We start from the raw sequence: 72,089 nt of genomic DNA, 5'->3' as shown, positions 1-72,089 counted from the left end.
CCAAACGGGAGCTTTATCTGCCTTCCCGAAATAATACACCATACGCCCTAATCTGGCAGACACGAAGATAATTATATGATCCTGGCAGCACCAATATGCCTGCTAATAAGCGGGAAAATGAGAACAATGCAAATCAAAGTGAAATTCAATGGTTACTCAGAGCGGCGGTAGGGATGTCACCAGCTACAGCAACACATGGCGGCGAGCGGAAAGTAGGCTTCTTGCAGGGACAGAGGCTGAAGGCTGGTGAAGGGAGAAGGGCGAGAAGACGAGAAGGTGCCATCGTCAAGGCCATTGCAGCACACAGAAGGAAGTGGTGTGGGATTCCCCTCTTGATAGTCTCCACTCTGAGGGATTAAAGGGAGCCTTTTAAAACCCAACCTCAGAACGCAATGTGTGAGTGTGAAGAGTGTGAGTGTGAGTGAGTGTGAGCTACTGCCAAACCTTCCAGTCAATTTTAAGCAATAAAACTCTGAGGGGGGGAGAGGAGGGGGAAGGGGGGTAAGAGGAAAGGGAGAGGGAGAAGGAGAGGGAGGAAGGGAGGGAGAGGGAGGGAGGGAGGGAGGGAGGGAGAAAGAGAGAGAGAGAGAGAGAGAGAGAGAGAGAGAGAGAGAGAGAGAGAGAGCGCACAGGTGTCTGGAAGTCACATGTTCACAAAAATTCAAACCCACCTCTAATTTCTGCAACACGCTGTCCTTTCCCGACAGCCTGTTCTTTCTCTGTCAGGTGATCCCCCCCACACGCCCGAATCATTTTCTTGCAGAACAACCAGTATTCTCATTTCTTGGTGTTGACATGCATGAAAAAGTGCTAAGTAAGTGGAATCATCAAATCTGACTCTACCTGAGCCTGAGACCAAACAAAGCAGAGACCAAACAAAGCAGATGCTTCTTTGACCTTGGGAAATAACCAATTTTGACGGGTTTCTTTTTCTCTCTATTTCCCATACCAGTAAACCCTCTGCCCCAGTTTTCTGGTCTTCAGTTTATTTGAGTTTGTTTCTAACTTTTGTTGTTGTTGTTGTTGTTGTTGTTTGGGGGTTTGCTTTTGTTGTTTATTTGATTCACAGATTCGCTCTTGAGAGAGAGCCAAGCAGGCCTTCCTGTGTGCCAGGGAGCACATGTGGAGGTCAGAGAACGACTTACAGATGCTAGTTCTCTCCTTCCATCCCCTTGTGGCCCATGAGGCCAAACTCAGGTCATCAGACTTGGCGCCGAGTGCCTTTTCCTCCTGAGTCATCTTTGCCTGTCTCGGTTTTTGTTTGCCTGTTTATTTTTAATTTTGTAAAGTTCTCTTTTATCTATACGCCTGGGCATAGCTGTGTGGAAATGTGTACATGCACACCCAGGTGCTTGCAGAGGCCACATGAGAGTCTGAATGCACTGGGGATAGAACAGCACAAAGTTGTGAAATGCATGCTTCCCTCTCTAAGACCAGTCTGTTCTCTTAACCACTGAGCAACCTCTCTGGTCCAATGGTTGGTTCTGTTTGTTTTTGAGACAAGGTATAGCCAAGGCTGGCCTCACACTTGTCATATAGCTAAAAACCTTTAAGTCCTGATACTCCTGTCTCCACAACACAAATGCTGCAAATCTACGGGCAACTACCATCATGCCTGGATCATGTGGTACAGAGATCAAACCCAGGGCTTCATTGATGCCAGGAATGCCTCTACCAACTGAGTTACATCCCCAGCTCCTTCCTGTGCCTAGAAAAGGGGCTTGGGGACGAAGAACAGTAATAGAGAAAGAGAGACAGCATGGAGTACCTACATCAGAAGTCCCTGGCCTCTAACGTGTTCCCTGTAAAACCAGCCGGAAGCCCTGTGTGGTGAGCTTCGGTCAGACACTGGGGATGTGAACCCTGAGGGAAAGAGTCCAACCCACAATGCTAACCAATAAGGCCCTCGGAGTGACTCTTGACAATCAAATTCCAGGATGTGCACAGATGTGGGGGTGCCAGTGGAATCGAGCTCTGTGAGCACAGGCGTCTTGGCAAAGGAAGCCCCCAGTGTACAGGCAAGGTGGCAACAACGAGCTATCTACGTATTTATAAATATCTAGAGAGTAAGGCAATCTCCACACCCACCTACCCCATGCATTCGAAAGAGGAGACCCAGGCAAGAGACAGCAGGGACGCAGCCCTCCAGATGGCCACAGAGGCTGAAGACAAGGCTCAGCTGCTGTGCAGAGGGCAGGAGTGAGGATTCCAGCACCATGGTGGCTTACAAGCACCCGTGACTCTGTCTCCAAGGGATCCAGCGCTCCCTTCTCATCTCCCCGGGCAGCTGCACACACATGTGCACAAATACACTCATACAGACACATACATGCACATAAAAGGACAGAGAGCTGGTCACAGATTCGGAAGACTGAGCAGAGTTCAGTCAGATACTTAATCCTGGACCACCACATACAGGATGACCTAGACGGCCATCCAAAGGAGGGCTTAGAGCGCGCCCACCTGTGTTCCTGAAGCACCAGCTTCTCAACAGGTCCCATTACTCCCCAGAAATAATCCTAGGAAAGGGAAAAGAAAACAACTAACCAATGTTCAACTTCAACCAAACTTGAGAAGTATATTATTCTTAGAGTCTCAAGATGAAACTTAGGTGAGGTTCTCACACATCCTACTGTTAGAGAAAGCTAACTGTTGCTCAACCCAACATTTCCCCATCCTTTTACTTGGGACTGGAGAGATGGCTCAGCACTGCTTGTCTTGCAGAGGACCTGGGTTTGGTCCTCGGCACCAACACTAGCTACCCTCTCTAACTCCAGTTCTGGGGGAGATCTGACGCCCCCTTCTGACCTCAGGGAGTACTGCATGCGCATGGTGTACACACATGATAGGCAGGCAAAACACCCATCCAGATAAAATAGAAATAAATAAGTTTCGGAAAAAATATAATTCTTTCCCTCACTGATGCCCCATCTGTGTAGTAAGCATCTTTCATTGCACTGTTTAACAAATTTAATGAGCAAAAAAAATCTACATTGTTTATTGTAGTGTTGAATTACACAAGAGAACATCCCTTTTCCTGTGTGGACAGAAGGCAGTTTCCTGGAAGAATTTTTAGGGGGGGGGGTTTACTCAAGTGCCTAAGAGGCTCTGTTTGATTTAAATATTTCCGTTTTTCTTTTGCCAGAAGACCAAGGTCAGGACTGCTTTTCTGTAGAGACAAGTACTTGTGTACTTTAGGTCATCCCGAGACTCTAAAGCAATGATGGTGACACAGGGCCTTTCACAATGAGCAGGGAGTCGTGAGTTTTCTGGGAAATCATCTCCTTTTGATGGTTTTCTTGAGGTTCAATTTGCCTTCCTGCTGTGACTTAGGGTGACACACCTAGCTAATTCATAACACAGGGCTTATCCAATTCATTTCCATCCAAAACAAACCTGAGGCCAGGGATGTAGCTCAGTAGGTAGACTGCTTGCCCTGCGTGCATGAAGGTCTGGGAGCATTGTGTGAACTAGGAATGGTAGTGCTTGCCTATAACCCCAGCCTAGGGAGGTAGAGCAAGCTTGGCCACCTAGTTAGCTCAAGGTCAGCCTGAGCTAAGTGAAATTCCTGTCTCAAAACAAGCAAACAAGAGCATAGGGCTGGACAGGCAGCTGTTGGTAAAATGCTTTCACTGTAAGCATGAGGACCTGTATTGGATCGCTAGAACCCACATTTTTAAAACCTGAGTGTGGCAGGGAGATAGAAGTAGGTAAGTTTCTGAAGCTTTCAGGCCAGTCAAATCAGCCGGGTGAGTGAGCTTCAGGCCTGAGACACTGCTTCAAATCAAAAAACAAACAAACAAACGAAAAACAACAACAACAAAAAACAAACAAACAAAAAAAACCACTCTTGAAGGGTGATCCAAGCTTCACTTCTGGCCTCCATGCATACATACTAACACATGCATGTGTACCCCCACCACACACATACACACGAATGCACGCACACGTGCACCCACCCCCTGCCAGCTCTAGAATCAGCCCTAAGACCAGGATGAAATGCAAAAGCCTCTCCTTGCTAGGACAGGAGTGGCCTTTGAAGACTGCCTTAACTAGTTCCTAGACTATTCAGCTATTGTCCCAACAATGCTGTGTAACAATGTATCCCAAACTCCGCCCCAGGAGACGATGTATCCCAAACTCAGCACCAGGAGCCCACGTTGTCTCCTCTTCACTCCTGCTCTCCCTGTGTTTTGAGTGTGAACCATCCTTTACCCACTCGTCTGTTGAACACTTGGTTCCCAACAGGTGACACTGTTTGGGAAGCTTGTGATTTTCAGGAGGTGGAGCCTCCGTGAAGGAAGGAATCCATAGAGGCAGGCCTTGAGACACTTTGTAGCCGGCCTCTGCTTCCTGTCCACTCTTTGCTTCCTGAGTGTGGCTGCAGCAGGACCAGACAACTTCTTACTCTTTCCACCACCCCTTCTCTCTATTACTATGTCTACTCTGTCATGATGGTCTGTCCCTCTGGAACCATAAACAAAGTAAGTCCTTCTCCTTAAGAGCTTTTGTCAGGGTATTTTATCACAGCAACAGGGCTTGGATTCTCTTCTCCAACAAGGACCCTCCCAAGTCTTTATTCGTCTCCAGATCAGATGAAGGTTGTGGTGTTTAAGTCTCCTGTCCTACCCCAGCCCCACTGTGTGTCCAAGATGTCCATGCTAGAACCTTCTGAATAGCCAGAAATCCATAAGTTCTGCTTCACCTTGAAGGGGCCCCAGACCACACATATTTTGATTTTATTGCTCTTGGTGAAGCTGGATACCAGATGTTTTAAATAAAGCCCCTCAGATATTCTAGGTATGGTAAGCACATGCCTGCTTGTCACACCAGCACATAGGGGACTGTGATGGATTGAGTAAGAATGGCCCCCATAGACTCGTTTAATTGAATGCTTAATCATCAGGGAATAGCACTGCCTGAGAAGAATTAGGAGGTGTGGCCTTGTTAGTGGAAGTATTACTACGGGTGGGCTTTGAGGTTTCAGAAGCCCAAGCCACTCCCAGTGTCTCTCTTCCTGCTGCCTGTGGGTCCAGATGTAGTACTCTACAGTATTTCCCCGGCACCATGTCTGTCTGCATCCATGCTGATAATGGAACAAGCCTCTGAAACTGTAAGCAAGCCCCAGTTAAATGCATTCTCTTGTAAGAGTTGTCTTGGTCACGGTGTCCCTTCACAGTGACTAAGACAGAAGTTGGGGACAGGAAGCAGGGTATTGCTGTGACAGTCCTGACCAAGCTGGTTGTTGGCCCAATTTGGACATTGGGACTTTGCATTTGGAAAGCAGTTGGATGTTGTAAGCAAGGCTCGAAGGGTCCTATGTGAAGACGGGGATGCTGAGAGCAATGCATATGATGACCGCCCCACCCAAGAGGGTTTCAGACGAGAAGAATGTTAGTAAGTGACTTAGAGAATATTGCGATATTTTGGAGAAAAAAAAATTTGGCTGTTCTCTGCCCTTGTCCAAAAAAAAAAAAAAAAAAAAAAATCTGCCCAAGGCTAAATTGAAGGTTTTGGATTAATGGCATTGTCAGAGGAGCTTTCAAGACAGCCTAGTACTGACCATGTCACGTGGTTGCCGGTGGTCACTCTTACGCAGATCTGTATTGAAACAGAGCAAGCTGAGCAAGGAAAGGGACAAATGTCCAGTTTGCAGAGAAAAGGAGCACCAGGAGGTATATTGGAGCTGAGCCCAGCGGCAGATAAAACGTTTAAAAGGAAGTCCGATGCTAAACGGAATGAGGGGAGTGGAGACCTCAGGGTAAGACCCCACCCAGCTTGGCTTCCAGCTGAAGCAGGGAGACCACTGAAAACAGAAATCAGAAGAGACTTTGGAAGGCAGCTATGCTCACCACTATACCACCAACGCAACCTCAGAAGAGACTTTGAACTTTGAGCTTTTAAATAATGTTGAGACTGTTGTAGACTATGAGGACTTTTGAAGTTGGTCTACACGCATTCTGCGTTATGATATAACTAAAGCCTACCTGGGCCAGGGAGTGGGATGTGGTAGTTTGAATAAAAATGTCTTCCATAGGCTCATATTTGAATGCTTAGTCATCAGGGAGTGGCACTGCTTGAGAAGGATTAGGAGGTGTGGCCCTGTTGGAGTGGGTGTGGCCTTGTTGGAGGAAGTGTGTCACTGGGAGGGGCTTTGAGGAAGCCCAAGCTAGTCCCAGTGTGTCTCTTATCCTACTGCCTGTGGATCCAGGTGTAGGACTCCCAGTTACTTCTCCAGCACCACATCTGCCTGCACACTGCCATGCTTCCCGCCATGTTGATAATAGGACCCCGCTAGGTAAAGAGAGGAGAGGGCCAGGAACACTGTGAAGGCATAGGACATTTCTTTTTTTTTTTTTCCCCAAAAGCTTATTTTATTGTATGTGTGTGATTGTTTGCCTGTGTGTATGTCCGTGAACCACACATGTGTCTGGTGCCCCTACAGAATGGAAGAGGGTGCTGGTTCTCTTAAAAGTTCCAGATGGTTGTGGGACATAATATGGCGGATGGAGCCTGGACTCAGCTCATTTGTTACGGCAGACAGGACTCAACCTCTGACCCACCTTCCAGCCCGTGGGACATTTCTTTTAAAAAAAAAAAATTCTTTACCATTTTCTTATTTTATTTTTACAAAATACTTATTTTAATTTTAAATTATGCATATGTGTCTTTTAAAAGACGCAAAGGCAATGACTAGGAAAAAAAAGATCACATACCTGGTAGATATGTATTCAAACATATAAGGATCACTTTAAATATGAGCGCCTAAATATACCAGGAAAGGGACAGACTGGCAGACAGGCAAAGGACAGACTGACAGAATGGGTGAAAACCACCAGACAAAGCGGTTTATTGCCTTATAAGAACCCACTTCCGATGTAAAGCAACAGATAGATGAATAGGATGGGAAAGATAAGTCATGCTAACACTAGTCAAGACAGTCTGTAGAACTTACTTTGGGCAAAGCAGCGTCCAGGGCAAGCATGAGTCAGGCTGACGACAGGCACCATTCGATGACACAGGAAATGGCTCTCCATTAGAAGAAAGTCACCCTAAATGTGCCTCGCCTAACAACAGAGGGTAAAAATAGTTGAGGCACAAGACCAATCTGCAAACAGAAATAGACAAATCTATTACTGTTATAGGAGACTCCCCCAAAAAATAATAAATCAGCACCCAGCAGAGCTGAAAGGAAAGGCAGAGGAGCCCACTGATTATTGCCAAAGCAAACTGGAAATCCACCAAGATACAAAGTCCTAAGCGTTGGGAAGCTTGGTCTATATTTCTAAGTAATCTGTGGCTCAAAGAGGAAAGCTTAAGGTTAGTTGAAGAATATTTTGAAATGAATTAAGATGGGAAGACAAAATATGTCAGATCCAAGCTAAAAGGGTGTCCAGTGAATATCTGTGGCCGTGACCATGTATATAAAGAGAGAATAAAGGTGCGCTGGAGAGACGGCTCAGTGGTTAGGGGCACATACTGCTCTTCCAGAGGTCCTGAGTTCAAATCCCAGCAACCACATGGTGGCTCACAACCATCTGTAATGGGATCTGATGCCCTCTCCTGGTGTGTCTGAAGGCAATGACAGTGGACTCATGTATAATAAAGAAATAAATGCCTCTTTAAGGAACCAGGAAAAGGGTAGGCAAAGCAGAAGGGACAGATAAACAAAACTCACTCAAGATGAAACAGATACTCTGAATAGACCTTGGACCCATTAAATAAACCAAATATTTACATTTTTATACTTAATCAAACAAGCCAGTGGCCCAGACAGCATTGTTGATGGATTCTGTTAGTTATTTAGTGAACACGGCAACAATTTAGAACATGGACCAGGAAGGAAGCCTTCCAACTCATATATGTTGAGTAGTAATGCTCTTATTCAAAGTCTGGAGTATAAGAAGAAAGACCCACGGCATAAATTATGAAAGTCTCCAAAAGGCTGATGAGTGGCTCAGTAGATAAAGGCACTTGTCAGGCCTCGGGGTCTGAGTTCAAGTCCCAGGACTGACAATGGGGAACTACCCTGACTCCAGGGCAGGCGAGGCTGCTGGGTCAGGCAGAAGGCCTATGTTGCTGGTGTCTAGTAACTCCATGGCCCCTTGCCTTATGACTCTGCAGTTTCTCATGCTTAGGAGAGGGCATCTGTCTCTGTCATTTAAATCCATTCTGCATGTGATTTTGCTTAATCTGTAGGTCCCTAGCCCTGCTATGAGCCCTAGAATATTTCAGCTTTCTCCTCTACTCCCTTCTGACTATCCCAGAACATGGCTAAGCTACAGACCAGAGAATGAGACGTGGGGATACAGGGGCCTTTGGGGAACAGTTGGCATGACCCAGGGCATGGAGGGAAAGTGGAGCTAAAAACAGCAGAGCCCAAGAGCAAGCCCACAGCTGTGTTGCAGATACACAAGCGAGCAAAGCTAAAATCAAAGCTTTCCTGGGCTGACCCCCGGACTCATGGGTAGAATAAGTGCTAGTTACTTTAACCTACAGAGTTCCCCTTGAACTGCCAGTCTGGAGGTTTACTGGTTCAGACAGGGAGGTCAAGTGCTTGATATCTTGAGCCAAGGGACAGGTCCAAGAACCAGAAATGATCAAGAGGGAGATTTTTCTAAATTTCTTCACTCGTTCTGGTTTTCTTACTTATGCCTGTGATCTCAGCACTGGGGAGACAGAGGCAAGGGGATTGCCATGAGTTACCTACCTAGAGAATTCTAGGCCAGCCTTACAGAGTGAGAGGAGTCAGGGGAAGTACTCTAGGGTTCACAGCCAGCCTTGAAGATGAAGATAGAAGCAGAGAACCTGAAGGGGAATACTAATCCTTTCTAAGATGTGTTCGAAGGATGTGTTTAAAACACAGCGAACAACCAGACGAGGAACACATAGCTGGGCATCTTCACAGGCACGTACATGTGTGACCGCCACCCAGCACACCCAGTAGGACAAGCTGCAGCGTCCACCACAGTCATTACCAGCAAGAACTCTGTATTTATTTTTCTACATGGCTTATTAAGTGCCACATCAGTGATGAGTACGATTTGGGGACTGAATTTGGCAGGAGCTTTAACAAAGCATCCAGTGCATGACCGGTCACACAGTGGGCACTGCTGCCTCCTGATTGGCTGAATATCTTGGGTCTGTCATTTGTCCGTAAAGGATGAGTGATGGAAAGCACTCTTGCAGGAGGTCAGCCGTTGGTTTTTGTTTCTTCTCTGTTGCTGCTGGTATCCTATCGTGTATATAACAAGCTTCGTGTGACTCTCCAAGGTTTTTTTTTAAGATATTCCATTCCAGTTTTTCTTAAACATTTGCTTTTTGGTTCCAGAAGTTTCTATCAACCTAACTTCAACCACTGAGTCTTTTCTCAGACTTATTCCATTTGCCTGTGAACCCTTAGAAGAATTTCCTTCTACTCCCACAGATTTTCTCTACTTTCTAGAATTTTATTTCCATCTCTCTGAGGGTCTTCAGTTCTCTGCTTGTATTATCTCTCTGTCCTTATGTGTTATCAGCAATTCCCATCTATACCCTTAGCATTAACGGGCATCATATTAGATTCCCAGCGCGATTTATATGTCTGAATCTCCTGTCTGAATCTGGACCTGAGGTTTGCCTTTTCTCCTTAGACTGTGCTGTGTTGCTGAGATCAAACTCCTGACTTCAAAGACATTGTCTTCATTGGGTCAATTTTTCAGCTTCCCTGAGGCCTGCACAGCCAACCTCTATATCAGAGCTCCGGAATATCTTTCCAGATTTCTGTTTTCCTACCATACTCTGTCTGGAAAAAATAGATGAAAGGGGGCATTCCTATGAAGTCTCTGGGGGTGTCACACACACACAGCTGTAAGATTTCTTATGATTGCTGTTGGAGTTGCAGTCTTCAGAAGCACGTGACTTAAGGGGCAACAGAGGAACGGAATTGATCACCGCACAGTGAATGAAAAGAGGAAATGGTTAATGAATTACTTGGCCCCTTTTCCTGCCTTTAACTGCACTGTTCAGCCTTAACCAAAAATGCACAGCTCTTAGAATTAGGCATGGACCCTGTATTGTGTAGACCCCGTGTCATGTAGCCTGACAAGGAAATGAGCCACCGCCATTGCTGCCAGGAGAGAGGTGTGCAGCGTGCTATTGCTACACCAGGCCAGGAACTGTAAAACTGTAACTCTGTAGTCTGGAAAGTATATATAAGACTGAAAGGGAGGCTGAGGGGATAGGTCACATGACTGGTAAAGTATGTGTCATACTAACAGGAAGAACTGAGTTTAATCTCTAGAATCTACATTTTTAAAAGCCAGGAATAATGGAACACACATATGTCCCGGCACTGGGGAGGTAGAGACAGGCAGATTCCTGATGCATTCTGGTTATTCAGACTAGGCTACTTGGTGAGTCTTAGGACAATGAATGAGTCAGAGAGAGAGGGAGAGAGGGAGAGAGGGAGAGAGAGAGAGAAACAAAACTAAACACACATAGAAAAACAATTACACCTACAATCAGACCCACATGAACATATATGCCCACTGCTCACACATACACATGCAACACAAAATTTAAAAAGAAAATCCACAATTGATATCAGCGAAGAGGTGAACAGCGTGTATGTCCTAGTTAGTTTCAATTGTTGTTGGCGACTTACAGTCCACCAGCCTCAGCTGGGGACTCTATGCACTGGACTACCGAACTGTCTGTGGGGAGTCTCTGACCACGAGCTGATATTGGAGGACCTGGATCACCGTGGGCAGGCCCCACTCCTAGACAGGTGGCTCTGGGTTACAACAAGCCACTGAACAGCAGACCTCCATGGTTTCTTCCTCAAGCTGAGACCTTGAATCCCAGCCCTGACTACCTTTGATGATGGCTTGAGCCCTGGAAGCATGAGCCGAATTAACCCCTTCCTCCCTGAGTTGCTTTTCATCAGACATGCAAGGGCTCTGTTCTATATGATTGTAAAAGGGGGTAGGGTGTTCCTGAAAGACCAAAGCAATCCAGGAAGGCAGGAAAATGTTCAGCGCCATCAGGGGTCTGAGGAGAGGACAAACGAATGAGAGAATACAGAGGTTTAAGGCTAGGAAACTTTTTAGGACATGAAAATATGGGACTCCGATACTACACATTTGCCATAGACTGCACCACCTGAGACCTGGCTGTGAACTGAGAACCTAGGGCTACAGTGTCTGTCTTAGACTGATTTACAGTAGTAGGGTTTGAACCCCGACCCGCAAATATGCTAAGCCACTTACCTACCACAACGCTGTATCCCCCAGCCCCTTCTGTGGGTTTTATTTTGAGACAGGGTCTCATTAAGTTGCCCAGGCTGGTCTTGAACCCATTATGTTACCAGGTTATCCTTCAACTTGTGATCCTCCTGCCTCAGACTCAGGAGTCAGATTATAGGTCTGGGCCTATATGATATTTCAATGTTGGCTCGTTGACTGTAACAAGTGTGCTTCTTCGGTTTGAGAATTTTGACAGCAGGGCTCGAGGGAGTGGCGTCGGTGTATCGCCTCGCTCTACTGCCTGCTTTATGTTCTAAGAACCTAAAATTACTATTTTAGAAAAAAATCAAATATAGGACAACCCGTTGGTTCTCTCGTCCTGCCGTGTCTCACGTGTGTGCGCGCACGCGCACAAACACACACACACACACACACACAGAGCATTAAAGGAACACAGACCAACAGGCACAGGCCATCTTGCAGCTTTTTACGAACACAACCCTTTCTTTGGGCTGAATGGAGACTGCATGGTCATTCGAAAGTGAAATTAAATGAGGGACTGATACCGTGCCCCAGCTGTTTCTTATGTGTGCCAGTCTAGAAAAGTACATTAGGCCCCAAAGGAGAGCCTCCTAGTGCAGCTGAATGACAGCGTGTTTATTGTTTATTGCAAGAGGGGGAAAAAAATGAACTGGGCTCACTCCATAAAACTACATTCTGACAAACGTGGCTTAAAACAATGGAAATAATCATACGCTTCTTAATGATCTGAATCCCCTCCCACTGGGTTTAGCCCGAGTTTCTCCTCTGAGCAGGAGAAGCCAGCTCCCATTGAAGGAGCAAAGGGAGGTATTCAAATGGTTGGGAAGCCGCTCACAGAGTCCTCTGGAGAGCCAAAGACCCAGGCCCAAGCTGTGAAATGGAATTAGTTTTGCTGTAAAATTCATACCTGCAAGAAATTGATGCTCTCCCGTGAGGCATCCAAACACCATAACAGCGGAAGAGCCCGGCCGGCCAGGAGGCTTATGTGACCTCGGGCCTCCTGAAAGCTGTCCCTGCCACTCCCTCCTCACAAAACGGGAGGATACTTGCACTGCGTGTCTCTGCCATTGCAAGAGGAAGTTCTCTCTCTCTCTCTCTCTCTCTCTCTCTCTCTCTCTCTCTCTCACACACACACACACACACACACACACACACACCTGCTTGTCACAGCAAGGTGATTGCACCTGGAAGCCTAGAGAATCGCTGGGGAGATTGAGTAACTGCCTGGCTTAACTGATTGGTGAACAGTAACACCTGACGTCAGCTCTGTGCCATCTCTTCATATCAGGATGAAGCTGGGGACACACTCCATAGTGCTGAAGCCCTCTCCCTTCACCTGTGAATGCAGCTTCCTCCCTGGCTTTATATTAGGAGAGAACAGCTTGTTTCTCTTTCTGGGAGCACTCACAAGTGCACAAGTCTAAGAGTGTGTGTGTGTCTGTGTCTGTGTGTGCATGTGTGTCTCTGTACATGCATGTGTGTGCATGTGTACATAAGTGTCATGGAAACCACAAGAGAGCATTGGATCTCTGCAGCTGGAGTTACAGGCAACTGTGAATTGCCCCACATTTGCCCTAGAAACAAAATTCTCCATCCTCTGGAAGAGTAGCAAGCTCTCCTAACAGCTGAGCCATCAAGCCCAGTCCCCAAGGTTAGAACCTTACCTCTGAACAGGCTTGGTCTCCGTCCGTTGCCCCCACCCCCAGAGATAAAGATTAGGTGTTAATAACTGCAGTGGGTTCCCATCCGAGCTAGCCCTTGCCTGTCACTTCCCAGCCTTACTGGGAGATGTAGAACCTACAGATGTCAAAAGAAAGCTGTGTGGTCCCCAAAGACCTAGGGCAGGATGGGGGGGGGGTGACAAAAGCAGGGCCTCCAGCAGAAGAGGGATCCTCCTCCCCGTCAAGAGGGGGACACTTAACCTCAATAAGGACATGCCCAGGCAGGAGGCCAAGGGTTTTTATCAGTCAACTGTGTCTGCTTTTCCTATGAGTTTGTATGTAGGCCCGAGACATAAAGCGCAACTCACCGAATTCTTGCACTCCAGACCACTAACCATTAATTCCATGAGCAAACATGATTAAAAGTAAGCTCAGTATCAGTGCAGACAGGTCCAAATGTGGGAGCTCAAAGGTGTCGGATCAGATGGAAGCCGCTGAATTCTAATTACCACTTGCTACTGGCTTCTAACCTGGCAGGTATTGAATGTCCTACTTACAGAACTCACCTCCCCCCCAACCCCCCACCCCCCACCCCCCACCCCCACCCCCACCCAGGCGTGAAGGGCAAGCCTCCTTCCTATTCCCCTCCAGATGGTGAGCATCCCAGAGAGATCGGAATAGTGCCAAGCTCCCAAGGCGTCTTGGGGGAAATCACAGCATCACGAACTATGACATGTATTTTCTTTTTTATTAGCTTGTGTTTGTAAACAAAGAAACCAGGGGGGACCTGGATGGGAAATCTGCAAGCAGCCAGGTGCAGTGGGAATATTGGCACCTTCTTAGACGCAAATGCTGCCGGTCAGTGAGGAAGCAGGAAGATGGGTGTGCTGGCACAGTTCTGTGGTCCCACTAGGGCAAGCTTGTGAGTATAGGGGCTACATAGCAAGACTCTGTTAAAAGAAAAGGAAGGAGGGGTTGGGGATTTAGCTCAGTGGTAGAGCGCTTGCCTAGCAAGCACAAGGCCCTGGGTTTGGTCCTCAGCTCCCAGAAAAAAAAAAGAAAAGGAAAGGAAAAGAAAAGGAAGGGAGGGGAGAAGGAAGGAAACAGAAGAGAAGGGGGGGTGAGAAGAGGAGAGGGGAAGAAGAAGAGGAGGGAGAGGAGATGGGATGGGGAGAGAGGAAAGGGGAGGGGACGGGGAGGAGGGAAGAAAGGAACAAGGGAGACTAAAAGAGAAGGAAGGTATGGAGGAAGAATATACAGTTGAGTACATACGATTAAGCCATCAGGTGTGGGTTAAGTGCCAGAGAGACAAGACTGAGAATCGCTGCTCCTCACAGAGTCTACTGTCTCTGGGAATTGGAAACAGACATTGCGAAAGGGATGGCAAGGGAGGCTGTGAATTATAGAACACAGACATTTCATTTACTAAACCAGAAGAGGCCCCCTGCAGGAGCGACCAGGAATCAGAACATCTTATAATGCGACAGTCTCTAAGGCACCAGCTCCCCTGTAAGGACATTGAGACCTTTTATTAATTATGAAAGCTTGGCCTTAGCTCAGGCTTATTCCCAACTACCTTGTAACTCAATTATCCATTTATACAAGTCTAAGTTCTGCCACGTGGCTGTTTGCCTCACCTCAGTTTCATACAACTAACTTCCGCTGGTCCTGGATAGTGAATCCCCTACACCTTTCTCACTCCCAGAGTTCCTGCCTCTCTCCGGAAGTCCCGCCTTACTATTCTGCCTTCTGCTATAGGCCATGGGCTTATTATTTTAACCAATCAGAAGGTGTCTTAGACAGGCCGCGAAGGACAGGTACACATCCTCACACAAAGTACAAAAACATCATTCCTGCAATATCTGGCAGTTCGTGGCTGATGAAACTGGGGAAATGCTCAAAAGTGCAGAACCCCTCTCCCTTCAGTTGTAAACTCCAGCCCCCTGCCTGGTTGGAAGAGCCCATGGAGATTCTCACCACAGGCTGCTCTCACAGGACAACCTTTACACCCTCACAAGCTCCCAATAGGCAGGGCACACTAACCCACCACCAGCAAACCATCTGCCTCACTCTGACAGGAAGATAGTAAGATAAATAAGTGGGCTACTTTCAGTTCAAAGAAGGTTAAATAGAACATTTCTGTTTACTAGGGCAGGGGGTGGGGGGCGGGGTGGGGGCGGGGCGGCAGGGGTGCAGAAATGAACAGATTTGGATTCTCGTAAGATGGGTGCATCACAAACCCCCTCCCAAATCACAGTAACTTCAAACTTCTCACAGTCAAGAACGCTCTACTCTTTTGAGGCCATCCTTAGAAGGTAATAGGAAGAGAAAAGCGCTGTGTTATAAATGAAACAGGAAGGAAGCGCTGCTTGTCAATCTTTTGATGAATGTATTTGAAAACTTTCCTCGTGGTTGATGCAAAGGAGAGAGACGGCGAGAGAAATAACAGCAGGTGTTATCGCAGTCAATATCGCTCTTGTGTTTAAAGATAAATGTGCATTGCTTCCCTGGAACGCGAACGCTTCAGTCAGACGCGGAGTTGTTGATCTCCCTTGTCTCACAAACACGATGAACAGTGCCCGGCTTAACCAGCCGTGCTCCAGCTGCCAACCCGGTGCTTGTGGGCATTTGATCTGAATGGCACTGCTGCATACAGAACCCCTGTGATAAACTGATTTTTGCAAACGTGGAAAATCACGTAAGAACTAATGGCTTGTCTTTTATTGTGTGAGATCAGGCTGAGGAAGTGACTCGGTCAAGTGTTTACCACTCAGTGAGGACCTGAGTTTGGGTCCCCAGCACCCATGTAAAAACCTGGGCATGAGTTTATATCTGTAATCCCAGAGCTGGAGAATCAGAGAGGCCCTGGAGATGACTGGCCAAAGAGCCTAGCCAAATTGGCAAGCCTCAGGTTCAGTCTTGTCTCAAAAAAATTAGGTGAAGAGCAATTGAGAACACAACCCTGTGTCAGCCTCTGGCTGCTGCAGACGCATGCGCATGCGCACACATAGGCCACACGCGTAGAAGAGCTGGTAATGTGGCCATAACATAGAACGTTCCCTGGTAAAATTTTCACAATGAAGGTGCTAGTTTCATCTGGGGATTATCTTAGCCACATATGGTGTCTTGGTTTCTTCTTCTTCAGCTATACAAAAAGAACACGAGACAGAAAGGAAGTCTCACAGAGCTCTGCGCACTCAGCCTGTCACCCTGAGCGCTGCAATCCAAGGACATCCTCCACCTGCCTCTTCCTTTCCCTATAATGGATTTCAGCTGTTCTCATTTCACTACCAAACAAATTTATCCAAGTCCCCCTGGCAAACCTTGAGGGCATTCTGTAGATCAAAATCTCCTGAGCTGGGAGACACTGTGCTCAAAGAGCCCCATCTCAGAAGAGCATGTGCTCAGCTCCCAGGGATGCCTTTACTGAGGACACAGAGCCCGTGTGGGGCACATCCGTCCGGGTTCTCGCTGGTATAGGTGACAAGCAGAAAAGGCTTCAGAGGGGGTCTTCTGTGGCCGTCCTCTGAAGTACATGGATCTTTAACTTTGCGTTTGGGGACACACGAGTTTCCAAACAGTGCTCCCGGGGAGTGTCATTTGTCGTCAGCTCAGGAAGAAATCTCTTGAGGAGATGATAGCAAAGCAATTGGAGGGTTTTCTCTTTTTTTTAATTTTGTTTTCTCTTTAAAAGCAAAAGACCATTTTTCTATGGTGATGTTATTGTCAAGAGAAAGTTGCATTTTGCCTTCTGAATGATGTTGCTTGAACGATTATTATTTCTGCCATCCGTGTGTGATAGGAATGATTGCCATGTTCCCACTGGGGCTAACGTTCATTAACTAGTAAAATAGGTTTTATTTCCTCCAAGCATTGGCAATGCATCTTAAAAGTCAATCTCTCAATTAGGAATCAGTCAGCTCAAGTAAAACACGAAGAACTCTCCCCTCTCCGGTCTAAGCCAGGTGCTCACATCACCCAGGCTGGAATAGACTTAATTCTCCTGCCAGAGAATATAACAATTGAGCCATTAGATGACTTCTTGATTCTGACTTTCTACATCTTTCCTCCTCTAACACCAGGAAACAAACAAACAAACAAAAAAAAAAAAAAAAACCGATTCTCTAAAAACTCAGGCTTAAGGACTCAAGAGACAGTCAGTCACCTAAGTGTCTCCCATGCAACCTTGAAGACCTGAATTCAGATCCCCAGAACCCACATAAAAATCGACATTGTGGTGATCTGCCTGTAACCCCCTGTGTTGATGGGGAAGTGATCAGGCAGATGCATGAAGCTTAGAAGCCAATCCAGCCAAATCAATATATTTCACATTTAGAGAGACACCCTGCCACAAAAAACATAATGGCGGACAGCCATCTACAAAGGCATTCTGTCAACCTCTGGCCTCCACAGGCTCATGGCATATACCACACGCATATCTCTCGCCCCCTCCCCCTCCCCACCCCTCCCCCTCCCCTTCCTTCTCGCCCTCTCTCCTTCCCCCACACATAACGCTTAGATATAAACATTAGCTGACTGTAAACTTCCCTAATGTCAATAAAAGAAGTAAAGACCCAGATTGACTATTGGATTTGTGTTTAAACCAACACGCTGTTGCTACATCCGAATGCCTGACAAGAAACAACTTAAAGGAGGAAGTGTTTTCCTGGTTTACAGGGAAGGAACTAAGTCCATTATGGCAGGAAAGGTGTGGGCCTAGGAACAGAAGGCAATGGTCACACTGAATCCCCAGCTGGGAAGCGGAAGGTGCGGACAGGAAGTGAGGAGGACAGGAAGTGAGGGGAACAGGAAATGAGGGGGACAGGAAGTGGTGACTGACAAACTTCCTCCAGCTGCCTCACCATTTAAAGTTTTTACAATCTTTGAAAATAGTACTACCAGCCAGGGACCAGGTCTAACTTTCTTTTCTGTGTGTGTGTGTGTGCGTGCGTGCGTGCGTGCGTGCGTGTGTGTGTGTGTGTGTGGTACATTTACATGTGTGGATATTTGTGCACATATGAGTGCATGTGGAGACCTGAGGTTGTTGTCCAGACTGTCTTCCACCTTAGTTATTGAGTCAGGGTCCGTCCCCCCGTCCCCCCCCCCCCCCCCCCACGAGCTGAGGACCGAACCCAGGCCTAAGCGCTTTACCACTGAGCTAAATTCCCAACCCCGAGTCAGGGTCTCTTAATCAAACCCAGAGCTCACCGATATGACTAAACTTGTCAGTTAGCTTACTCTAGGGATTCTGTATCTCTGTCTTCCAAGACTGGAATTGCAAGACAACTTCCATGCCAACTGAGCATATCTGTAGGTTCTGGGGACCTGAACTTCTGTCCTTGAGCTCATGCTTTAAACACTGGGCCATCTCTCCAGCCCTTTCATTGAACATAGGTGCCTGTAGGGGCCATTCTCACATGCAGGCCTCAGTAGCTTATCGGTCAGTAGAAGCAGGGACATGGAAAATAACTCTAATCCCAGACCTGTTTGACAAGATCCAAGTTCAGATTCTATCTGGAGGATTTACAAGTCTTTTCTACCCCTCCTTCCTCAAATCGACCCATATTCTCTCCAAACACACACCCGACCCCAGAGGCTTTGGTTTCTAGGAGAGATAAGAGTCCATCGTTCAGAAGCATCTTCATGGCTATAAAGAGGAAGCCTGCATTTTCTCTTGGCGTTTTCCTACGGATATTCCAGACTTACAAATTTCGCCCTGATTCTTTAATCATGCTTCGAAGAAGGTGTGGTTTGTTTTCTGCTCTGAAAACTACCTGTCATCTCCTCACTCTCTGTTAACTGCTTCTCAAAGGATGGATCCTCATGTGGCCCAAAGGTAGCAGGGAAGACTCTAAGATCAGGACCTAGCTAGCATCCTCCCTGCTCCTGTCAATCATGAAACATCCCAAACCTTTCTCTGATCTCCCCTTCCAGGAAAGAAGGTAGGAGGGAAGGCACCCCACAATGAAGGGAAAGGCTTTTACTTCCTGGTGTTCTTCTCCATTGCAAAGCCCCTCACAGCATCAAGTAACACAAGATGATAATCTCACAATCAGAGCCTTGTTTGGTTTCATGGTTTCTCTGCTCTGGGTTTCTTTTCTTTCTCTTTCTTCTTTTTTTTTCCTTTCTTTTACAGTTACTGATTTATTTTGTGTGTGTCTGCACGTGGGAGGGTGAGGCAGGGACACATCGCCAGGTATCTATGGAGGTCAGAGGACAAACAAATAAGTTGGCTCTCTCCTTTTACCATGGAAAGAAACTCAAGGATGGAGCTCAGGTCCTCAAGCTTGAAGGTGAGCACTTCTACTCACTCAGCCATGGCTTGGCAGTGAGGACTCTACCCACTGAGCTATCTAGCCAGCCATGCTCTCTGTTAGGGGTTCTTTTTGGCTTTACTTAGTAATCTTTGTCTTTAGGCTTACAGTAAGATGGGGCAGGGCTCTGCCCCTTGTGGGGGGCTCAGGGAAGAATCTGCTTCTAAGCTCCCTTTTTCTGTTGCCTGAACCCAAATCCATGGAGTTGTAAGTCCATCTCTTTGCTGATTAGTAGAGGCTAGCCCTCTAGGCAGCATCCCTTGCCTTCCTGGATAGATAGCAACAGCCAGTCACCATGGAATCTCTTCCTTTCTCCTCTACCATATTTCTTAAATGCCAATCTGATTTCCGAAGAGCAATATTGGTGACAATGGGCCCACACAGGCAGACTCAGGTGAGCTCCCTGGGTTTGTGTGTTTGTCTTTTTAATAAAATAAAAATTTTAACTTAATAAAATAAAAATCAGGGTACGGCGTATGCGCGCGAGTTCAGGCACACATGTTCCACAATGCATACGTGGAAGTCAAAGGACGACATTCAGGAGTCAATTCTCTCCTTCCATCAAGTGAGTTCCAGAGGTCAAACTCAGTTCGTGGGGCTTGACCTTGCAAATACTTTTATCTGCTGAGCTATCTCACCAGCCCTGTTTGTTTGTCTTTTGGAAGAGGGTCCCATGTAGCCCGGCTGATCTCAAACTCATTACACAGTCGAGGATGACCTTGAACTTCTGATCCTCCTGCTGTCACCTCCCAACTGCCAGGATAATGCATGTGCTTCATGCCTACTTACATATACTGAGGGGCGAACCCCAGGGTGTCATGCACTCAACAACTGAGTCACAACCCCAGCTCCCAGTCTCCCCTTTGTAAATTGTTTATCTCCGCTATTTTGTTACAGCCGCAGAAACCTAACTCATCCAAACTGGGAACATTTATAGAAGTTGCATGTTGTGCGTGCTAGAACTCTGACCTCCATGAGTGGTATGATGGTCATGCTCGCAAGTAGCCTCTCTTGCATCAGAACGGCGGGAGTAGGAACATTAGACCTTCATCTGAGTCTCCAGCCACCACTCCTCCTTACTTCAGTTGTGCATGGCCCTGGGAGGTCCTAGAGTCGACAGGAAGCAGAAGGTGGAGTGTGGTTGGGTCTCTAGTGATGCACCTTTGTGACTCAACACCCAAGCTAGGGTGGAGATTTTGGAACTGTGGCTGTTAGAGAGACATGCTTCTGTAAGTAACTCAAACTCACTCTGGTGTGCCAAGCTGGACTTGGCTGGAATCATTTCTTTTGTCTGTCAAGTTTCCTATCTGAGGTGAGCAGATGTTTCTTTTCCTCAGTGAATGGTAGCATGACATTATAGGTTATTTATCAAGCATTTGAGCAAGTAGTAAGTCCTGGGTATGAATTATTCAATTTCTTCAACAGAGCAATATGGTCTAGGTTTTAGAAATGAGGAGGCTGAGGCCTAAAGGGATGAGTATTTGTCCAACTCACAAGCGTCTGGCATTACCAGAGCAGCTTTCTTTTATCCATCAATGTATTGATGTGTGTGTGAGTGTGTATGTGCGTGTGTGTGTGTGTGTGTGTCAGTGTGTGCATGTGTACATGTGTATGTGTGTGTGTGGTGTCTGTGTATGTGGGTGTGTATGTGTGTGTGTGTGGTGTCTGTGTATGTGGGTGTGTATGTGTGGGTGGTGTATGTGTGTGTGTGTGTGGTGTCTGTGTATGTGGGTGTGTATGTGTGGGTGGTGTATGTGTGTGTATGTGTGTATGTGTGTGTGGTGTCTGTGTATGTGGGTGTGTATGTGTGGGTGGTGTATTGTGTGTGTGTGGTGCATGTGTGTGAGTGTATGTATGTGTGTGTGTGTATGTGTGTATGTGTGTGCGTGGTGTCTGTGTATGTGGGTGTGTATGTGTGGGTGGTGTATTGTGTGTGATGTCTGTGTATGTGGGTGTGTATGTGTGGGTGGTGTGTGTATGTGTGTGTGCGTGGTGTCTGTGTATGTGGGTGTGTATGTGTGGGTGGTGTGTGTGTGTGTGTGGTGTATGGGTGTGTGTGTGCACGCACGCTTGTGTATGTGATTTCATCTACTTTGATTACTAGCTGGGGTTGCTGGCATATGTTTGGTCACACCCAACTTGTTACATGGTTGCTGAGATCCAAACTCAAGACCATCTACTTCTAGTTGGACCAGCTCTCCAGCTCCTGGAGACCTGCTTTTAACCACTCCAAGGTGTGGCCCGGCCAAACCCAACTTTGGGAATATCCACACTTGTCTCTCCTTGTCCTAGGCCATCACTCTCAAGAGACTGATGGAGGCTTTGAAGTCCCTTACTATGCACTGGTGGGTGGCTGACATTTGAGCTGTTTGCTGCACAGTGATAAATCGTAGACAGAGAAAGAGCCCCAGAGGGGCAAGTGTTCAAGCCAAACCTGCAGAGGGTGACTCCAAGTTGCTCCTGTTGGGAAAACAAGAGCCCTGTGCTACCTTGGGATGTTTCTGTTTTTCTAGTTATTGGCTAAAAACCCACTGGAGTGGGAAAAAAACGGTGTCATGAACTCCAGGGCTCAGCTGGCTTTCCAAAGCTCAGGGCAAGGTCAGTCACTCCTCAGAGTCTGCCTGGCTGGGATTGCATCATCACGTCAGAGCGTCCACTAGCAACTCTTGCCAGATACTTGATCAATAATTAATGAAAATTAGAACTCAAGCCAAAAAAAAAAAAAAACAAAAAGTATCGTAGGTGTACAGTTCAAGTTTAATCCATGAAAGGGAACCTGGGCTTTGTGTAACTAACAAATGGTAAGAGGAGAGGTAGTAGTTTTGGTCCGGTTTGGCTTGGTTCTTTGTTTGTTTTGCTTCTGCAACACAGAAAAAAATCAACCCTAGGAAATAATGTGGGTGGGAGGGGCTTGCCTCGTGAGGCGGGGCTGAGAGCTCCTGGCTCAGCAGTCCTGAGGCAAGGACAGACTTTGACCTTTGACCTTGCTGCTAGGCCACACCCACCTTCCCAGTTTCCGACCGCTCCCAAAGAAATAGCTCTCATCTTTTGGCGGGTTACACCTGAGGTAGGAACTATCTTTTTTAAAACAAGAAGTTGCCTAGAATTCCATTATTATTTTGGTGGAGAAAATTAAATCTCAACAGCATGTGTGAAAATCTGCCCTGACAGTTTGGGGAGGAAGATCTCATTTTCTACATGCAAATTTTGGATTCCATTGTCTTTCCCTTCTATCTCCCCGCCTCAAGCTATAAGAAACAGAAACAGGCTTTTACCCTAACACAAAGCAGCAGGCTTTCTCATCGCCCTCCTAGGTTGGGTTTCACTGGGAAACGATTTTCTACTTTGAAATGTTTGGGAGAGGATGGGATTCCGGCATCCACCTACCGAGCTGATCTGCCACACTTAATTGGCTGTGCAGGCTTCATGCTTTTGCTGGACCCTGGAAACTCTCCTCTGTGGCTTTTCTGCAATGGGGCGACAGCTTTTGTCAACGCGGGTGTGTGTGTGTGTGTGTGCGTGTGTGTGTGTGTGTGCGTGTGTGTGTGTGTGCGCGCGTGTGTGTGTGAGAGTGTGTGTGGCAGTAGCTAGGGTGGAGGCTTGGTATGTAAAGTGAACACCACTCCATCAGGAGTCCTGAATTACACACACACACACACACACACACACACACACACACACACACACACACACTGGCAACATTAGAGAGACACAGTAAAGATGCTGTAAAGACGCAGTGTTCCACCGTAAAAGCTGGAATTCCATTCCAGCTCAGGAGGAACAGAGAGCAGAGGACTGGCTCCTGGGACTTGCTGGCCAGACCGTCAGATGGGCCAAGCCCAGGCTCAGTGAAAGACCTTGTCTCCAAAACTACGGGGAAGAGCAACCTGAAGAGATGGTTCCGAAGTTAAGAGCACTGGCAGCTCTTGCAGAAGACCCAGGTTCGGTTCCCAGCACCCACATGGTGGCTCACAATTGTCTAAAACTCCTGTTCCAAGGGATCTGACACCCTCTTCTGGCCTCCGTGTGCATAAAATAAAAATTTAAAAATGATAAGGACCAGCACAATTGAGGAATATACCTGAGTCACATATGCACACACACACACACACACACACACACATTCATACACACTCACGCACTTTCACACACAGGCACACACACACTCTCACATACATTCACAGACATTTCTACACACATACACACATAGTCACATACATATACACACTCACATACACACATAGTCACACACATACATACATAGGCACAGTCACACAATCACACATACTCTCACACATACACACACACAGGCACTCACACACAATCACACTCTCTCTCAAATACTCTCATGTGCATTCACATACACTCACACACACACACACTCATATACACATTCACATACTCACACACACAGTCACACACTTAAACACATACATACACAGGCACACTCACACAATCACACATACTCTCTCACATACATACACATACACACACACACACATACACACACACAGAGGGTGGGGATCTTAACTGGTAGGGTTAAGTTGGGATCTCTGGGTAAGTGATGCTTCAAAACTAGATAAGCCAAGAATCAATTACCCTCCGTAACTGGCTGCCACTCATCTATGTGGCTGACTGTTCCTACTACAGCTAGCTGCCCCTGCCATCCCTGTCAGAACTAATGGCTGGGAGACACACCTTGGTCAAGCAAGGCATGTGCAAATACATCAACCTGCCCATAGGACATCAGCAGGAGGGGTCACCTGACCCTTAGTTAGCATCCTGCTGGTACCAAGCACCAAATCCTCCATCCAGATACCTAATCTAGAAATGCTGAAATGTTAACGGGCGAAGATTGTGTCCCAGGGACTCCCAAGTAACAGCTCATAGAGAAAGGATTTGTGGGGTCACAGACATGATCCCTGCCCCCTCAGACCCAATCATGATTGCTCACTGCTGGGGGGGGTGGTGACCAAAATTAGCAAGTTGATTACAGCTGGACGTTTTGTGGCTGAAATAGAATTTCTCAGATAATTGCTGGAAGGCGGCCAGATGTCGGCTGGACAGAGCTCCGTATGGTGGCTTCTGTGCTCTGTGACTGAAACCAGATGCAGGCAGGAAACATGGAAGAACTTCTTTTTTTTTTTTTTTTTTATGTAAATAAAATAGCATGGACATGTATTAACAGTCTAATATATATGTATCAAAAACAGTATGTACTGGAGAATTTAAAAAACATCTATGGTATGAATACCCACCTACACACTAACCTATTAGTTTTCCAAATTAAAGAATTACAAAGAATTAAGTGCTTTTGAAAGTTATCCTTATCTCAATAAATATTTACAAACATTTTATACTTTCTTTTATCATGACAGCATTTAATCTTCAAAGATTATGGAAGAACTTCTTAAAGGGAAACTTCCAGAACACAGGACAGGTGCTTCATCTCCTGACAAGGGGAGGAAGAGGAGAGGCTGGGCTGCTCCTCTGGATTTGGCTCAAAGAAACAGAATCAAAGCAAGTGGACTTCTCCCTCTGGAGACAGTTTCAAAGGCCAGGCTGTTCCTTTCTTCATCTGAAATCACTTCCTTGGTAATTTCGTTCTCCTTGTAAACGTTCGTGTCTTTCACAAAGATTCACGAAGCTTCTCTGTGTGACGTGTCACTTACAGTGGTTGGGATCTGATTAAATTGCTACCCCAGAAAAGTGGGTTTTTTTTTGTTTTTTTTTTTTGTTCTTTTTTTCGGAGCTGGGGACCGAACCCAGGGCCTTGCACTTCCTAGGTAAGCGCTCTACCACTGAGCTAAATTCCCAGCCCCTTGGTTTTTTTTTAAATTATCACATCTATTAGTGTGGGGAAGGGGGATATGTGTGCTGTGGAAATCAGAGGGCAATGGAGGAATCAGCTGTCTCCTGCAGGAGATTGAACCAAGGTCCTCGGGCTGACGGCAGACACCTTTACCTGCTGGGCCATTTTACCAGTCCCCAGAAAAGATTTTAAAGCTTAAACGCCAAACAGGCTTGTACCAGGCTGACATTGCAAATGTTTTCAAGCTGTGCTCAGGAGAATTCTTTTTCAATCATACAAAAAAAAGGGGGGGCCTTCCAAAGCCTAGTGACCTATTACCAAAAAATCCCATTTAGCAATATTGACCAGTGAGCGACCTTACAGTTGGGCATGTTCTTTGGCCCAGTGCTCCAAAGTCTTTGGCCTTCAGAAATAATCAAAGGTGTGAAGATAGTGTTAGCACCTCTCATGTTTGCTGGTTCCTGTCTAGCAAGCCGAGCTAGCAGAAGCTTGGTCCTTAGTGATCAACCCCAGAGGACTGAACTAGAAAAGTCCTGCACCAGGAACCTTCGCATTGCGGAACCACGGTCTAACTTACTCATCTGGATTTTTCAATGGTTTTCTTCAATGAATGCATTACTCAGTTTAAAAAGTGTTTTCAGAAACCCATTTTTGAGTTTTAAAGTACTTAGCTTAAACAGGCACGGTGGTGTACACTTTTAATCCTGGTACCCTGAAGCCAGAAGCAGGCACGTATGTGTGAGTGAGGCTAGCCTGGTCTACATGGTGAGTCCCAGGCCGGTCAAGGCTGCATGGTGAGACTCTATATGAGGGAGGGAGGAAGGGAAGGGGAAAGGATTTAGCTCGCAGAAGTTTTCTAATTTAAAAATGTTAATAAAAGAATGCAAATAAAAGGCCAGGGAGCTGCATTTGGCACAATTCCATTGTTTGAAAGAGAAATCAATTTACTTTCTGCCCCCTCTACTCGAACGCCCCTGAAGCACACACACCAATAATTGCCTGGCTCCCTTTGAAGATAAAATAGTATATTAATTTCTTCTCTTCGTTCATCTGTATAATTTATCATTTTCATCTATGAACACGTAACGTGTTTAGCTGAAACTATGGCTAGCTTCACATCTGGGCAACAGGAGGCCACAAGCACATACAAAAAGGGGGATGGTTAGGTGTCTCTCTCTTTTCTCCCTGCCAGCTTCTACTTACAGTGTACCACTGTGTGCTAGAAGATGCTTTCTTATTGTGTGTTAAGTAGAGCCTCTTGGTTGCCAAAAGGTAATCTGGGGCTGAAACCCTCAGAGAGCCGAGAGCCATCTCCCCAGTGGTAGCCCTCAGAGTGTACCATGTGCATTTAGAGCTTAGAAGTAGGTATTTCTCACCTACTGTTGCTAAAAAGCTGTAACTAAAGGTTGACCTAGCCCAGGTCCCTGGTTCTTGGGGCCTGCTGGAGGCTACCAACGAAGTCAAGGTTAGTTTGTAGAAAGAAGCAGCCATGTTTAAAAGTGGCATCTAATTGAGGGGTAGATAAAATGATGAATCAGAGAAAAATTTGACAGAAAAATTTGTCAGAGATAGGATATGCCCAACTCACATGAGAACAGCACAGAAAAAAGAGGCTATTTGAGAGCAGAAGAGTGTGTGTGTGTGTGTGTGTGTGTGTGTGTGTGTGTGTGTGTGTGTAGGGGGGGGTGTATATGGCAGTTTTACGGAGACAGTTTTACAGAGACAGGTTGAAGAGAGAACAAGCTAGACACAGGTGAAGACAGAACGAGTCAGAGAACGAGAAGGAGCCAGAAGATTCTAACAAATTGCCAAAATTAGTATGAGACCAGGTACAGCCATTCAGCCAGAAGCCAAGAGAAGTCGGATTGAATCAGTCAGCTTGGAAGATTAGATTGTATAGAAGCTAGGAGCTTCCAGGCTTAGACCTTGGGATAGTTAGAACAGAGAAGAAACACTCTGGGCTCAGCCCAAGCTGTGCACTCACACAGCTTGGGTACATCTCATCCCTTTATCTGGAGAAATAAAAGTGACATTTAAAATAGTGTCCTAGTTAGCTTTAACTGCCCACTGGAGTCATTTTCACCTGAAAATGGAGTCTCAACAGATCAGATTGGCGTGTGGGAATGTCTGTGGAGGATTGTCTTGATTGACCTAATAGATATAGGGAGCCCAGTCTCCTGTGAATAGTACCATTCCCTGAGTAGGTTGTCCTGGGGTCCAGCCCACTGTGGGCGGCACCATTCCCTGGGCAGGTGGCCCTGGACTGTATAAGAAAGCTAGCTGAGCGTAAGCCAGGGAGTGAGCCAGAAAGCAGCATTTCTGCTTTGAGTTCCTGCCTGGCATCTCTCAATGGCAGACTGTGGCCTGGAAGTACAAGCCAAATAAATCCTTCCTTCTCCAGTTTGTTTTGTTCATGGTATTTATCCACAGCAACAGAAAAGATTTGTCAATCACACAGGGTGTGATCTTTTAGCCCCCGAGTCCTACCCTCGGCTCTCACGTATAACTCTATTACAAACAAAGCTTCCTCCCTGTGATCCTTCCTGCTCTCATGATCAGGAATGACAACGGGTCACAGTCACCTGGATTCTCTCCCATTCCGTGGCCTTTCTATGGTTCCTCCGGCTTTAACTCTCTTATAATTCACTGGGTTAAGAAGGTTGAACAGTTTGTACGTGGTACTTGGCATGTGGCCGTTTCAGGAAACACCTCCTCAAAGGTAGGCCCGGAGTTGTCCCCACTTGCTCATCTCTGTCCCTATCTGCTGGGAAGGCATGCGGTATGGACAGCTGTGGTAGGAGGGACTGGGTTCCTCCCTGGGGAATGACTCAGCATGGGAGTGCAAGTGGAGCAGATACTTTAGGGGAACAGATGTCCTTTCCCTTCCTCTTCCTGCTCACCCCGACAATGTAACCATCCTGGTAGGAATGAGGATATTCTAAAGAGACGCTTGTGCCTGCCTTTCCCACAATGCTCTTCCTTAGTGGCATGATCGCTGCCATCAGACCACTGGCCTGGGAGGGAAGAGGAGGCAGGAACGGCAGGGGGCAATGAGACCTCAGTAGGAAGCTTCCTTGAGCAGTTCTGTTAATCGGGAGTGGGGGGGCAGAGTTATTTATAAGGAGAACGGAAGTTTAACCTGTTACCTGACCACTAGACCACGTGACTACCCCAAGGGTGCAGAGGTGGGAGCTGAGCCGGGACATGCTTGCTCAGAGTGAGGAGGAAGTGTCCTACATCTGCCGGTCTCTAGATGAGATTTTCAGGGTTTGGACATGTCTTCATCTGAAGATCCAGACCAGTTCCTCCAGTCACATGACTTTCCAGTCCCAAACTTGCCCCCATTCTGATTATCGGGCTCTTGAGATGATGAACTCTGCATTAGTCAGGGTTTTCTAGACCAGTGGTCCTCAATCTTCCCAATGTTGTGACCCTTTATTACAGATCTTGATGTTGTGGTGACTCCCCACCCACCCACCCATCCACAAACTTAAGATGATTTTTTGCTGCTACTTGACAACTGTAATTTTGCTACTATTATGAATCATAGTATAAACACCTGTGTTTTCCAAAAGTCTTAGGCAACCCCTGTAAAAGGGTTTTCGACTCCCAAAGGGGTTGCAGCCCACGGCTTGAAAGCCACTGATCTAGAGGGACATAACTGATAGAATATACATACATACATACATACATACATACATACATACACACACACACACACATTTGGCTTTGTGACAATCTCCTTAAAGAAGAGGCCGGAACCCTTGGATAGGAATAAGTCCTCTTATAAAGTCAGGCTTCTTAAAGAATGGCCCTGTGACGAGAGAGAGAGAGAGAGAGAGAGAGAGAGAGAGAGAGAGAGAGAGAGAGAGAGAGCACATGCATGTGTGTGATTTATTAGAGTGGCTTACAGGCTATGGTCAGACTAGTCCAACAATGACTGTCTACTAATGGAAAGTCCAAGAATTCAGTAGTTGTTCAGTCCACCACGCTGTATGTCTCAGCTGGTCTCTAGTATATGCCACAATCTCTAACATGTATGCTCGAATGCTGGCGAAGGGGTGAACTTGACAGGAAGAGTGAGGGCAAGCACACAAAGAGCAAAGGCGTCCTTCTCCCGTGTCCTTTATGCAGGCTGCCAGCAGAAGGCATGGACCAGATCTAAAGGGACTTTCCCATCTCAAAAAAATCTAGATTTAGGGTATATCTTCCCACTTTGAATGATTCAATTTTTCAAGAAAAAAATTTCTTACAGGTTACCCAGATGTTTCAGTTTTAGCTAATTCTGGATGTAGACAGGTTTACAACCAAGAATGCCCTCACAGACTCTGAGGAATTTGAATTTCCCCAGGGGTCTTGTGCTGAGGGAAGGAAAGGGCTAAAGACTGATGCTAACAGGGGTCAGGGGTGCTTGTCTCCCAGGAAGAGATCACACAGATTCCTAACATTTTCAGACCACCTTGCTGGAGAGACTGAAGTCCAGACAGTGGTAGGTCAGTGATGGGCGGAACCACACCTTGAGCTGGGCTGCTTAGTAATATCTCTCTCCCTTTATTTCAATCTAAACCTCATCTCATGAGCCTAGAAATGGAGAAGTCATCTCTTTGTTCCTCTTCCCAAAAGGGCCACGGTGAGCTACTCTGCTTTTCCACTATGACTTTTCTGTTTAGGTGGATGTCCAACTTAGCTTGTTAGAGCTCCCAGAGTTCAGGCTCTGACCCTCACAACTCCACTAGACAATGTGTCCCCACAGGAGCACTTCTTAATGAACCGATGTACACATGAGACCTCACCCCTGGGCCATTCTTCAAGGAGTCTGACTCTATGAGAGGACTTATTCCCATGCAAGGGATCTGGCCTCTTCTTCGAGGAGCTTGTCACAAAGTCAAATCCATGCCCTCACGCTGACCGCACCAAAACCCAGGAGCAAGCATGACAGCACTAGACCAGGGACCTCCATTTGGATTGTTTACTACAAGCCCTGGGAGAGACTCAAGAAACTCACCATGCTGAGTCCAGTCCTACTGACCCTATGTTAAATGGGTTGGAATAAGATGCAGATATGTTCCCTGATCACTCTGACAAACAGCCCAAGTGGGTGCAGGAAGTGGAGGATGGAAATGACACAAAGCATCCTGGGAAGAGGAGAAACAGGTCACCCTGGACATGTCACCTCTGCCACCAAATGCTGTAGGCTGCTGATCCGGCTCCTAAATCCAATTGCTCTGTTTACAGGATGGGAGGTGGGGGTGGCGATGCTGCTACTCCTGAGAGTCCCAGACACATACAAGTCATAAAACTGATACATTTTTTGGTTGTAGTTTAGCAAAATGAACTCCAACCAGCACAAACCCTCTAGATCATGTCACATCACATTTCAAGTGTGAGTCCTGAATCCCACGGGTGTTCCCCTAATGTGTAACAGCGAACTTTCTCCTCGCCAGGGACAAAAAAACAATCTTGGCTATGTCAACACCTAAGCTGGGGAGCAAACACACACCTTCAGTGTTACACGCTGAACTAAAGGGGGGGCTGTGAACACCCCACCTTCTGGGAGGATATTGCAGAAATATGGCTGATGGTTCTGTGGGAAAAGCACTTACTGTGTGAGCGACAAGATCAGAGTTAAGATCCCCAGAACCCATAGGAAGCCAAAGGAGGGGTGTGTGTCTGTAATTGCACTGTTCCTGTGACCGAGTGGGACACCGATGAATGGACACAGGAGAATCCCTGAAGCTCAGGGGAACCCCAGCTCGGCACGTGCAGAGAAATAATAGAACCTATCTCAAACAACATGAAAAGCAAGAACGAGTATTTAACACTGTCCTTTGACCTCCACACATGACATGCACACACGTGACATGGCACACATGTGCCCACACACAGAGATACACGCATGCACATGTTTAAAACAAAATCAGAAAATCCTTTCCAGCTAACTCCACACTGGGAAGAAGAGTGTCTTTTCTTTTTTTTCTGGCTAGGCCCAGTCACTCATCTCTAAAAGATAGAGAGGCGACCATGTTCTAACTTCCTGTTATTGTAGAACAGTTAAATTTTTATCCCGAGTCCTAATTCTCCACTTGGCTCCTATAATCACTGGCTTTTATTCTAGAAAACCGGGCTTTGTAATTAGCAAGATAGAGATCTCCATGATTCGAAATACGTGCTAAGCCGGTGGCAGCTCCTGCCCACCCAGGCACAGACGACGCCAACGCAGAGATAACCTGAAGAGATGCGGTTCCAGGGAAATCTAATCTCAACCCAGAAATAACGGCCTCTTCTCGGGAAACAGCCATCTTGAAACAGGCTCCCCGGGATGGCAAGAGCACTGAATGAGGTATGATGAAAACGGCATGGTTTAGTCGGTAGATAAAATCACGGTGTACCTCAAAATCGCCAGTCTGAGTTTACGTGAGACATTGATTTCTCACCAACCCAGACAAAAAGAGAATGGCATAGATGTTAGATTAAACCAGCCTCATGAAGAACACAGGAGGAAAATACTGAATTTCCTCTCTGTTCTATAGTGTGTGTGTGTGTGTGTGTGTGTGTGTGTGTGTGTGTGTGTGTGTGGTGGGTAATATGTGGGTGGTGTATGGTGTGTGGTGTGTAGTATGTGATGTAGTGTGTGTGTGGTATATGATGTGTGGTATGTGATATGGGATGCGTGTGTGTGTGTGTGTTTATGGTGGGTATGTGTGTGGTGTGTGTTTTGTGATGTGGGGTGTGTGTGTGTTTGTGGTGGGTAGTATGTGTGTGGTGTGTGGTGTGTGTTTTGTGATGTGGGGTGTGTGTGTTTGTGGTGGGTAGTATGTGGGTGGTGTGTGGTGTGCGTTATGTGATGTGGGGTGTGTGTGTGTGTGTGTGTGTGTGTGTGTGTGTGTACACGCACAGGTATGGATGGGTGATGATGTGTGGAGAGGCACACGTAGACCTGTCTGTGGAGATCAGAGGGCAAACTCGGGAGTCAGTCTCCATCTACCAACCACCATGCTTTTGGAAATAAGAATTTTCTTCTGCTTGGAGCTCTCCAAGGACACCAGGCTGCCTCTCCTGCAAGCTGCATCCCCAGAGCTCTGCCTGTCTTTGTCTCCCAGCGCTGGGATAACAAGCATGCACCGCCATGTTTGGCTTGTTTCCACAGGTTTGGGGGATCAAACTCAGGCTCCCGTCTGTACTTGCATGGAAAGCACTGAGCCATCGACAGAGCCCTGCACCGCCTTTTGGATCCCAGCATGAACAAACAGCTATATAAACGTATGCATGTTTTTAATGTAACCAGTGCCAGCATTACTGGGTACAGTTTAGCACATACGCAGTATATGTGATGTGTAAAATATACTTCCGTTCTTTCCTATCTCGCTGTCGAGCGTATTGGCCACATTTGGGACATGGTCTGACACAGACTACATTGACGGTATAAGCTGGAGTTCCGAATCACAATTGCCCCGCTGGGGTTTGACTGTGTTCCTAAGTCCTGATCCCCACTGACTCCCCAAACACAAAAACAGACCTGGGAGTAGCATTTTCATGTCAAGGAGGACTCCAAGACAGGAGATCTCAGTTAGGCTTCGTTTCAGTGAGAATAGTCTTTGACATTCATCAAACCTCTCTATCCCAGAGTCTCTACACAGACCTTTGGAGGGGGAAGGGACACTGGCAAAGTCCTGGAGTGACTGGCTTGTTGTCTTAGTTTGATCCTGTGACTGTGATAAAATGCTGACCAGAGCCTACGTGGGCATGAGAGGATTATTTTGCTTTATGCTTTCAGGTCCCAGTTCGTCACTGATGGAGTCAGGCAGGAACATGGAGGCAGGAACTGATGCAGAAGCCATGGAGGAATGCTGTGTATTGGCTCATTCTTACGGCTTCTTCAGTTTGGTAAAACCCGGAGATGGCTATGCCCCGTACACTGGAGACTGGGCCCTCCCACAAAAACCTTAACTAAGAAATGCCCTATAGATTTGTCTACAGGCCAACACAATGAGAGCGTTTTCTTCATTGAGGCTCCATTCTTGTGGATAGCTTGTGTCAATTTGAATGTGTGTACACACACACACACACACACACACACACACACGCATGTATATCCCATGTGGGGATTGGTAGTTCTACAGTATCGGGGTTACCTTCCCAGAACAGTAAGATGGTGAATTCATGTCATTTTTGAGCCTCCACATTTACAACAATATTACAACAGCAATCACAAAGAAACACAGTGGGGTTTGGGAGTTGGGGAGACAGATCAGTGGATAAAGTGCTTGCTGCATAAACATGAGCACCTGAGTTCAGATCCCCAGCACCCACCGAAAAGCTGAGGAGAGAGGCATGGCTGCCATCTCTGCATCAGGGAACTGTTGGGAGGCAGGAGGATGCCAGTGAGTCACTAGCCAGCCGTAGTAGCAGTTAGCTCGGAGATATTTCCTATGTAGAGGAAGATTTTTCCATCATCATCCTCTGGCCTCCACATGTGCGCACATAGGCACATAGATAACACACATGAAGAAAAGAAAATAGCAGAGTAAGGGTTTTAATTATCTTGCATACAACAGAGCTTAAAACCCCCCAAGCAAACATCGGCCTAAGGGAGAGGCCCAAGGAAGAGCTCAGCTTACACAGAGCCTGAGACTGACTTTCCCTGTTTCTTCAAAGCAGATGGGGTTAACCAACTGTGACTTTGCCTCTTAAGCAGCAAATACCCAGGTCTCTGGGGCCGTCCCCGGAGATCACAGCATTCTGCAACCAAGCAGGAATAAACCCACAAGGTCTGCACCTTGCCGGCTCCAACCTGCTTGGCTTGGAAATTGTCATTCCTGCTCCTGAACTGTCGTCCATTTCCATGAGCCTTGGAGCAGCTCAGATCTATCAGTGACCCCAAGAAGAGAAGGGAAGGAGAGGCCCTTTAATTTCTTTCTTGCTGTGAAGTGCAGTAAATAACACCAAGCCCTGGGAAGGGATTTCCCAGATGCCCTTAAAAGGATTCTCTCTAGTCTAGAGAACGTCCTCTTCCAAGCCCCCTCCATTGTCCCTCTGGCTCTCAGCTTTCCGCTGTGCACCCAGCCCACCACATCTATCTTCTCTTCCACTGACTCTGAAGTCTTGGGAGTCCTTTGATGTTTACCATCAGAAGCGAATGGAAGGTTGGACGTGAGAGGACTGCTTCCTCTCAGCTGGTGTCCTTGTCCTCTAACACCAGCCTGAAAACTGCATTTCCGACTTGCCTTCTGCCTGCCCTTGCCGACCTGCGGCTGCTCTCACAAGACTTGGGGAGGTGGGAGGAGGGAAACAGGCCTTTCTCTGTAGATTCAGTCTCCAGAGAAGGAGTAACCTCTGTCAGTGATGGCGGAGGCTGAGGCTGCGATAGCTGGGCCAAGTGGAGGCTGCTGCTGGCCTTCTGCCACTCTGCCTGGCTGGCTTGGGCTTGAGTCACTCACCGTGAACTTTGAAGAGCGCCTCTGCCCCTGTGTTCTCTCACACACAAAGGTGGAGCAGCTCCCTCGGTTACGAATGCTGGGAAATCTGATCTTAGTTTCCTCTCTTCCAGTTCCACTAACACCAGACACAGTTGCCCCTCGGCAAGCCTGGGGCAGCTTCCGTTTCCTCACTGGGCGCAGGCTATACAGAGTGCATCTTTCTCTCATGTTAATCAGGGGAAGAGGGCAAGTGAGACCCTTGTTCTACCTCTGCTTCAGGCTCTTAGCAATGAAGTTTTCACCAAGCTCAAAAAATAAGATCCAAGTAGGGCCCTGCCCAGATAAGAAGGTATCTAGAGTCTGGCAGACTCATGACAAATGAGATTAGGCCATTCTTCCTTAGCTCTTGAGTTACTTTCTACAGATACACTCCAGACAGTGGAGTCCGTGGCAAAGTCGGGGTCTGCACATTAGCGAATTCTTCTAAGGAAACTGTGGGTAAGCTTCCAGACATAGCTCAACGGGTAGAATGCTTACCTAGCACACACAGAGTCCTTGTTTTAACCGCCAGCACCTCATAACTCAGTGTGGGTGTACGCATCTGTAATCCTCGCTCCCAGAAGGTGAAGACAGAAGGATCAGGTATTCGAGGCCATGGTAAGTTCAAGGCCAACCTGGGGTAATGAGACCTGGCCTCAAAAAAAAAAAAAATAAATAAATAAAAATAAAAAAGGAAAGAAAAGGAGGGAGGGAGGGGGGAGAGAGGAGGGGAAGAAGAAAGAACCAACAAAAAAACAAGATGAGAGGGGGCTGGTGAGATGGCTCAGTGGTTAAGAGCACTGACTGCTCTTCCAGAGGTCCTGAGTTCAAATCCCAGCAACCACATGGTGGCTCACAACCATCTGTAATAGGATCTGATGCCCTCTTCTGGTGCGTCTGAAGACAGCAACAGTGTACTGTACTCAGGTACATAAAATAAATAATGCTTTAAAAAAAAAAAAAAAAAAAAACAAGATGAGAGCAATTAAGACAACTGGAATTGACCTCTGGCCTCTATACTCGGGTTCACACATGTGCACTTCTACCTGTGTACATACATACAAACATATATACATGCATACTGCAGCCATTTCCATAAGAATGGCCCCACAGGTTCATATATTTGAATGCTTGATCCATAGCTGAAGGAACTATTTGGAAAGCATTGGGAGTCACAGTCTTGGTGGGAGTGGTGTGGTTCCCAGTTAACACTCTCCCTTCCCCCTCCCCTTCCCTTCCCCCTTCTCCTCTCCCTCTCCCTCTCCCCCTCCCTCTCTGTCTCTGTCTTGTGATTGTGGATGCAATGTAAGCTCTAAGCTACTGCTCCAACGCCATGCCTGCCTGCTGCCACGGCCCCACATGATGAGCTCCACCTTTCCGGAACCATGAGCCCTCAGATGTCTTTACTTAGGAGTTACCCATGATGCTTTGTCATGGCAACAGGGAAGTCCCATGCTCACAAATGCAATGAAGAGAAAACGGTTGTGCCGGGACCGTCTTCGACCCACGCACAGAGGCTGTGCTGAGCCTAGGTAGTGGTAGAGCTGACTGACTCCCAGCACTGGGTGTTTGAATAACCAGTTCTCCAGGGAGGGGAGTATGGCGATGTCAGCGAGAAATACCCACCACCGTCTCGGGCCCTCGAACACTGGTTCCCCAGTTAGCAATGCTGTTCGCAGAGATTTAGGCAGTGCAGCCTTGCTGGAGGAAGTGTGCCTCTGGGGATGAGCTAGGAGAGCTTAAGGTCTCCCTGCACTTCCAGTTCTTTTATCTGCTTAGTGTTTTCAGTAAAGGAGCGAGCTCCCAGCATCCTGTTCGCTATGCCGTGCCCAACGTTCCCCCCCCCCCCCCCCGCCATGGTGGGGACTCCTATCCATCCTTCTGGAACCGTGTTTCTAAATACATCCTCCCTTCCGGAGGTTGCTTTGGTCCTGGTTTCCTTTCCTTTCCCTTTCTTTTCTAATCACAGAAACAGAAAGTTTACTAATGCAGAGTGCGAAGCCCCAGTCCTTGCTGTTGACAGATCCCCATGAGGTAAAAGCTCCCACTGTGGCTAAGCCAGCACTGCTCTTGAGCCTGGGAGGAGACATAGATCAAGTCCCTCTGAGTTTGTACAAGCCGGCTCTAGCCGGCTCCAGCTTCTATGGCCTTTTCCTCTGAACAGAGACTCCGACTTCTCCAACTCCATGCAGCAGATATGCTGGCACGTGCTCCCCTTCCTGGATGGATACAAGAATATCCCCGTGCAGCACTGTTCTCACAATCATTTAAAAGTAACCTCTAGGCATATCAGTTAAGCTCAAACAAGTCAGAGTGCATGGGGAGGGAAGTGCTCTGCGGGCTTCAGAATGAGGCAGCTGTACCCTGCCGGGGCATCATTTGCAAGCTAAATCCTAAGTGATTGATACAGAGCATTCTTCCTGCTGCACCATCTGGGATAGTCTAGCATGGGATAGCTATTAGCCTGCCTACATATATGTAGGCTATCTTAAGAAGTAATAAAAAAAAAAAGGAAGAATTAGATTAGATGATGCCCTGAATTTAATTAGAGCTGTTTCCATGAGTTAGGGGTGTTTGCTGAAGAGCGGGTGACTTAACCAATGGCTACATCACTGAAGAAAAACGACTCCCTGACCCCAGTAAACATCAACCATCAGGTAGTTCCTCAGTTAGGGATGAGTCCTCTCGAGCCCCTCCCTCATCGTGACAGAACGTTGCTGAGCTCACTCTCACGCAGGTCCTGCGAGATATCAGCAGGGAGTTCACAAGTTCAGGAGTTCCGCCATGTCCCAAGCAAAGGCACTGTTTGGAAGCAATCCCATCCCCCAGCTCTTACATTCTCTCTGCCCCATCTTCCACAACATTCCCTGAGTCTTGGAGGGTGTGGTTAAGATGTCCTGTCTGGGGCCGAGCGCTCAACGGTTAGCTATGCTCAGCACTGTGGCCAGTTATGAATCTCTGTACCAACCGCTGTGCACGGCCAAAAGAAACTCCTCGGATCAAGGCCGGCCCTCACTCATCTGTCAGTACGCTGTCTGAATTTTTCATGGTGTCTATTTAAAGAAAGCAAAGGGTGAGAGGAGAAAATAGGGCGAGAGGGATGACGGATGGGATCAATTAGCGAATGAGGGGACCCCGTGAACGGGATGACCCAAGCTCTTTCATCACAGCCAGCACACTTCCTACAGCCTCTGTACACAAGCCTGAGCTGAGGTCTTGTTTCAGGGAACCAGGGTGACGGGTTCAAAGAGAAACCACAGAGCATTTTCCGCTGTAATAAGGCCACACACCGAAATGCCCGTGGATGCCAGGCCCGCACTGTGAGTGTGGGAAGCCGCCCAGGGAGTGGCCAAGCCGAATCAAAGGTTTTGCCATGTTTAGGGTGAAGCCACAACTCTGCAGAAGTGCAAGCCCGGGTTTTCTAGCTTTAGTCACATTTCCAAAGAAGTCTGTGGTAGGCAGCAGGGGGAGGCAGCTGAATCAATAGTGCTCGCCACGCAGACCTGAGGCCAGAGTTTGGATCCCCAGAACCCATGTGAAAAGCCAGGGGATGGCAAACCTGTGTCATCCCAGTGCAGTGCTGGGGAAGTAGAAACAGGAGGGTCCCTAGGGCCCAATATCTAGGCAGTCTTGTTGAATTGGTGAGCTCTAAGTGAGAGACACTGTCTCAAAAGTTAAAATAGAGACTGACAAGAGAAGGTTCTCATTGTCAATGTCTGACCTCGATGTGCGTGCATACCTGTGTGCGCATGAGTATACACACACACACACACACACACACACACACACACACACACACTCACAGCCCAAAACGGTATGTGAAATCCCTTCTCCTCTGCAAAGCTACCACCTTCGACAGATGCCAACCGCCTAATGTGGGCAAAGCGAACAGACTATGACTCTGTCATTTAAAAGAGAACAGTCGAATCTCCACCCAGGAGATGTGAGGCTTGCTTTGGGCTGAGTTTAGATGCAGCGCAAACATCAGGATCCGAGTGCCAAGGATAGGAACTCTATCAGTTCCCCCAAGTCCAAGACAATTAAATGTAATGATGGTATTTCCAAGGTCAATTAAGTCTGAAACCTTTCCCTCTCCGTGCTCTGTGCTAACGGGTTTTAGGAGCTATGAAAAGTCTGTCAGGCCTATATAATAATGAAGAAGGGCTGAGGGTGGGGCCTTGGGGCAGACACAGACAGAGAGCAATGCTTTGCCCCATGGAGAGCTGGGCCGCAAGCATCACATCATGGCCTTAGGACAGGAAAGAGGCCAACGACAGGAAGCCCAGGCACTTCTCAAGTGGCTTTATATTTCCTTTTATACATATGTGCAGTTTTAGGAATTGAGCCCCCGGCCTCCTACACACTAAGCAAGCACTCTCCTACTGAACAACGTTTCCTCAACCCCAGCCAACCAGCTCTCTGGTTTATTGCTCTGCCTGCAGAATCCCCCTTTCTGTGTTTGATTAGAACTGTCTGAGCCCATCAGAATCACCCAGGAGATGCAGCTCAGCTAATAGAGTACTTAGCTAACATGCAGAGTCCCGGGCTCAGTCCCTGGCATAAATATCATGTAAGGATGCACATCTGTGGGGTTGGGGATTTAGCTCAGCGGTAGAGCACTTGCCTAGCAAGCGCAAGGCCCTGGGTTCGGTCCCCAGCTCCGGAAAAAAAAAAAAAAAAGGATGCACATCTGTAATCCCAGTACCCTGGAGGTAAAGGCGGGAAGGCTAGAGGTACAAGAGGCCAGCCTAAGCTACAATAGCCCCTATCTGGAAAAAGATATGTACACTTGTATATGCACACACACATACAACATTCATATATACACATAGATATACACACATACATATGCATATACACAAACGCACACATAGACATAGATACAACATACATATGCACACACATAGACATATATACACATATACACACATATATACACACATATAGATACAACATACATATGCACACACATAGACATATATACACATATACACACATATATACACACATATAGATACAACATACATATGCACACAGACATACACATATACACACATATAGACACAGCATACATATGCACACATAGACATATACACATATACATATGCACACATAGACATATACACATATACATATGCATATACACATACACATACACATAGATACAACATACATATGCACACACACAAACATACATACATGTACATACATAAACATATATACAACATACATATAAACACATAGACATACACACAGACATATGCATATGCACAAACACACATACACATAGACATGACATACATATGTACACACACAAACACATAGATACATAAACACATACATAAACATATACACAACATACAAACACATAGGCATACATACACACACATATGCAGTGGTGGTTTGAGAATTGTCTCCCATAGTCTTAGGCATTGAATTTTTGCTTCCCAGTTGGTAGCGCTATTTGGGGGAGGTTAGGAGGAAGTGTGTCCGTGGGGATGGGTTCACGGTCTTAGCTTGTCCTACTTCTAATTCACTCTTGAGGCTTCTTAACCGTGGCTTAAGATGTGTGCTCTCGGCTTCTCATTTCTGTTGCCATGCCTCCCCTTCACATCTACTCCATCCAGAACCAGAAACCAAAGTACACTTTCCTCTATAACCTGCCTTGGTGATGTCGTTTTATCACAGCAACAGAAAAGTAACTAAAATATACATACATAAAATACACATGATACATACATTACATGAGATAATGTTATACACACACGGCAACTGAAAAATAGCTAAAATATACACACATACACACATGGTACATACGTTACATGAGATGATATTATACACACAGCAACAGAAAAGTAGCTAAAATATACATACATACACACATGGTACATACATTACATGAGATGATATTATACACACATGATGCATGTATTACATGAAATAATACACACACACACATTATGATCAGTTAGTCCTCAGTGGCCCCCAGCAGCCTGTTGGCTGAGAGTGTATTGATTTCTAGAACTCTAATGGACCTCAGCAGGAATCCTGGAGCTTCTATAGGAGCATGCCCACAACCACTGAGCTCGCCCATGTGGAAGTGAGATTAATGACCGTGATCACATCACCACAGAGGGAGAGAAGGCAGCGGCGGCGAGAATGATGCTGGTACTAGAAGCAGGGCCCCACCCCGCCCTCCGAGCACCTACTGTGGCCGAGGTCCTTTAGACAACCAAAACTCACCCAATTACATCAGCACATCTTCCTCCAGTGAAGAAAAGTATCACTTCTCAGGGTCCAGCGACGTCGGACTAAAAGATACGTCAAGATAATTCTAAGGCTAGGGATATGGCCCAGTGGTCAGCAAAGCCCTTGACCGGTGTGATGGCTGACCTTGGTTATTAGTTTTTTTTTTTGTTTTTTGTTTTTTTTTGGTTCTTTTTTTCGGAGCTGGGGACCGAACCCAGGGCCTTGCGCTTCCTAGGTAAGCGCTCTACCACTGAGCTAAATCCCCAGCCCCGGTTATTAGTTTTACAGCCCTGAGAAAAGAGAACCTCAATCTAAAAACTGCCTCTATCAGGTTAGCCTGAGAACATTTTCTGGGCTGCTAATGGAGGTGGGAGGGCTGAGCCCACTGTGGGTAGCACCATCCCAAGGCATGTGAGTCTGAGCTATGTAAGGAGGCTAGCAAAGAGCCTAGGAGAGTGGCCCAGTAACCAGTGTTCCTCCATGGCTTCTGCTTCGTGCTTCTGCCTCTTCTGTTTGTCCCGATGATAGACTATAAGCTGTAAGCTAAAATAAACTCTTTCCTCCCCAAGTTACTTTTGGTCATGATGTTTATCACAGCCACAGAAAACAAACTAGAACATATCCCAAGAGGACCTGAGTTCAATCCCCAGAACGCACATAAAAACCTGGCAAGGAAAAGCATGCTTTGTAACCCAGGCAATAGTGAGACGAGAGGCAGAGACAGACAGATCCCTGGAGATCACTAGCCAGCTAGCCTAGCCTACTTGACAAATATCCAAGCCATGGAGGGACCCTATAGCCTGAGGAACAGCAGCTGAAATTGTCCTCTGACTCCCACAGGCAAAGCACACCCGCTTGCACACAAATCAAACTTCCAATACACCATTCTCAACAGAATAACAGTGGAAAGAGAAGGTTGTTACAACGGAGTCTTCTTTGAATGAAAGCAAAGAAGAAGAGCCCAGAGCAACTGTCCATGCTGCGCCCAGCCAGAAGAAGCTGGCAGGAGACCCATCTGTGCGGGTGGAATGATGTCCTTTGTCAGCCAATCCAGCTGTCCCCGCTTTTGCAAGGAGGACAAAGGGCTTTACATAGCAAGGTCACTCCTCTTTAAAGAGCCAACTTGGACCAAACTCTGTCTCTTTCATTCAGAACTTCCTTGTATTCTTGGCTCTTGGAATAGGCCAGAACACTCCAACACTGTGATGTTTTCAACCTGAGTTAAGGCTCAAATCGCCATGTATTATAACCTCTTATCTACAGAGCAGGAAGCCAAGATTCCGGGAGGTTAAATAACTAATCCTACCTGAATAAAACAGACCACAGGGATGAATGAGTCTAGTCTATTCCAAAGTTATTCTCTCTCTCTGCCTCTGTCTCTCTCTCTGTCTATGTATGTATGAATGCACACATATAGGGATGGGTACAGGAGCATATGGAGGGCAGGGATCAGTATCAGTCCCTTTCTACTTTGGTTTTGAGACAGGGTCTTTCTTTATAGCCCTGGCCATCCTAGAACTCAGATCAGGCTGGCCTCAAAGTCACATAGATCCACCTCTCTCTCTCTCTCTCTCTCTCTCTCTCTCTCTCTCTCTCTCTCTCTCTCTCCAGACACCAGAAGAAGGCATCGGATCCCATTACAGATGGTTGTGAGCCACCATGTGGGTGCTGGGAATTGAACTCAGGACCTCTGGAAGAGCAGTCAGTGCTCTTAACCACTGAGCCATCTCCCCAGCCCTCTGTCTCTGCCTCTCAAGTGTGGGGATTAAAGGTATGTACCACAGTGCCACAGCCTTCATTTTGTTTTTAAGACAGGGTCTCTTACTGAAACTGAAGCTCATAGATGTAGCTATTCAGGTTGGCCAGCAAGCCCAGGATTCTCCTGTCTCTGCCTCTCTGGTGTTTGAACTACAGGCATGTGCCACCATGCCTGACTCTTTTTACATGGACCCCAGGATGCTAACTCGCGTCATCATGTTTGTGTGGCAAGCACTTCACCACTGAGTCAGCTTTGCAATCTTTATTGTATTTATTTTTAATCTTTTATTGTTCATTCAGTTCCCGTGTTTTGGTTTATCTTGGTTGGTCGGTTGATTTAGTAAGCTCCATCAGGCCTGGAATTCATTACATAGCCCAGGCTGGCCTTGAACTCACGGCCTTGGATCCTCTGTCTCAGCCTGCTAGAGCTGGGATGACACACGTGAGCCACCACACTCGGCTCACTCTTTACCGCAGAAGCAAATGCACGATTATGAAGATAAACTTAAAATACATGATGAGTGTTTTGTGTTTCCATCCCCGCTCGCTTTCATTATCCAAGCGCACACGAAAACACACGCATGTGGCGGTTTTGTCAGGATTGGTCAAAACACGTTCTCTGCACTCCTTACAAAAACTACAGAGCTCTTTGCGTCAGGCAGAGAAAATAACAGGAAGAATTTCAAGTTGCTAACAGCTCACTACCTAGGTGAAAGCTACCTTGGAATTACCTCAAGTGGTCTCAAATTACACCGTGTCAACTTGCAGATAACCTGTCATCATTTAATACAGGCCCTGGGTGGATTTATAAAGCATCTCTGCTCTGCATTTGACTTCAGAAACGGTTCTGGAATCCAATGAACACCAGGTTTACCAAAAGGGAGAACAGCCCTGGCTACTAAGGCCGATTGAGAGGAATAGCAGAATCCTAACGTGCACCTGTTCACTGCTCATTCGAGGAATCAACCAAGCACTTTCTCTGTGCTGGACATTGGTTTATGGAAAGGAAGCTACGGAGGAGACAGATGGGGGGACTCCCCAGCCCTCGGGGAGCTTTTGCTTGGGAGAGTCTGAGGACAGACGTGTAAGGTGTAAGGCATCAGGTTGTCATAAATCGCGTAGAGGAAAGCGAGCTATTGAAAGACCCTCAGAGAGAATCTTCCTTCGGGAAGGAGATCCCCAAGCCCAATGACCAGGCCGAGACCACCGGATGCAATCAGCAAGAGGGTTTATTGTACATAGGATACACAGGTACCTGTGGACATCTACACAGATAACTGCGGGCGTCTCAGTCAGCTCGGAAGGACTGGTGCGCCCAGCAGAACCAGGACGGGTTTTTATAGGGTTCTGGGGAGCAGAAGCAGGCATACAGAAGCAGATGCATGGTTACAGGGACTTGATTGGTGGATTCAAAAAACACAGCAAAAGAGTACGTGCAGGCTGGGGCGTCCGGAATGTCAGGGGCTAGGGGCTTATCCCTTCCTGCCAGATGGCCTATGAGTCAGCTCCGATACCTCGGGCTGGTTCTGCATTCCTTTTTCCTTATCTTTGTGGTCTGTCAGTTTTTTGTTTTTTGTTTTTTTGTTTTGTTTTTTTTTTTTTTGGTTCTTTTTTTTGGAGCTAGGGACCGAACCCAGGGCCTTGCGCTTCCTAGGTAAGCGCTCTACCACTGAGCTAAATCCCCAGCCCCTGGTCTGTCAGTTTTAATGGCGGGGCAGGCCCCACAGGGCCTGGGCGTGCCTGGGCTTGCCCGGGCCTGTTTCAGCTCTGAGTCTGTGGATCTTAAAACTTACTTTTTACTTTTATAGTTGTGGACCTTAAGCTCGTACAATTTTCCTTTTAAGGGGGGGGGGGATCTTTCATTATGGAATGGGGAGATGGCTCTACGGCCCATCCATGGGTCAAGCTCTTGCTATGTAAGCATGAAGATGGGAGTTGGAATTCCCAGAACCGAAGCGAATGCTGGGAAACACGTGGTGGCTGCCTGAAATCTCAGTACGCGGGAGGCAGAGACCAGGGCTCCCCAGGGCAGATGTAGCTGGAATCTGCAAGCTCTAGGTTCAGCAAGAGACCCTGTTGCGATAAACAGCGTTGAGAGAGAACAGAGGCAACAGCCGACATCAGGTTCTCCACACAGACGTGCAAATGTGCACACAATACATACCCTTATGTTCACACACATGCAAAGATACATATAATTATATACATCACACACACACACACACACACACACACACACACACACACACACACAAACACACAGGAAAACAAAAAGTAAGTTCGGACAAAGGAAAGTACTAAGGAACGACTTCTTTCGTTGAGCAAACTGCACCAGTCAACTCAAACTGCAGTGATGGAGCGCTTAGGCCTGAAGAGTCAACAGCTCATTGTATTGTGGTGCTGGAGTCTACTATGCTAAAGTCGAGGATGTGGTCCATACAGTTTCCAGTGAAGGTTCTCCCCAGGGTTTGCCATGGCTGAGTTCTCACCACATCTTGCCCTGGACTTGGTCCTATGTGTTGGAAGAGAGCAAGAGGTCTAGGGAGAGAATATGAACTACTTCTCTGTCGTCTCTTCTTATGAGGACATTAATCTTGCTGGATTAAGGCTCTTGTCTCAAGATATATATATAATATATATATGTGTGTGTGTGTGTGTGTGTGTGTGTGTGTGTATGTGTGTGTGTATGTGTGTGTCTTTAGTCCAAACATAGTCACAGGGGTACCAGGATTTTAGTGAGAGTGTTTAGAGGGACAAATGCGTTCAGTCAGTAACATGTACCATAGATATAGATAGAGCTTTACAAAGGCCCAGAGTAGACTTCACTATTTGGCATGTCTACCTTTGGACAATCTCCTCCCACATAAATCAGGGATGATCTTGGCGTAATAGAATTGAGCAGAAAAGAAGGAATTTGGCTTCCAAAGCCGGATCTTAAAAGGCCCAGATGCTGCCCTTGAACTCATCATGATCCTCCTGCCTCAGACTCTAAATAGCTGAGGATCAAAGGTGTGCACGGCATACCCCACAAGTCCTCTTTGACCCTCTGTCATCCACTCTGATGATTTAGTCTGTCTGCCCCCACTAGGATATACATTATACGTTTAAAAAAAATGCCCATTTTTTTTGGACCATTCAATGTGGCACGTGCCTAATAAATATTCATCAAATGACTTAATAAAGCCCTCTGGAGTAAAGATGATAAGCTTCAGGACATGAGCAGGTGGAAAGAGGTGGTAGCTAACATGCGGCGCCTGGTAAAGCCTGAGGTGCTTTGGAGAGAGAGGAGGGGGCAATGAAGGCAGAGTGTAGAAAACATGGCTAAGTGGGAAAGTTCTCCCCTTGAGGTGGGTCCAAAAGACCGGAGGGATCTGGGACTGCTTTAGGAGAACGGCGTTGTAAGAGACATACGAACTTCCGTTTCTGCAAACTGCTCACACCAATCCTTCCTCTCCTGCTAACGCTTAGCAAGCTGTCATAGTCAACTTGCTAGGAGGGAGGTCGAAGCCAAGGGCTGAGAACACAGCCCACATCCGAGCTGCACGTGTCATCTATGTGGTCCATCCCCGCGTATCTCCTTGGCTGGCTTCCTTAGAGGGGAACGGCAGCTTGAACAAGGACCAGAGTTTTAATTAATCAGACACTGTTCGCGGTGGCTCCACTCCAGCTCATCACAGGGCAGCTGCTTCCTCGTTCCTCAACTCTTATAATTATTATCAACATCCATAGCCTACACAGCAGCGAGGCGCATGGCGGCGAGGCGCACGCAGCGAGGCAGGCAGCTCAGCCTCGCCGCGACCTCGGTGCTAAGCAAGCACTCTGGTTTCTCACTATTTTAATCCAATAACCTTCAGTCCCGACTCTGCCATCTTTCTTTAAATAGGCTCGGCTTATTTAAAGCAGGAAGCCATTCAGATTTGCTTCCCACCAATTCTTGCTGAAGCTTGTTCTCCAGGAGTGCTGCAGGCAGAGAAATGTCTTTGAAGAACAACAAAAAGTGGCCATTCCTACTGGAGCATGGCCAGAAAATTAAAATACAGAGATAAGAATCCAATTGTGCATTGCTCATATAAAATCACATTGAGATTGGGTGTAGAATGGTGCTTAAATCTATTCAGAGAGAGAAAAGAAATGTGTAGCCTAAAGGCCTTCTTCTCAAAATTACACACATACTCGCACACACACACTCACACACACCCCTCCTATCTGGCTATCTTTATGTCTTTATTTTATTCTCGCTATATTTTATTTCATAATAATATTATGCCATCTACTAAAATAGGTACAAGACTCCTTTTTCTTCCCCTTTCCTTATTTGAAGCGTCTACTATACCCTGGAACCCACCTCAGAAACCCCTTTCCCATTTCTCCTTTCCCAACTGTAGTGCCATATTGGATTTGGGCCTGGCTGCTTTGTAACTGCATGGCCACAGTTAAGAAGTCATGGGATTGTTGGACAGAGGCCTCTCCCATGTATTTACGGCACAGGAAGAAAAGACCAAGTAGTAAACACCCGATATCTTCACTGCATGACCTCTGCTGAGCCCAGCTGATGCATGTGGAACTGACACACCTGGACCACACCTGGGTGGTGGTCAATTTACTTCTGCCTTTTACTTCCTCAGCCTTTATCCTTGAGATTTAGGCTGGTCTTCTGGGATTTCTCCCTAATTAATTCAGGTCTCGTAGTTGGTCTTTTGTTACCGAAGTCACGAGCCAGGTAGTCATGAGCCAGGGTTTCCCACTGTGCTTCCCAGTTATTTTCTACCTGGAGACTTGGGTATATAAGTGGTGAATAAAGCTACAGGAGACTCTCACTATTCCTCTCACTCTCACTATTCCTCTCACTCTCACTATTCCTCTCACTCTCACTATTCCTCTCACTCTCACTATTCCTCTCACTCTCACTATTCCTCTCACTCTCACTCTTCCTTCCCAGCTTCCCCCCTCTCTCTCTCTCTCTCTCTCTCTCTCTCTCTCTCTTCCTCTCTCTCTCTTCCTCTCTTCCTCTCTTCCTCTCCTGGCTTGACACGATAACCTGTGTGTGTGTATGTGTGTTTCTTTCATCCCGTAGGCTTTCGCCCGATTCTCGGTACCAGGTCGGTGCTGGCGCCGACAAATGGAGGTCCCACCGAGATCGGAGAAGAAAGGGGGTACCACCTACGGGACGTCCCTGGAGCCCGGCCGGCATAGGAGGAGAAGGGACGGATTGGACGTAAGATGGGTCAGGAAAGGCCTGGATGATTTGGGCTAGCCTGAGTAAAACTTGTCATAAAAAAGGGACAAGGTAACGGTAAAGTGGTTTTGCATATGCGTTCTGTTAGAGTTATATTTTAGTCTTTGGACCCTGGCTAGAGATAGTTTACACCCTAGACATGAGAGAGAACGGGTTGGGGAAAAACAGTCCTCCCGGACTCTCCGCGGTTGCTTTGGAGAAAGAAAAACCTTTTCAGAGCTCTCCTAGGAACAGAGGGAAAGCAGGAACGTCCTGCCTCTCTGCTGGCTCCTATTGGAGAAATGCTTATTTCTGGTTCTGGGTTCCATAGGTAGGATATGTGGGTCCCTTCGGTGGGACACCATCTAGTTTTTTCCCTTTATGTCTATTGTTTGTCCTTGGTGCACCAAGCTGTCCATGTCTGTCAGTTTATGTCTGTGGTTTTTGTTTCTCGTTGTTTAAATGTTTTGTGTTTCATGTTTAAAAGAAAAGGTTAAAATTTTAAATGCTGGTTGATTCACCCATTGATGTAGTTTTAACTCCTTTCAAAAAAGGTACAAATAAATAAAAAGTTTCAATTGGCTTTTGGAGCCTACATCTGTAGCTAGAAGCCTAAATCTGCTGGGCAAGCTCCCCAGGGGGCTGGCTAAATGTTTACACTAGCCAATCTTAAAGGAGCCAGCAGCTCCTCAGCTTCTATGTTAAGGGAGCGGATGGCTGTTTCTCTTAGAAAAATCCCTGACTTATTATTAGACTTAGCAGGTGACAAGGTGCTTCTCTTAAAATCATAGCTAGAAAAGTAAAAATGGTGCTTGGTCTAAATATTAAAGATAGGTGTAGCCACTTCAATTTTGTTTCTGATTGGTTTTAAATGTATAAATATGCTCTATATGCCTTGGTTATGGACTATTGGCTTTTAGGTTATTGGATATGGTTAAAAAAGTATAATATTGGTAACAGAAAGTTGACATAAAGCTGGTAATTTAGATGGAGTCATTCTAGACAACATGTGGCATGAGCCAACCTAGGGAAACAGGTCTAAATTGAGATAATATTTTTATGGAACTCTTATTCTAGAAACCAGGCTTCTAAAAGAATTTAGGGCAATGTCTCTTTGTTGAGGTATTGGAGACCGCACCATCGTGCATTCATATGTAGGAATTGGCAGTCAAACTTTGTAGCATGAAGGATAGACTCGGTGTTTTGGAGACTGGATTTTGGAGACTAGATTGTTAGAGGTTAAGTTTTGCTTTCCATAGTTCTGGTTTGCCCTGAAGTTATCTGTATTTTAATGCTAATTCCACTGCCCCAAGGACAGCTGCCTAGTCACTACTCAGAACTCAGGTGACCTAGTGGTTGTGCTCTGGTGTTACAAGGAGAACGTAAGGATTGTGATTAAGGATTGCCAGTGTTACATTGAGTAACTCAAACTTATTTATAATTGAGAAAAAAAAATCAAACAGGTAGAGATTGTTACAAGATTTACGAAGGATTGATGAGGTTTTAGAACTTGTGAGAGCATTATAGCCTGTTTGCTTACTTCAACCGCCATTCAAGATAGATTTAGAGGATTGCTAACAGCCTTGTATTATGTAATTTTGTTGCTTCTTCGATGTAAGAAGTTAGAACCTTAAATCTTTCAATGTATATGGAAATTTTTACTACAAACCTTTGCTCTCAAAATGAGCTTTAATATTTGGGGAGTAGCTGTTACACTACTCAGGAAAAGAATATTTGAAGCTAATTTTAAGCTTCTAAGGATATGTTAATTGGCTAAGTACCTCACCCTACCAGAGGACTTAGGTCTTTGTTATGCACATTGGAGATAAAGCTTCAGCTGTGTTAGTACAGAGTTGTGGACTGGAGTCATAAAAGTATTTTAAATAGAAACCTGGTAAAACATATCTTATTCCAAACAACAGTTAATTGGTTATTACAAAATACTGATATTTGGCCTATTACATATACAAATTTCAGGCAAAATTGATAATTTTACTCTTTACATGCTTTTGTATTTCCTGTAAATTTGTGCATGCAACCCATAGAAAATGCGCTTAGTGTATTTATAGGTGGTTCATCTAATGAAAAGGCTACATGTATGATTGGATCACTTGTTTATTCTCTTGAGTTTCCCCTGCTTCAATACAGACTATTAAATTACGTGCTGTAGCCACTGTTTTTAAATGTTAAAAATCAAGCTTTCAATTCATATACTGATAGCCAATGTGTGGCTTGTGGTTTTACAATTGATTAAAAGGTTTTCCTTTTTTTTTTAGATACTACTAGCCCTCAAATTTTACAATTACTTAATGCTTTATTAGAGGCAGGTTTTCTACATAAAATCAGTGAGTGATGATTTCAGTGTAAATTGTCTGACAACTCACTGTCCTTTCAGTGCTCTGGCTCAGACAACTAAACAAAACCATAGACCCAGCTCTTTGAAAATGGTAATGGAGTTGATAACACACCCTCACAAAAAGAGGAAGACTCCATTTGCTTACTTTCAACGCCCAGCCTCACCCTGCCAACTCAGGGATTTCTAAATAAGGCTAAATCTGGACCTTGTTTACAGGATTTGACATTTCTAATTAATGCTTATGTTTAGGTAAATAAAGCTGGTGAGGGGCTGGAGAGATGGCTTAGTGGTTAAGAGCACTAAGTACTGTTCCTTTATAGGCCATTTAAAAACTCAAACTGTATTGCCTGGACCCCTTAGCAAGGGAGGACAATAATACCAGGCAGATTATAGGCCTTACATAGAAACAATTAGTCAAAAAGTCTCATTCTTTATATCATCAAAACAATAATGCTGGAAACAATAATTTGGTATACAAGTCAATTTATAAATACAAGTGCTCAGTGTCCTCAATTTAATCCTCGAGGACTTATCTTAATAAATAATATTTTAACAATTTTAATAAATAAAAGGGGGAACTATCCCTGAATGCTAATAATGCTCGTTTTATTTCAATTATAAAATTTGGATGCCAAGGTTTATGGCACCCTACAACTAGGCATACTTCTGCCTAGGTGAAATAGAAAGACCCACATATTGGCATGATCCTGTCCAGGTATTTTATATGGGGAAGAGGGAATGTTTGTGTTTTTTCTACAGAATGCTACAGGAGTGTGCCAGCTGCCTGAGAGTCTGGTGAGCCATGCTGATCCTGGGAGCATGAAGATTCAATTCAGTCTCGTGGTTCTGGTTCCTGGAGTCATTCCTGTGCCCTTAGAGGAAGACGGAGGATTCCCCCTCATCTTTTGTCATCACAGAAATTCTGGCATTGCTGCAGTCATTGTGTCCTGTCCCATCTCGGCCTGCCCTCCGACCCTCTGTGCACTGCTGCTTGCTGGAAGCTGCTGTGGACTGGGGAACTCTGCCCTGGTTCTGCAGATCTCAGACATGGTTCCATTGCCTGCTGGTTGGTCCAGAGAAGAATGACCGATCCTGAACTGTCCTGGGAAAGACCTAGGCATTTTCGCTGCTATTGTGGCAGCCATTACTGCTGCAGCCATTGTGTCTGCAGTGTCTGGAGTTACCCTCCCCCAATCTATTGTTAGGCAAGCACAGTGGGTGAACTTTCTGGAGTAGTTGCTAACAATTGGGAATTCTAAATTTTATTATAGGAGCGGCTTGACTACGGCCCTTGGTGGTAACAGCTGAGGAGAACCAGATGAGGTGCCCACTACTTATCGGGAGAGGCTCAACTTCCACAATCTCTTAAATTAACGCCATCTGGCCTCTGCTCCTTCGCCCCTGGGCTCAAGTAAGAGGAATGACAAGATGATCCAATGTAGCTATCCTCAGGGACGGGCAACTTCCTCTGACCCTTGACCAATCTAAGGCAGGAACCTTGGGGGCGACAAGGTGATCCTATGACAGATAAGGCTGGGGTTTGAGAGGTCGATCCTAAGACAGAGGTGGCTACACCCCGTTTAAACGTACGGGCCGGTCAAATGCTCCTCTGCCCAGTTTCTCCCCCAATAAACACACACGTATAGCCCAGAACGGTGTGTTACAGCATAAGTTCATTTCTAGCCATTGGGGTGCAGTCCTAACTGCAAGAGTGGCTCGCCATGGCCGAGCTGGGCACTCTGTGAGGCATGTCTGATCTCTCTCAGACCACTACTTCCACCTAATGGTTTTTTATAAAAGAATAACGGGGGAGATGTAGTGCCATATTGGATTTGGGCCTGGCTGCTTTGTAACTGCATGGCCACAGTTAAGAAGTCATGGGATTGTTGGACAGAGGCCTCTCCCATGTATTTACGGCACAGGAAGAAAAGACCAAGTAGTAAACACCCGATATCTTCACTGCATGACCTCTGCTGAGCCCAGCTGATGCATGTGGAACTGACACACCTGGACCACACCTGGGTGGTGGTCAATTTACTTCTGCCTTTTACTTCCTCAGCCTTTATCCTTGAGATTTAGGCTGGTCTTCTGGGATTTCTCCCTAATTAATTCAGGTCTCGTAGTTGGTCTTTTGTTACCGAAGTCACGAGCCAGGTAGTCATGAGCCAGGGTTTCCCACTGTGCTTCCCAGTTATTTTCTACCTGGAGACTTGGGTATATAAGTGGTGAATAAAGCTACAGGAGACTCTCACTATTCCTCTCACTCTCACTATTCCTCTCACTCTCACTATTCCTCTCACTCTCACTATTCCTCTCACTCTCACTATTCCTCTCACTCTCACTATTCCTCTCACTCTCACTCTTCCTTCCCAGCTTCCTCTCTCTCTCTCTCTCTCTCTCTCTCTCTCTCTCTCTTCCTCTCTCTCTCTTCCTCTCTTCCTCTCTTCCTCTCCTGGCTTGACACGATAACCTGTGTGTGTGTATGTGTGTTTCTTTCATCCCGTAGGCTTTCGCCCGATTCTCGGTACCAGGTCGGTGCTGGCGCCGACACCCAACCTTTGAACTTCTGCCCTGAAACCATTATTCTTGTCCATTCCAAAAAGGAGTCTGTTTTCTTTCTTGTTTTTTAAGCGGGGAGAGCGGGAACGGGATGGGCAGAAGGGGAAGGACAGATCCCACTGATGACCTCAGCAGACTGGAGGGTTCCCCTAGACTTTTTGAGACCTCAACTCAAGCAAAACCTGGATTTGGTTTTGACCCATAAAAAGAATTTCTAGACAAGTTGGTTTATGCAAAGAGCTAGGGATTAATAAGGGCATTTTGATACAGACAAAGAGAGATGCTTAAGAAGCAAGACTTCCTCAAAACGATAGATGGAGGATTTTCTGTGTAGAGTCCACTCCATCCTCTTGGCTGTGGTCACAGGCACCATTTTAGTGAGTTTTGAAGTTGCTACCTTCAAAGGGTTGCTAAGAAACCTGATGAGGTGACTGGGTGGTTCTGAGGAGTACTTGCCAGGATTTCAGTTGATAAGATCCCCCAGGACGCAGGAAGCTACGATAGGCTCACTGCCAGCAAAGTTAACCTTCTGTTTGAGATTCTCAGGCAATGCAGGGGTTAAGGAGTGAGGCCCAAGGTCGTTGTTACAGCAAATACTGCTGGTTTTCCTGGAGCATCTGCTTTTCAGTTATCAAAAGGCTTTAAAGAAGACTCTGGGGTGCAGACTAGTTAAAAGTGCATACTACCCTCCAGAGGGCCAGAGTTCAGTTCCCATCACCCACAAACAAAATATGGTATTTGACCATGCAGAGTCCCTCGACATGGCTGCCGGCACCAACCAGCCAGGAGCACATGGGAGGGAAACTACAGCCACAAACACCTAGGATACAGTAGCTAAACACGTTGCAGGATTAGTAGGTCATTCAACGATCCTTGTTATCAGGAAAACACAAATTATGAGAATTCAAAACTGCTTTACCTCATTCCATTGGAAAATAACTGAAAAAATCTAACACTGTTTTTTGAGGCCATGAAGAATGCTGTGGATAATGAGAGAAGACAATTTGGTATCACGTCATTGAAGACATCAGAACTTTACACATAACTCACCCATTCTACAATGAGGCGGAGATCTAGAGAAACACCTAAAAAGGAATCGAGAATTTACTTACAAGGATTTACTTTCTTTCCTTTCCTTCCTTTCTGTAGGTTGATGTCTATATGCAGGTGAGGACTGGCACGAGTTAAGCCGAGGCCTCTGATTGGACGGGGAGAAAGTGGGGCGGGCACAGAGCTTTGGTAAGGGGAGAGAGGAGAAGAAGTAGAACCAAAATGGAAACAGAGACGGACAACCCAGATCTGTGTGGCCTCAAATGGCCACAGTTTGTTATGAATAGTTTTTAAGGGATGGATTTCTATAGGTCAATTTATCTTGTCTAGGTGGGCGGTTTATATCTTTATCAGTTGGTTGTGAGTTTATTGTGTGGACGTATTGTGGATTTAACATATAAATCTGTTGAATTGCAAACCTCTAGAGTCCCGATTTTACTGGGTAGCTGGGACCAGAGTTCCTGGCTGGCAGAGAGATAGCCAGGAGAGGGCGGCTAGCATTGGGGGCAGAGAGACCGCCTAGGCCACAGAGCAGCTGGGAGTAGCATGGCGTGGTGCCCTAGAAGCAGCCGCCGTTGAGATGAAAATACCCTGCAGATGCCATGTGGCCCACCGGAGCCGGCTAGCGCAGGATGGTAGATTTTTTTAATAATTACCTCAACACCCTTCTCTCTCCCTCCGTCCCCCTCCATTTCTTCCTTCCTGCCTTTCTTCTTTCCTTTCTTTCTTTTAAGGCAAGGTCTCACTATTTATTCCTGGCTGGCCTACAACTCACAGAAATCTGCCTGCCTCTACCTACAGTGTTGGGATAAAGTCACACACTGCCACACCTGGCGTGTGTGTGTGTGTGTGTGTGTGTGTGTGTGTGTGTGTGTGTGACACACAGTATCCACTTAATGTGTACATAGAGGTATTACCATCTACCATAGCACAGATAGCCTTTCAGGGGCCAATCCCTGAAGAAATCTGAGTCTCTATGCCCAGTACCCACAGATTGCCAATAGTTCTTCAGCCAGGGGAAGGACTTTGTGACTCTCTCCCCTACTTATGCCTGGACTTTGTCTGGACTGATCTTATGCAGGTTCTTATGCAGGTCTCATGGATGGTGTTTGGTTGTTTGTTTGTTTGTTGTTTGTTTGTTTGTTTAAGATAGGACTTCCCTAATTTGCCAAGGCTTGAGTCAAACTTCTTCCATAAGCCAGGCAAGCCTTGAACTTACAAGTCTCCTGCCTCAGCCTCCCAAGGAGCTGAGATTACTGGCTTGTTCAGTCAAGTTGCCTTTTTTTAAAGTAAACTCCACTTTTCATACTTTTCCAAACCACCCAGTGTCTTAGTTACTGTTTAATTGCTGAAAGGAGACACCATGACCAAAGCTACTTCTAAAAGAAAGCATTCAATCAGGGGTTTGTTTACAGTTTTAGAGGGTTAGCCCATTGTCATCATGGTGGGGAGCACGGTGGCAGCCAGGCTGGCATGCACTGGAGCAGTAGCTGAGAGCTCACATTGATCCATAAGTTGCAGAGAGAGAGAAAGAAACCGGGTGGGCCTGGTCTTTTGAAACCTCTAAGCCCAGCTCCAGAGACGCAGCAAACTACTACACCTCCTAATCCTTCCAAAACAGTTCCACTAACTGGAGACCAAACATTCAATTATTTGAGCCTATGGGAGACTTTCTCATTCAAACCACCACACCCCGTAGTGGAAGCCACAGAGGCTCTGTTAGCTTCCCCTTTCTCCTTTCCTTAAAACAGTTGCAGGTTTCATCTGAGAATTGTGTCCATCCAACCCTACCCTTCCAGATGAAGCTGCATGCAAATATCTTCATCGAATGCTGAATCGATTGGCTTGCAGATAACAGGGGAGTAGGGCTGTCCAATCAGAAGGAGTCCCAATCGATTGGCTTACAGGTAACACGGGAGTAGGGCTGTCCAATCAGAAGGAGCCCCAATCGATTGGCTTGCAGATAACACGGGAGTAGGGCTGTCCAACAGAAGGAGCCCCAAGTTGACTGGAAAAACGATTGGTGCCTTTTTCTACGGATCTGGAGTCTGGGAGGAGAGGAGCCCATATTGCTCTGAGCCAGCCACGTGGAATCTGAAGATGAAGCCGGCAGATGTGGGAGGTGAGCTGAGTGAAGGAAAATAGTTAAATCCTGATGATATCATTTATGAGCCGAAGTACCTAAGCGCAGATCTACTCTTGAACATCTGATTGCCCGCGCAATAAACTCCCCCGCTGACTGAAAGATTTTCGTCTGCGCTGTGACTCACAACCCCAAAATTTCTAGACCATGAATAGCTTCTTTATCATTTAAAAAATTTTTGTTAATTCTTTGAGAATTTCAGACATGTATATAAAGTATTTTGAGCATACTCACCCCTCTTCCTTCAATGTTCCCAACACCTCAATACACCTCCTGCTCAACTTCCTATCGTGTCTCCCTTTTAAAATAATAACCAATGAGTCCAATTAATCTGCCCCAGACACGGGTATGGGGCCACCCACTGGGACAAGGACAAACTAGCATGATTCTCATGATGATAATGGCTCCTCCCCAGGGGTGGGGTTTTGGGATCCCTTCTCCCATTCATGTTGGGTTTTTGACTGGCACACAACTGCTTCTTGATCTTTAGGTCAGAACCTCCAGATAGGGCAGCTTAAATGAATATGAAGATTACACACACACACACACACACACACACACACACACACACACACACACCAGCAGTAAATCAGACTTTTGAATGTGCAATGGTAAAAACTTTTTCGAAGTAAACCGTTAACGGATCCAGAGTGATGCCAGTAACATGCACTATGTTACACCGTGTGACTCCGCTAGTGTCTTAATTCTGAAACTCAAGTTAGCAACGGAATGATAATTTTAGAGTCAATCGTTCTACCATGAAACCATACAAAGTACTTTGTGTGCCATCGCACCGTGGGACAGCAAGGAATGCCACCTGACACAACTCAGACTCTAGGCTATAGTGATGATTTCATAAAGCTTTCTGCTCCTCTAAAAACTGTAGTTTAGTGATGAAAAACAAAGACTTTTTATATTTTCCTGTGTCACTCTCCCAGCATCCACCTCTTAGTGTGTCTTTGTATGTTCTGTGTCCTTGTGCGGTTCTGTGGTGGAATGTTTGATGCTAAAAACTGTTATTCAGATTGCTAAGAACTCAAAACTAGATGACATGTGGCTTGGGATTAGGAGAGAATTTCCAACAGTTTCTGGAATGACCCTAAACAAACATCAGCCATCTTGAACTACATAGTCACATTTGGCAGAACTCTCAGCAGTGACAGTGAGAAAATCAGGATACAGGTCAACTCTGGGGAATATTGAAGCCGTTCTAGGTCCTGCAGTATCAGAGAGCCAGCCAGGGGGCAATGCTTTATGTAAAACTAAATGAGCACATCCAGCTCACTATTATACAAATCTGCTTTCCTCTTTAATAAAAAAATGTATGCATACTGTGATGGTTAACATATGTTTGGCCCAAGGAGTGGCACTATTAGAAGGTGTGGCCTTGTTGGAGGAAGTGTGTCACTGTGGGGGTGGACTTGGAGACCCTCCTCCTAGCTGCCTGGGGATGCTCAGTCTGTTCCTGGCTTCCTTTGGGTGAAGATGTGAAACTCTCAGCTCCTGCACCATGCCTGCCTGGATGCTGTCATGCTCCCACCTTGATGATAATGGACTGAACCTCTGAACCTGTAAACCAGCCCCAATTAAATGTTGTCCTTTATAAAGCTTACATTGGTCATAGTGTCTCTTCACAGCAATAAGACCCTAACGAAGACACATACTAACAAAAATTTTTTGAAAATTTACTTATTTATCATTTCCCATCGTTAAAGGTTTGTTTTGTTTATTTATGTGATTAAAAACAAGATCCAAAATATTTTAATACTCCCTCTCGATAGCAAAGCCTAACAAGAGGGGTCATGAAACAGCACATTTTTTCCACCGTGGAATCTTCATGGTGGTTTTTTCAAGGCTATTCTACATAAACAGTGTTTCTGTCTCTTACTTCCATGGGTATGGATCTAGCTTATCTCTTCCCTGTTTCTAGGTCAACAGTGCGGTACTCAGAATAATTTATTTGTCAAAAATCCTCTTAGCATGGTCAAGGTCAATAATCCATTACAGGTAAGTTCATCTGAAAGACCAGTTGTGTTTAGAAGTGATTGGGTGAGGCTACATGTTACATTCACATCATAAAAGGAATTCAGACAGATTCGTAGAGCCACTGCACGTGGTGATGCTGGGAATGGATACCCAGCAGAACCAAGCGCCGCTGCCTTTCGACAGGAGAGAAGAAGGCTGAGAGACCAGAACGTCCTCATTCTGACGGAGGCTGGCGACACTTGAAAGGATACTCACCTCACCAGCTGGGACTGGGGGATTCCAAAAGCTTATAACACATGTTCGTTCCACCCCCAACTAGGTGCAGAGTTGTGATTCTCATAGTCTGAGGTACAGATGTACCCATGAGGACCTTGAAAATGGTGCTTCCTAGGAGTCTCCTGAAGGGTGAACAAACAAAGCCTTCTCAGTCAGAAGGTAGAAGACCCAAGGGTGGACAGGCAATGTCAACACTTGACAACACTGCAGTCTTCCACCACTGGCCTCCTCACTTCCCTTTGTGCCTCTTAATTCTCCCCCATACTTCACCCTGCACCCCCACAAAGCCCACCACATCCTCTGACCCTCAGTGAGGCAACCACTTCACACCCTCTGAAGAATGTTTTAAAGTCAAAGAATTAAGTGTTTCGTTCCCTCAACTTCAGCCAAGTTTCCATTGTTTCATAGAATCCGTGATGGCTCAGCGGAGCTGAGTCAGAAGCAGAGTCATGTACCTTACAGGATGACTGATGCGGCAGGCTGGCATCCTCAAGCGTGGCTTTATGGGAAAGCTGACAGGTTAGAGGAGCTGTGTGTTTCAGTGAACGGGAAGAGGCAGAAAACACAGAGTAGACTCTAGCCCTGGAGAGGCTGGAACAAGCATCAGTTTCTACAAGTTGCAGATGGGACAGGGCGCAGACCTAACTCATAGGTTGTTCAGGGAAGTCGGAATGAAGACTAGAGAGCAGTTATCAGACCGTCAGCCAGAGAAAGAGCCCGATACCCATGTGGAATTACTGCTATCAACAATAGTAGTAGTAGTAGTAGTAGTAGTAGTAGTAGTAGTAGTAGTAGTAGTAGAAATAGTAGAGGAGGAGGAGGAGGAGGAAGAAAGAAGAAGAAGAAGAAGAAGAAGAAGAAGAAGAAGAAGAAGAAGAAGAAGAAGAAGAAGAAGAAGAAGAAGAAGAAGGGGAAGGGGAAGGGGAAGGGGAAGGGGAAGGGGGAAGAGGAAGAGGAAGAGGAAGAGGAAGAAGAAGAAGAAGAAGAAGAAGAAGAAGAAGAAGAAGAAGAAGAAGAAGAAGAAGAAGAAGAAGAAGAAGAAGAAGAAGAAGAAACATAGGACATGAAATCAACAGGTAATAATAACTGGATATTTCTCTTGTTGAAAAGATTTCATTGTGAGGTAGACACTGGGGGAAGGAGCTAGTCGACAATTCGCATTTTACACCCACGTTTTTGGCTCTCTTTCTTTGTGCCTACCTCACTGCGTATCTATTACAAATCTCAAGACTGCCCTTTCTAGGATTCCTCAGATCTGAAGTTAGCACATTGCAGGTAACAATAAGCAATGTGAAACAAAGACCCAATACTAAAGGCCTGTCTCCTCTTTTCCTGGGAGATTTGCTTGGTGAATAGATTGCTTTTCCTTAAAGGTCACTTTGTTGTGTTGGAATACCTTGCACCTGGCACAGCCCTCTTCCTGCAGGACGAGGCACAAAGGTCATCTAAGAGACACTTCCTACCATTTACCCATCATGCTTCCTCCACAGGAGAAACAACTCAAGCTGGTTCATGAGTTCATGAGGGAGACTACCTGGGGGAAGAGGTGTTATCCAAGACCAAGACAGCAAGCCATATTTTATATATCTTCCATTTGGGTATCGTATGGGGGTTTATTACAGTGGGTGTTCATTGAATTTTTACTCTATACTGGGGGGAAAAGATACTAAAGGTTTTTTTGACACCCCCCCCCACTAAAAGTTTTTTTAATGTATCGTTTAATAGAGTGCTGAAATTTATCTTCTGAGGCAAGTTATTATTAGTCTCATTGTAAGATTGTTTTTATTTATGTCTACATGTGTGTTTAGGCCCGAGGAGGCAGAAGAGGGCATTAGGAGTTGGATCTGAAGTTATAAGTACTCATGATGTGGGTGCTGGGAGCCAAAGTCGAGGCCTCTCTGAGAATTACAAGTGGCCTTAACCACTGGGCCACCTCACCAGCCCCCAATTACTCATTTAAAGAAAATAATAATAATAAAACAACAGCCAGGTGTGGAGGCACTTGAGAATTGGAGACATTCAAGGCAAACCTTTGCTACACAGTGATTTGAGACCAGCCTGGGTCATACAAGAAGGAAAAGGTGACAAAGACTCACAAGGTCTTAGGAGTGTTCGTTGATTTGGGGGAAACGTCCGGTGGGTAGTGTGAACAGAGGAGCTCTTCCTCCACTCTAAGCTCCATGACCAAGTGAAAGGGTGGGAGACGGGAATCAGAGCAGTTCTGAGGAACCGAGAGAGGAAGCTGGTTCCCGCAGACATGTGTGTGGTCCCCGCTCTCTGAGCCGTCGACACACTATCCGAGCTGACCGTCTCGCTCCCGAAGATAAGAACCCGAGAGCTTCTCAAACCCAAGGCAAAATGTATCATGAAGAAGGTGCACACAATAATTATCTAGCAGAGACGGGCGCCGTCTCCTTCCACCCTCCGCGTGTTTCTGAGAAGAGCGACGATCCCATTTCTCAAATAACAACAGAAGGCCCTGGGCTAGAGAGATGGCTCAGCGGCTAAGTGACAGGTTATTTCTCCACTGGTGAGATGAGCTAATCCGAGCCAGACTAGAATGTATTAAAGGCAGTTTTATTGGGAAGCTCCTCTTGGGTGAGTTCACTGGCCTCAAAGATCGAGGCCAGGGGGTGGGGGGAGAAAGAGAGAAAGGAGGCGGGGGGTAAGGGTAGAGGGGGAGAGAGAGAGAGAGAGAAAGTTCAGGGTTGGGGCAGGGTATGGCAGGTGGGGACTGAGGGATGCTGGGAGAACCTTGAGGCCAGGTCTGCTTTAATATGTAAAATACACACCTTGTCCCAGTCCCCTATTCCACGTCTGAAACCAAACCAAAAGCACTGGCTGTCCTTGCAGGGCCTGAGGCCAGTTCCCAGCACCCACATGGTGGCTCACAACCATCTGCAACTCCATTTCCAGGGAATCTGGCGCCCTCTTCTGGCCTCCAAGGACAGCAGCCACACATGTAGTGCACAGACATGCATGCAGGCAAAACACGCACATAAAGAAAATAAATCTTTGTTTTTAAGAATAAAAGGTCCCAGGGGTTGGGGATTTAGCTCAGTGGTAGAGCGCTTGCCTAGGAAGCGCAAGGCCCTGGGTTCAGTCCCCAGCTCCGAAAAAAAGAACCAAAAAAAAAAAACAAACCAAAAGAATAAAAGGTCCCAAGGGTTGACTCAGAGACCACAGCTACACTTGGCGATTCGGGATGTTTCCTTTGCTCTGTCTAGTCATATTGAAACATTTGAGTAAACATTAAAAAAATAAAACAAAAAACCAGGAGATTGAACAAGGGGCAGTCATTAAACATTTCCATTATTTAAAAAAAATTAAATGTTACAAATTTACAGTGAAATCCATCAAGAATGAAGGGGGACACGCTTAAGGTAACAACAGGAATAGCATTCGTGCACTCAAAACAATTAGGCTGACGCCAAAACCTAAAGGCGATATATTGAAAAGTGCCTATAATGGAAGTCTATTGAAAGATGGTCTATGGTGGCCAGGGGCAAGGAGTGGTTTTCACGAGGAAGGGGCAGAAAAGAGGGAAAGAAAGAGTTTGGCATGAGATTTTGGGAAGCAATAGAAAAGTCCATACATCAGTTACTGTAACGTTCTCATAGCTGTAATTACACATCGAAACCCTTCCAGCTGTCCACTACAACAGTGTAGTGAGTTCTACCTCAGCAACAACACCCAAGAAACACTGAAGCCCAATACGGCCTCAGAGCTTACTGTCCATGCCACTTATGAGTCCATCTGAAGGAAGCCATGTAACATGCCTCCCCAGCTCTAGTCTTGGGGATGTATTCAGTAGTGTAAGATGATCTTCCTTATGTTAATAGATGTGAGAAGATCCACCTTAGCTGTGGCCCCGAAGTAGAGGTCCTGGACTGCATAAAGTGCGTCGGAGGCATTTTTTACTCATTATGATTTCAGAGGCCCGAGCCCACTATGGGCAGAGCGATCCCTATGCAGGTGGTTCTGGGTTGTGTTAGAAAGCAGGCTCAGTGAGCCCCAAGAGCAAGCCAGTGATCAGCAGCATTCCTCTGTGGCCTCTGCTCCCGTCCCTGCCTTGTACTCCTGCCCTGGCCTCTTTCGATGATGGGCAGGAAACTATAAGCAAAATAAGCCTTTCGCTCCATACGTTGCTTTTGCTTGTGGCTTTATCACAGCAGCGGAGGAGCACTTAGGTTAAGACAGGCAACACTCTCTGCTGTTGAGTCCAGATGCAATGAGATCCCCTGCTTCCGGTTCCTACCTCAGCGACTTCCCACCTGCTTCCAGCCCCTGCCTCAGCGACTTCTCTGCCACTGTAGACTGTATCCTGGAACTGAGTCAGAACCAAGCCTTTCTCCCATAAGTTGATCTTGTCAGGAGATTTTATCATAGCAACAGGGAAAAGAAACTAAGACAGAAGCATTTTAATTGGCTTTCCTGTTAAGTCCTGTAAAGACAAAAATGAAAGTACGAGTCTACTGAGGTAGTCAAAATACAGGTAGGATTTTTCTTCTGTGCTTTTTCTTTGTTTTGTTTTTGATTATTAGTTGGCTGACCTTTAAAATTTTTTAAGTGTGTGTGTGTGTGTGTGTGTGTGTGTGTGTGTGTGTGTGTGTGTGTGTTATGTGTGTGAGTGCAGTGCCTGTGGAAGCCAGGATCCCCTGGGTCTGGAGTTATTACAAGCAACCTTGCTAGGGTTTGAATGGGTCCTCTGCAAGCACAGCACGTGCTCCTAATTGTTGAGCCATTTCTCTAAACCCATGTTGGTTTCTTGAGACAGGATCTTTATAGCTCAAGCTGCCGTGGAGCTACAGACTTTGAACTCTTGGCAGTCCTCCTGCCAGGGCCTCCCAGGTACTGAGATTATAGGTTTTGAAGCACCACACCCGGTTTTTCCTGGATTTTGAATTCCACTAATGTCACCGCGAACTGTTTGCATACGTCTCTAAGGGAATTATAAACCGAGGTAATAAACAGAACGTACCCAAGGGAATAGTCAACAGACATGCAAGAGCCTGACCTCGATGCACTAACGGGGTTGGGGGCGTGACTCGCTCGTATTCAGAGGATTGAAATAGAGACGAAGGCTTTGTCATGTTCCTTGCACCCTAAAGTGCTGGACAGACTTCCTCATATCACCTATTCCAGCACCTTCTACCCTCACTCTGAATACCTACAGGTCTTCACTACCCTGACCAGCCCACAGCGCCCCCAAGCGATCATATATGTCTTAGACATCCCACAGGCCAGTGGGACCCATCCTAGTGGTCACATCTCTGAAGACTATCCCACCATGCTACTTTTACCCAGAGAGTCCATCATCACACTGTTCTTTCTACTCGGAACATTTTCTTTAAGTGATGCCTTCCTCTCTTCCTGTTGTGTTCTGACGGTGAAATGTCCCCTTGATTCCCAGTTGGTGGTGCCGTTCTGCGGGTTGGGGACCTTTAGGAGGTAGAGCCTCACTAAAGAAAGGTGTGGATCCCTGGGGGCGGGGCCACGACTTGGCATTACCTCACTTCCTTTTCCTTCAGTTTCCTGGATGCAGAAGCAATGTGACCAGCGGCCCCTCCTGCTACGCCACCTTCCCCACCATGGTGGACTAAGCCCTCCTAAGTTGCTTCTAATTACAGGAACAGGAGATGTAACAAACACACTTCCCAACTGTAGAAACAGTACTTCCTCGTGGGGCCTCTGGATCTGTGACAGACACCGTGACCAAAAGGTCCTCACCTGTATGTCACAGCTCATCCTGAAGGGAAGGAAGTCAGAGCAGGGACTCGAGGCAGGAACTGAAACACAGGCAGTGGAGGATTGTTGCTTACTGGCTTGCTCCCCATGGCTTGTTCAGCCTTTTTTCGCATATACCCCAGAACCACGACGCAGCGGGCCCATGAGTGACACCGCCCACAGGGGGCTGAGCCTGCCCACAGTGGGTTGAGCCCTCCCACACCAATCATTCCTCAGGAAAATGATCCCACAGACTTGCCTAGAGACCAAGCTGATGGAGGCGTCTGTTTAAAAAAATGAGGTTCATCTTCCCAGAAAACAATGACTTGTGTCCTGTGGACATAAACTAGCCAGGACACTGGGGTGTATGTAGGGGGGAGGGGGTACGACCAAGCTTAGAAAATAAGGAACAGAGCCCCAATTACCTGTTCTTATCCAGCCCTCTGCCTCTGCTGGCCCATCCCCAGTGCTCCAGCCTGAGTCTCCCAAACACTCAGTTCATGTCAGTCCATACACAGCTGCCCTGGGACATGCCTGGCCCATTGGTAGAGCAGATAAGTGCACTGTCCAACAGTTCTTGATTCGTGTTAATTCCACAGAGTCCCTTTGCACTCCAGCATGTCAAACTCCATGGTAAGCGTTGCGGCGTATAGGAAATAAATAGTGGAGGGAGCAAACTGTGGAAGAAGGAATTCCAAGCTGGCTAGAATGAGGCAGGTACAGAAGTCACCCTGGGCACGGATGCTAAGGAGATCCTGAAAACTTAGTAATTAGGGGAAATGATATATCTCTTAAAAACACTAACGGCTGGAGCCAGGGAGGTGGTTCAGTGGGTGAAAGGAGTAGCCACAGAGCCCCGACCATCTGATTTCCCTCCCAGAAGGCGCTGTGACCAGGGCATCTGTTATCCCAGCATTCCTGAGCTGAGATGGGAGGTGAGGATAGACACTCAGGTCAGCCAGCCTGCAGCATACTGCTTGGCAGCAGAGACGCCCGTCTCAGCATGGTGGAAGGTGAGAACCGGCTGCAAACGTCGTTCCTCTGACGGCAGCCACACCCACACACGCACACATAAATAGATGTTTTTAATCATAATTTATTTTTTTAAATATCCATGAAACCCCAAAACAAAGACATCAAAATGGCCTTGAAATATTTTTTATTGAGAGATTTTCAATGAATTTTGACCATGTTCAACTCACCTCCTCCCCACTTTAGTCTCACTTCCCCCTCCCCCCCAAGTCAAGTCCAGTCTGTGCTATCTACATATTCCTGGGTGTGAGACCATTTGCTGAGAGTGAAGTCTACTTATCAAGGACCACGCCCTTAAAGAAAACCAACTCTCCTTCCCCTAGCAGTTGCCAATTACCAAGAGCCCGTTAGCATAGGGTGGGATTTCTTATGCCTACCTCCAAATCTGACGTCTGAAACTAAATGCAGTAACCACTATGATTAAATATACAAATAAAGAATATACGGGCTTCCCAGGGAGGCCCTTCTGACAGACTGGACTTCCCAAATTCATATGTTCAAACTTAATCCCATGCAAGTAAATGTGCTCAGAGACCCTCAGAGTCCAAAGCAATGCCAGAAGTTCCCCCCCCACCCCCGTGCCCTCTCGGCACAGCCCAGTTGCAAACACAACACTTACCCACTTGTCCCTTACAGTTATGAACCTCACTGACTCTGTGATCATATCCATTGCCTGGATTCTGGGGCTTTCCCTACTGTTGGCGATGGATTGTTCATGCCTGTTAAACAAATGAAGGGAAACATGGGGAATGCCTAAATCGTCAGGAAGCCCCAGTTAGCTGGATTTTCACTTTCATGCCTAAGAAGAAAAATAAAACAGTACTCTTCATATCTGACATAATACTAAATGTTTGTCTTTCTGGCTTTCTTTCATTTCCCCTGAAAAATGACAAAATTATATCCTTCTTTTCGGCTGAACAATACTCAATTGTGTATTTTTTTTTTTAACCACAGTTTAAAAATCCATTCATCTGCTGATGTGTATGTGAGCCATTTCTATAACATGGCTGTGGTCGTTTGCATGAGAATGGTCCCCCATAGGCTCATATATTTAAATGTTTGGTCATTGGGGAGTAGAACTGTTTGGGAAGGACCAGGAGATGTGGATCTGTTAAAGGGGATGTGTTACTGGGGTAAGCTTTGAGGTTCCTCAGCTTGCTTGCTCTCTCCCTGTCTCTCCCCCTCCCTCCCTCTCTCCTGTCTCAGCTACTTCTCCAGCACCATGCCTGCCCACCTTCATGCTCCCCACCATGACAATAGTAAGCTAACTCCATGAAGCCATAAACAATCCCCTAGTTAAATGTTTCCTCCTATAAGTTGTCTTGGTCATGGTATCTCTTCACAGCAATAGACCAGTGACTAAGAATATGGTAAATAGTGACTGGCTCTAATAAATAGCTCATCAGTAAGCATGGACGTGCACTTATCCCTATGATGTGTGGACATCCCATTGACCTCAGTGCTTTGGCTGATCATGCGGCATTGGTATCTCTGTCTTCAGAGTGTGTGTAAGGGGGCTGCTAGGCACACTACATGTATATGTGTAGGTGCCCTGGCCCGTGTGGGCTGTGCACACATGTGAAGGACAGAAATGGATGGCGAGATTTCTTTCCTCCAACTTGGTCTTTTTTTTTTTTTTTGAGACCGAGTCTCTCACTGAATCGGAAGCTCATTGTCTTGGCTAGGCTGGCCAGCAAGGTCCCAGGATCCTCCATCTCTGCCCCCTAGCTCTGGGGTTACAGGTTTGGTTTCCATCACCATATCCAACTTTATGGGGATGCTGGAGATCTGAAGTGAGGTCTTCATGCTTATGCAGCAAGCACTTTACCTACTGGGTCATCTCCCCAGATCTAGGCTTTAAGGAACCTCCATGATGATTTCCATAGTGGCTGCACTAATGTGCATTCCCAATAGAAGTGTGAGAGAAGTACATACACTCATTTGTGTGTGCACGTGCACACACACAAACACACACACACACGCACACACATACACATGCACACACACAGACACACACACACACATACACACACAGGCACACATACACACAGACACACACACACACACATATACACACAGACACACAAACACACAGACACACAGACACACATGCACACACATACATACACACACATACACATACGCACACACATACAGACACACACACAGACACACACACAGACACACACACAGACACACACACATACACATGCACACACACACACACACACACCGTCAGTATTTGTTGGTGGTTGTGTTCTTGGTGATGACCACGAGTACGGTGAGATGAAATCTCATATCTTTGGTCTCCATCTCCTCAATTTTGCAATTAAATTCTTAAATAAACTTTATCATTAGAAATAATTACAAATAAAGTAAACATCACACATCAAAATTAGAAAGCTTTTGGGAAGAAAGGAGAAACACAAATGACCGATAACTTTGTTTTTTTTTTTAATATTCGATATCCCTAGCCACCAGGTACATGCAAATTAAAACTACCTGGAGACACCATCTCACCCTTGTCAAAATGGCTATCACCAAATCTGACAAACCTTGCAGAGGGTGTGGAGAGAAAAGAACCTTATTCACTGCTGGTACGGGTGTAAATTAAACAGCCAGTGTAGAGATCTGCTTGGAGATTTCTAAAAGTTTTTAGTGGCCTTTCCTTCACCTTGCCTTGTCTGTGCACAGCTGATGCTTGGCTCTTGATAGCGTGACCAAAACACAAGATGAGCATGAAAGAAAAGCAAACAGAAGTTCCAAATGAAACTGAAGATGCTGGAGCTTCAGTTTTAGCTCATCGAGCCTGTGGTATCACAAGGACAACTTGCCTTGGTTTCCCACAAAGAGCGTGTGTTAAATATTAACACGGATGCCCTTAATGGGGGTGTCTTAGTTAGGGTTTTACTGCTATGAACAGACACCGTGACCAATGCAAGTCTTAAAAAGGGCAACATTTAATTGGGACTGCTTACAGGTTCAGAGGTTCAATCCACTGTCATCAAGGCAGGAGCATGGCAGCATCCAGGCAGGCATAGCCCAGGAGGAGCTGAGAGTTCTACATCTTCATTCGAAGGCTGCTAGGAGAAGACTGGCTTCCAGGCTGCTAGGATGAGGATCTTAAAGCCCACACCAACGGTGACACACCCACTCCAACAGGGCCGCACCTCCTAATATTGTCACTCTCTGAGCCAAGCATATGCGAACTATAACAGAGGGTCTGCTTAGTCACTGCTCTACTGCTCTGAGGAGACACCATGACCAAGGCAGCATATATAGAAAGCATTAATTGGGGGTTTGCTGACAGTGTCAGGTGAGTCCATGACTGTCATGGTGGGAACATGGCAACAGGCAGGTAGGCATGGCACTGGAGCAGAGCTGAAAGCCCACATCTGATCTACAACCAGGAGGCACACTGGGCCTAGTTTTTAAAACCTCAAGGCCCACCCCCCAACGACACACCTACTCCAATTAGGCCACACCTCCTAATCCTTCCTAAAAAGCTCGCCAACCGAGACCCAGACATTTAAATATATGAACCTATGGGAGCCATTCTCATTCAAACCACCAGAGGGTCCTTCCGTTCACTGTTTGCCAGACCAGCTATTGACCAAAGCATTCCTCTTTTCCTGGACTGTGTTTGTGGACACAATATTATTAAATGGATGGCTAGATTGCCATCTAAGCAATTCCTGTATAGTTTCCTCTCACTGGATAATAATGATTAGTCTGGTCGTGTGAACCATTATGTGATCAGATGGGCTATGCTAGAAATATTCTCCCGCTGTGTGGCCCAAGTCATTACGTGGAGAAAACCAAACTCCAGCTCATCTCTTCCTTGTTCATTCTCTACCCCTCACACCACACCCTCCACAAAAGGATCTCTCATCTTAGCTGCAGCAACAGGGGGATACCAGCTAGCACAGCCCCCAGAAGCCTAAATGTCCCTTTCCCCTTAGGGATCTCCTCTTAGGTGAAGCAGGATCCTTGACATTGTGTTTTGCATGAGAGACGTCCCCTGTTGGCCCATGGTTTGGAACACTTGGTGCCCAGTTGGCTGTGCTGTTCGGAGATGCAATAGAACCTCTAGGAAGTGGAGCCCTGCTTCAGGTGTCCACTGCTGCCTCAAGTGTCCACTGCTGCAGAAGGTGTCCACTGCTGCAGAAGGTGTCCACTGCTGCAGAAGGTGTCCACTGCTGCCGAAGGTGTCCACTGGAGGTGGGCTTTGAGGTTTACAGTCCGGCTCTATCACCTATTCCCTGGACTTGCTGGATGCCGTTGAGATGTGCACAGCCAGCTTCTCGACGGGCAGGCTGGACTCACAGTTCAGTGACCATGTCTTCCTCTCTGGAACTATAAGCTACACAAATCCCACACACACACACACACACACACACACACACACACACACACCCGCCAAGTTGCTTTTTTGTCCAATTATTTGATCACAGCTATGAAAAAGTGACTAATACACTTGACTATGCCACAGAAAGGAATGTCACGATGAACCAAAGCTAGATTGGTTTAAGTACAGAGACATGGAGGAAAAGGACGATTCCCACTCCCAAAACGCAGGCCTGGGTTTCCCAAGAGAGTCACCCTCAAACGTTTTTTACAATGACCGCGTGTGGACCTACACCTTTCTAAGTTCACCTCCCAAGGCTTAAAGTCACAAGATTTGAAGATCCACCACACTTAAATTCTTAGTAAAAATGTACGCTTAAGTACAGATGCAGGTGCCAAGTTACTTGTTTTCCTTTTTTTTGAGATTTGTTTTTATTGTTTTCTGTTATTGGAGGTGGGTATATGTACATTAGAGCAAGTGCCTGAGGCCAGAGGTACCCACCCTTCTCAGCGCTAGAGATGTACACGCTCCTGGTGGGTGCTGGTGGTGGAACGCCGGTCCTCGGGAAGGAACTGCAAGTGCTCTTAACCTTGAAGTCCTCTCTCCAGCCAGGCTTACCTTTTAAGAATTTCCTTTGGTAAATGCAATCTTAAGATGGTTTTCTGAACTGTATTGTTTGGGTTAAGGATGAGAAAGAAACTCTAACACACTTAAACTCAGCATGGTTTGGTGTTTTATAACATCCGTACCTGAGATGTCTTGAGGGAGACGGGCATGGTCTCTATAGCAACCTCAATTGTATGTTGTGTTCAAATTCCCATCCCACACTCCTTTGGTTTTGATCCTGCATCCGCACAGCCGCATCTACATTAGAACCTCAGAAAGACCGAAGATAGAATGCGGTTTTATCGTTTTATCCTCGCAGGCAATGTTGGAATCGCTAATTAGTATTCTGTAGACCGCTGGCCGGAGGTGATAAAGTGATGGACGCTCACATCTCTTCCACTGCCAACTCCCAAAGAAGGAGACGCTTCACTGTGCCATGGAATTTGGGAGAGTGGAAAGATATGTGTACCTCGAAAAGGCTCCTCTGATACCCTGACATTTCTTGTTTATTTATTTATCATTAATTGTTAAGTCATTCTTTGTTCTTCCTTTTCCTCAGAGTTCTGAGGTTTCATGGGGGATGTTATAGGAGTTTGTTGTTGCTTAGTTTCTTTCTTATTTTTATCTTGTTTTTGTTTTTTGTTTGGTTGTTGGTTGTTGGTTAGTTTGATTTTGGCTCAGTTATATTGTATTTATCCTCTTCTCTATCCTTTCAAAAAAAAAAAAAGATCTTATGAGACGACTCTACATGCACTACCATCTGAGGCTGGCCTATCGCCCTGCTCCTGAGGTCAGGTGGGTTTCTCAGCACCTCTGATGAGGCCTGCTGTTACACCCACAGGCCAGGCTGCCCTGGAACGCCTCAAGGTGTTGGATAGGATCCCTCCACCCTATGACAAGGTGAGCCTTGCAGGCCTAGCCTCACAGCCTCTCTGCATCTAGCGTCTGTGATGTTCTGTTACCTACGTTGTTTGAGCCTCATGAAAACTGCACTGGCTGAGACGCCTGACCCATCAGCCTTCTTACCAAGTGCACCCAACACGTCTCTGAGCCCTTAATTTTTTCTAAAAAAAAAAAAAAGATCTTGTTTTAGTTAGGAAACAAGATTGCACTATACAACCCAGTCCGGCCTTAAACTTGTAATCCCCCTGCCTCTACTTCCTAAGTATTGGGACTGCAAGTGTACTCACAGGCCCCACTGGACCTTCAGAAGTTGAGGGCAAACGCTTTCTTTGCTCTTGTTCTCCTGCCTCCTTTTTTTCCTGAGTCTCTTCTTTCTCTTATTATGCCTCCTCTCACATAACTCATCATAGCATAGAATTCAAGGTTGTTGTTTTTTTAATAAATTTCTTAGAAGGAGGTGTAGGGATGTTGGAGAGACAGCTCAGCAGTTAAGAGTGGATACTGCTGTTACGAGGTACATAAGTTTAGTTCCCAGTGGCCATATTGGGCCACTCCCAGCTGCCTGTAACTCTAGCTCCAGGGAGATCCAATGTCTCTGGCCTCTGCTGTCTTCTGCAGTCATGTACACATATCCCCTGACACACACACACACACACACACACACACACACACAATTAAAAATCAGAAAAACACATCTCTTTTAAAATAACTTTCTTTTCTCTTTTGTAACATTTAAAAATATAGTGTGTGTGTGTGTGTGTGTGTGTGTGTGTGTGTGTGTGTGTGTGTGTGTGTTTAAGTCCGTCTTTGGCATTCACCTTCTTTCCTCATTCTGGGCACTACTAGCCCTTTGACCCAGGAATCCATTTCTATGGGAGACATCCTATGTGGTGTAAGATGCTTGACAATGTGGCTGCCTTTAGGTATCTGCAGGGATCCATTTCAGGACCTCTATACCAAAATCTACAGATGCCCCCTCCCTTCTATAAAACCTAAGGTGTTTGCATGGAGCCTGTGTATGTGCTCTCATGAAATAATGTCAGTGGTATATAATGCCGTAGGCGTAGTTGGTTTTCTTGACACGATGGTGAAATACCCAAATGGGACAACTTCAGGCAGGAATCAGTTACGTGGGCTCACCATTCAAGGGTAGAGCCCTTTGTGCCAAGGAAGGTGTGGGAGATAACCATGGTGGCTGATGTACACACCTGGGACTCCTTACAACTCAGTGCACCAGGGGGCAGAGAGCTTGGCCCAGAACTGAAGTCAGGCTATAAAGCATAAGCCACCCTCCCCACTGCAGTGAACCACTTCCTCCACTGAGGTGCCACTTCCTAAAGGATGCACACCTCCTAAAATACCACCACTAGAG

The 72,089-nt window shown here is 46.3% G+C and overlaps 3 long non-coding RNA genes and 1 other non-coding gene across 4 annotated transcripts; 1 reads left to right on the top strand and 3 right to left on the bottom strand.

Annotated features, from left to right (window-relative positions):
- Positions 1-13,658: 13,658 nt before the first annotated feature.
- LOC108351855 (uncharacterized) lies at positions 13,659-14,636 on the bottom strand. The gene is made up of 3 exons (XR_001839633.3): positions 14,566-14,636; positions 14,201-14,321; positions 13,659-13,878 (listed from the first exon to the last, which is right to left on the bottom strand). It is a non-coding gene; the product is annotated as an uncharacterized LOC108351855 (long non-coding RNA).
- An 18,935-nt stretch (positions 14,637-33,571) lies between these two features.
- LOC120094280 (uncharacterized) lies at positions 33,572-36,355 on the bottom strand. The gene is made up of 2 exons (XR_005488523.2): positions 36,136-36,355; positions 33,572-35,159 (listed from the first exon to the last, which is right to left on the bottom strand). It is a non-coding gene; the product is annotated as an uncharacterized LOC120094280 (long non-coding RNA).
- Positions 36,356-52,643: 16,288 nt separating this feature from the next.
- On the bottom strand, positions 52,644-66,000 carry LOC108351790 (uncharacterized). Its single transcript, XR_001839552.3, has 3 exons — positions 65,480-66,000; positions 58,081-58,223; positions 52,644-55,823 (listed from the first exon to the last, which is right to left on the bottom strand). It is a non-coding gene; the product is annotated as an uncharacterized LOC108351790 (long non-coding RNA).
- Positions 66,001-70,754: 4,754 nt separating this feature from the next.
- LOC120094443 (small nucleolar RNA SNORD34) lies at positions 70,755-70,821 on the top strand. Its single transcript, XR_005488758.1, has one exon. It is a non-coding gene; the product is annotated as a small nucleolar RNA SNORD34 (small nucleolar RNA).
- Positions 70,822-72,089: the final 1,268 nt, after the last annotated feature.

This window comes from Rattus norvegicus, chromosome 8 (genome assembly GCF_036323735.1).
Source record: "Rattus norvegicus strain BN/NHsdMcwi chromosome 8, GRCr8, whole genome shotgun sequence".
NCBI lineage: Eukaryota > Metazoa > Chordata > Mammalia > Rodentia > Muridae > Rattus > Rattus norvegicus.
Note: the sequence above shows the minus strand (reverse complement) of the source record. Positions and strands in the feature narration are given on the sequence as shown.